Source organism: Euphorbia lathyris, chromosome 2, assembly GCF_963576675.1.
Source record: "Euphorbia lathyris chromosome 2, ddEupLath1.1, whole genome shotgun sequence".
Taxonomy (NCBI): Eukaryota; Viridiplantae; Streptophyta; class Magnoliopsida; order Malpighiales; family Euphorbiaceae; genus Euphorbia; species Euphorbia lathyris.
In genome coordinates, this window is record NC_088911.1 from 86673272 (window position 1) to 86745360 (window position 72089).

Below are 72089 nucleotides of genomic sequence, written 5' to 3' on the forward strand. Positions count from 1 at the left end.
ATATGAGGGTAAAACAAATGAGTTAATTTTAACTGCCCCTCGGATAGATAATGTCTTTATGCTAGACTTAGAGAAAAAGTTTTCAAAAACTGTGTGCTTAGTATCAAAGGAAAAAAATTCCTGGCTATGGCACAAGAGACTTGGTCATGTAAGCATGGACCTCCTGGCCAAACTAGCAAGAAAGCAATTGGTTGAGGGACTGCCTGAACTTAAATTTCAAAAAGATCAGTTATGCCACGCTTGCCAATCTGGAAAACAAACCAAGCAATCTTTTCATAGCAAAAATATTGTCTCAACTAAACGTCCGTTAGAGTTGCTACACTTGGATCTCTTTGGTCCAGTCCAGCCGCTGAGTCTGGATGGAAGAAGATTTTCCTTGGTCATTGTAGATGACTTCTCTCGGTATACGTGGGTTATCTTGCTGACCAGCAAGGATGAGACCTTTGAGACATTTTCAAATTTGGTTAGAAAAATTGAAAATGAAAAAGACCTAAAATTAGCTCATATCCGTAGTGATAACGGTGGAGAATTCAAGAACCAAAAGTTTGTTGAATTCTGTGAAGCCAGCGGCATTGACCACAATTTTTCTGCTCCTAGAACACCTCAGCAAAATGGGGTTGTGGAAAGGAAGAACACAACTCTGGTTGAAATAGCCAGGACAATGCTGGATGAGCATAGGCTTCCAAAGTATTTTTGGGGAGAAGCTGTTAACACAGCATGTTATATTCTTAATAGGGCTCTAGTTAGACCTATACTCAAGAAAACCCCCTAGAACTTTGGAAAGGACGAAAGCCCAATATTGGATACTTTCGTGCCTTTGGCTGTAGATGTTTTATTTTAAATACCAAAGATAGCTTAGCAAAGTTTGATTCAAAAGCTGATGAGGCTATCTTTTTGGGCTACTCAACAAACAGCAAAGCATACAAAGTTTTTAATAAACGAACTCAAGTTTTAGAAGAGTCTATACATGTAGAGTTTGACGAAACTGACCCTGCAGGTAGATACCAGCTGCTGACCGAAGATGATCCACACTCAGTAACCATCGCTGACCCAGAACCAGCTACTGAGTCATTCATGAAAAGGCTGACCAAGAGTAAGAGTGAACCTAAGATTACTTTTACTGACCCATCTACTTCTACAGAGATTGTTGAAACAGAAACAGCACAAGACATAAATCTACCTAAAGAGATAAGGATCCCAAGAGGGCACTCAGAGAGTGCGATCCTTGATTCTGCTGGGAATACCCTGATGACGAGGAATCAACACAGGAAGTACCTCAACAATGTTGCCTTCGTCTCAGTACAAGAACCGAAGAATTTCGCTGAAGCTGAGTACGATGAATTCTGGATGAACGCAATGCAAGAGGAGCTTGATCAATTCAGAAGAAACGATGTATGGGAGCTAGTACCTCATCCAAAGAGTCAAAAGACCATCAGAACAAGATGGGTCTTCAGGAACAAGATGGATGAACAAGGAAACGTAGTCAGGAACAAGGCAAGGCTTGTAGCTCAGGGCTACAGTCAGCAAGAAGGTATTGACTACGGTGAGACCTTTGCCCCAGTGGCAAGGCTAGAGGCAATTAGGATTCTATGTGCATATGCATCTTACATGAATTTTAAGTTATTCCAAATGGATGTCAAAAGTGCATTTCTTAATGGAGTTATAAACGAGGAGGTTTATGTAAATCAACCTCCAGTTTTTGAGGACCCTAAGTTCCCAAACCATGTTTACAAACTCAAAAAGGCTCTGTACGGCCTCAAGCAAGCACCACGTGCTTGGTATGAGAGGCTGACCAGTTTCCTGCTGACTAGAAATTACGTCAGGGGTAAAGCTGATACAACCTTATTCATTAAGAAAAAGGGTAAAGATACCCTGCTGGCCCAAATTTATGTTGATGATATAATATTTGGTGCAACTAACGAATCAATGTGCAAGGAGTTCAGCAAACAAATGCAGACTGAGTTTGAAATGTCCATGATGGGAGAACTCAACTTCTTCCTCGGTCTTCAAATTAAACAAGGAAAGAATGGCATCTTCATCAGTCAAGCCAAATATGCCAAGGAGATATTAAAGAAATATGACTTGGAGAATTGCAAGCCAATATCCACTCCTATGGGCACTGACACTGTCCTCTGTGCTGACGAGAATGGTAAGTCAGTAGACAGCAAATTATATCGAGGTATGATAGGCTCTCTACTTTACTTAACAACCAGTAGACCGGACATTCAGTTTTCAGTATGCTACTGTGCTAGATATCAATCTAACCCTAAGGAATCTCATTACATTGCTGTAAAAAGAATCCTTAGATACTTGCAAAGCTCAGTGAATGCAGGTTTGTGGTATCCAAATACTCATGATTTTACACTCATCGGATACACTGACGCTGACTATGGACGAGATAAGCTGGAACGAAAAAGCACCTCTGGAGGATGCCACTTCTTAGGAAGCTGTCTTGTATCCTGGTTCAGGAAAAAGCAGGCGTCAGTAGCCTTGTCTACCACTGAAGCTGAGTACATTGCTGCTGGTCATTGTGTTGCTCAAGTCCTATGGATTAAGCAACAGCTTGAAGACTATGATGTTCAAACGAAGACAATTGGAGTCAAATGTGACAACAAAAGTGCAATTGATCTTTCCAAGAACCCAATTCAACACAGCAGAATGAAGCATATCAGCATCAGACATCACTTCATTAGAGACCATGTACTCAAGGGTGAGATCAAGCTGACCTTTGTCCCAACGGATGAACAGCTTGCGGATATCTTCACGAAGCCACTGGCCCGTGAGCAGTTCAGTATACTGAGAGAAGCAATTGGTATGTTTAATCCTCTTCAGTAAATTCCTGTGTTAAATAAATATGAATGCTGAGTGAATTACTATGCTGAATGATTGATTGTTTGCTGAGTAAGTCATTGAAACTGACTGAACATCAAATACTGAGTAACTTGCACACTGAGTAAATTAGTTTAAACTTAAACTTTAAAATCATCCGTAAATGCATTACTGACCACTCAGAATATCAAACGCTTGACATTCTAAATACTGAGTGTTAGATCCGTTAGCATAAATGCAAAGCACGCGTATAGCCCTAGGATGACGTATTCGCCGTATGTGTCATAAATGCCAGGATCGTTGTTGGTACACAATCCCAAGGCAGAACTGACACATGGATTCGATTAAGATCCATAACCGTTCATTCCGTCTATAAATTATGGGAATTTCCCCATCTTTTATTCTTTACGCTTAATCAATTCTAAAGGCAAAGAAACTACTTTGAACCTCTTCTCTCTCAAATTCCTCTAAGTTTTCCATATTCGAAGAATGACTAAGTTATCTTTCAACATCTCCGATGCCGGCCACCAAAAGACCAACTCCGATGAACCTACTCAAAATCCCTCTACGCCGAGTAAGGGAAAAACTGGCCAGAACTCTGGTCAAGGAAAAACCATGAAGGTCCGAACCTACTCCAAAGTATTTGAGAACGTACGCGAATGGAAGGTTGAACCCTCCAGATGGGTCTCGGAGCACTTCGTACAGAATGAACAGCCATTTGCCGAATGGATTTCCAAGAATGAATGGACTGGGCTGTTCTCTGTCAGGGATGAAACTTATCCTGACCTAGTGAGGGAGTTTTACCACAACCTCAAGGTTGCCAGTGACTCCACCGACTACCTATGCACTGAAGTAAGAGGCAAAACCATCTTCATCAACCCTCTGTATATAGGAAACCTTCTCCAACTGAAAACTGAGGGAGCAAGGCTGAGAAAATCGGGAGATCAGGACAAGACAAACTATGTACATAGTTTTTGCAAACCTGATGGCTACTCAGGAGAAGTCTCAGCTTCTTCGATGGGTCAGCACCAGAAAATGGCTCACTGCCTGCTGAGTTATTTTATTTACCCGAAGATCAACTGCACTACATTAGCAACAAACTTTGAACAGTGCTTCATATGGCACATGCTGACATACACCCCCATCAACATGCTGGTCTTCTTAGTTGCTGGGTTCCTACGCAGCACGGGTACGCTGAGACTTGGGTCACTCATAACTAGGATCCTCATTGACCACAAGATTGACCTCCAAGGTGAGGAATCTTACCGAGGATCTGAGATAACAGCATCCTCGCTGAGGGCGCTGAAGTTTGGACAGCCTTTGAAGAAAGGTAAAGCTGCTGCCGCTGCTGCTGCTGATGCTGGCCAAGTTGAGGAAACTGCTGAGCCAAAGAAAGGATGAAGAACTAAGGCCCCAGCTTCCCGCAAGAGGAAAACTGCTGAGACTCCTACTCCAAACGTTGAGTCTCCAGCAAAGAAGCAGAAGTCAGCTGGCAAGACAGCTGAGAAAAGAACCAGGCAAGGTGAGCCTGGAACTAAAGAAGCTGCTGAGCAACCTCAGAAGAAGCAGAAGACTTCAACTTTGACTCCTCTGGAAGCCATACCGACCGACTTCATTGTACCGGGTGACTCTCACTTCACCCAGTGTCAAGGTACAGTTGCTGAGTCTGAGGAGCTTGAGGTCCAACTAGATGATCACTTCATCTCTCAAGTTGAGGAAGAACTTGATGGAGATAGTAATGAGGTAGAAGAAGAAGAAGAAGCCAGCGGTCAGGATGACGCTGAGGATTCTGAGGAAACTGCCAGCGAACATGAAGCTGAGGATGCTAACACTGGGTTAGCTGGTGGAGATGTGCATGTCGACACTGAGTTGGCTGCAAGAGTTGAGCAAGTACTTGACCAACACACTGTTGATCAAGTTGAAGAGCAAGCTGACCAGCTTCATACTGAGCAACAGGAATCCTCCCCTACTCACTCAGGAGAACCTGCCCATACTGACACTCCACCTCGTAGAAGGTGAAAGTTGGTCAAGGCCAGTGAAAAGCCAGTCCTTGAACTTCCTGTAAAACTTCCAACTCTTCCTGACATTGTCCTCTCTAAGACAACTAAGGACCCTTCTACTGTCCAACTTAAGTTCTTCAATCGCCAATCCACTTCCACTACATCTGTGCAATTGGAAAAACAAGCCTCTGTTTCTTCTCAACAGGAACATGCCGACCCCAATGCCTTAGCAACATCAACCAGTCAGGTTGAACCGTCTACTGTCCATGCTATGTCCTCAAGCATGGTGCTGACTCCTCATCCTTCTGCCGTCAGCGCAGACAGTGTTCAGGTTATTATTTCCACAACTAAACTCTCTGCTGATCAACCACCAATTCCTCCAACTCAAGTGCAGATTGAGCATACTCTTCCAGTCACTGACCAGGGTACTCCCTTCACTCCACTTCCTTCTGGTCATACTGATGTCCATCTGAATGCCACTGAGTCTGGCAAAAAGATCATCGACTCAGTGCAAGCATTAATCCGGGAACTTCAACATTCCACTCCTCCTGCTGCTGGTTCTACTATTCTCGAGACTACCCAGCTCTCTCAGGTCACTCAGCTTCTCAATGAAGTTAAGGGACTTAAAGATTTGCTGAATGTCGTCTTATCTTTCCAAGCCCAGCAAGCTAAGCAGGATCTATTGCCAAGTTGGCAGAAATACAGCTGACAACAGTTCAACATCTGAACTCTCTCCATCACCAAGTCCAGAAGTTGTCCGCTGTGAACACTGACTACGCCACTTCCTCTGAACTCAAAATGCTCTTTGCTCAGCTTCATACTGAGCAACTGAAGACCAACGAGCAAATGGTGTCATACAGTCAGTGCTCAGTAGAGAAAATCGGTGAGGCTATAAGACTGCTTAATCTAAATAAGCAAGAGATGGATACTGACGCGTTGAAGCAAAATGAATTGCTGTCCCTCGCACAACAATCCTTCAACCACATCCGTCATAACAATATCCAACGTCATCATTATGACTCAGCTCTCTTAAAGACATTCCACCAAATCTTTGATGGCCTCTCTGAAGCTCTTATCTGGCAAGCCAAAGCTCAAGCTTTCAGTGTGCTGCTGATCTTCGAATACCCACAGAAGTATCAGCAGATGGCGTTGCCATCTTTGATGGCGTAAATGAGAGCGCTGAGAAGCTTAAGGAGCTTTCTCAAGAACTGACTAGAGCTGTGTTAACCGATGCATTCAAGCTCCCTGAAGTTGACAAAACGGGGGAGAAAGCGCAAGCAGCTAGAGCTCAGCATGAGCGACGTCAGTATGAGCGAAGTCAGTCTTCACAACACAAGAAAAACAAATAGATAGGCTAGCTCAGTATACAGTTTTAACCTTTTGTTGCCTTATCTTTTTATGTGTTGCTGTGTAATGAATGACTTCCATCAATATATCATATCCTTATCTTCATCATCTTCAAATCCTAAGTTATGATATATATTGCTAAATACTGAGTTATTAAGTATCTTCAATTGAATCAGCCATGTTTAACACTTGTAAAATTATTTGACTAAATCAAATGCTGATAATATGTTTGACATTCACCTATATGCTTATAAAACACTGTCTATTAAGAACTCATTGAACAATAAATTACTTAGCGCACTCTATATGACTAAACCTTCCGCTTTATACTGAGTAAATAGAATATGTTGAAATAGCTGACCTATATTTGAAAACTGATCTTTGACTTACTCATTTAAACCTTTAAATGTTTTAAGTCAGTAGCTCAACCCTTACGGGGGAGTTTGCTTAAATATACTAGGTCAACTATCATGGGGGAGCTCATACTGAGTTCCTTGCTGAATAGTTTTGCCAACATCAAAATGGGGGAGTTTGTTGAAACACCTTTCCATATAATTTTGATTTGACAAAATTGTTTAAGTATAATTAAAATACATATTCTAAACACACCAAGTTTAAATGCTTTAATTTATTCTACTAATGTGTTTGTTCAATGTTGAGTTAAAACTATTATAAGACATAAGGATTAAATGGACGAAGCCCATTACGGAAGCCAAGGCCCAAGTCAAACAACTCAGTACACTCGGCCCGCGTATGTCAAGACGTTGCCGTTTTGAACAAAACGCAACTCAGCAAACAGAAGGATCTAGAAGACCTCCGGGAACAACTTCAAGATGAAGTTGCTGAGTAGTCTTGACAAACGTACAAGACAGCAGCTGGCGAAGGAAAACTTCCAGACAAAGTGTTTCCTCTTTTGGCAAAGTTCAGACGACACAGTATGCTGTGCAGTTGACCTTACCATAAAAAGAGAGACCATCTGCTGAGCTGACCGAGGACAGAAGATACACGATTGTGATTGGCCGAGAGCTCTGAGCAAGTTAGGATGACAATGACATATAGCCGTTTCCCTCCAACGGTTATTTTGAAATTCGAAATGACCGACGCCCAGACGTCTCTATAAATAGTGCCATCATAAGCTTCACAAGACACAGAACTTGATTAAGCAGTTACGCTGACCAAATTTCTACACAAGTTCTGCAAGCCAGAAGCAAAGCAGATCTTACACTACAATTTCTTATATTTGTGTAAAAGTCTAGAGTGATTGTTAAATCGTCTAAAGTGTCTTAGCACATCTTTGTATTAGGACAAAACACTTATCATTTCTAGAGATAGAAAGGAGAGGCTGAGTACTCGGTTTTAAGTACTCAGCGTGAGATTAGGATTGAGTAGAAGTATAGAGGAAGGTACTCTTGTCATACTCAATTGCTGATATTGCAAAGGGTTTGAGGCTCTACCTTTAAAGAGCTCAGTAGAGGATTTGAAATCTCGAAACGTGTTCCGGGGACAGGACGTAGGCTTAGAAGAAGCCGAACCTGGATAAATCTGCTGAGTGAAGTATTTCTTACCTTTAACTCCTTATTTATATTGCTTGCTTTAAATAATCAAAACTGGCCAAGTAAAGAGGTCAAATTGAGTTGTGCGCGTTGAACGTCTGAGCTGAGGAATAGACTCTAAGTGCTATCTCTTGACTCAAGCTAAGAAACTGACCTAGTCACCTGTTGACTAAGCCAGTATCTTGCTGTTTACTCAGCGCCGATGTTCAAACCTTTTTCTTTAGAAAAAGAAGTCTGCCCTAATTGAGAAAAAGTTTAAATAGTTCCTAACCCCCCCTTGGAACTATACTTGCAACCTTACAAGGGACCAACATTCATCTCATTGGTATTAGTAGGTATAACTAATCCTCAGACTCAAACATTCGTTAATTAGTGATTCTGGATTATGGAGTCTGGTACTTTGATTCTGTGTGAGCACGATCCAACAGGTGAGAGCCTGGGGTGTGTGAGAACAGGGTTGGGTATCACACAAAGTAATTGCAGAATAGTTAATGTCAGATTGAGCATTCGTCACTCCCGATAAGTGGGAGATATATCCAAATGGCCGCTTGTGGTGAATTAACTGAAATCCTTGCAAGGTGATAGAGTTAAGAGTAGAAATGAACATTTCACTTAACTTATCTTTCAGAGTGAATTCAACCTGTACAAGTAAAACCAGACTCTTCGTTATATATAACCTTGACACGTTCTGATGTGATATTGGTTATGAAAAAGAGATAATAACCAAATCAACAAGTTTTCCCGATCTATCTTAAGGAATTAATAGAATCAAATAACAAACATAAATTGGTGATAACAAACCAATCCCAAAGAATTAAAGACAATGAAAGGAGATCTGACCTTACACCTTCGAATAATTAAATTGGAACCTGAGTGTTTGGCGATTCACAAGTACCTTACCAAAATACTTGTTCACGATCAAAATAATATTGCAAGAATGATGACCCGGTCTCTCAAGCTCACAATAAAGAATTCAATCCCGGATTGAAAATAATTCCCAAAGGAAAAGAAGAACTTTTGTTCATAAAAATATTGATTTCTGATTGATGAAAATAATGAAGAATACAAGCCTTTATATAGGCTACAAAATAAACCTAAACCTAAACTAAAAAGGAAGTTGAATCCTAGTGCACCAAGGTAAAAGAAATCCTAATTAGACAAGGAAAAACATTAAATTCGTTTTTGTCCTTTAGAGCCCAATTTCAGCCCACTAATTAACATTATTTGGGCCTTTTAATTAGCTAGAAATAAGCCCAATCAAACCTATAAGGTTATAGCATTAATTTTAATGAGTCCCAATGGGTTTTGCACATGCCAAACACATGCAAGTCCAAAGCTTCTCTTAAAATATGATCAACCTTTTTACATATCACTATTATGGGCTTGGGCTTGGATACAACACAAAAACACACCATCTTTAATGACTTCGCTAGAATTCATTCCTTGTTTAAAGAAGCTCAAGATGAGTCCATTAAGCATTTGTTGGTCTTTCTTTGCACGATTCTTCGTCATAGGTCCAATTGACAGCTCCAATGGATCCCTCATGCTTCTACTAGGCTCCTTAACTCCAAGCTCCTTTGTTCCATGCTCTTGTGCTTTTGATATCACATCACGTTCCATGGTTATAAGGAATTGACCGACAGGATATAGTTGATGAAGGATCGTATTATACTGTACCTAATACAGAAAGGTTAACGCCAGTTATCAACCTGACTTCTTAATTGCTCTAGGGGAATATCATAGGTTCTGCTAGTAACAGCTCGCGACGGTATTCCGTTATATATATGTTGGAATTAATCGTGATGACTAATTTCAAAGGATATATACGGCTAGTGGCAATAAAGAACCTAATGGGTCGCATATGGGACTTGGAATCGGAGGACGAAAATGTAATTAGTGAGACACTATATATATGGGCCGAAATTTGTAGATTAATTAGGGATAAATTAATTTGATTAATAATTATAATTTGATTATGGTTGTGAATTAAATTAAAGGATTATCTGATAATATTAATTAGAAGTTTTTATGTGATTGAAACTCTAATTAATTATCCATAACATTAATTAATTATTAATTTGATTAATAATAATTATCTAGATATAATTAGTTATTATTTAGATAATAGTAAAGTGTTTATTTAATTATCTAATTAGGAATCCTATTCCGAATAAGATTCCAATTATTTAATTACCTAACACAACCGAGATTAGGGTTTTGAGAAGTCTATAAATAGATTCCCTAACCCCATAATTCGGCCAACACTAAATAGATGGGCTAGAGGAATCGTTCCGCAACCGTCTCGGCTAATTACAATCTTTCTTACTCTCTCTTTGATCTCGTATCGATTTCTGTTAGAGGCAATCATTGCGATTGCTATTATTAAGGTTTATTACTGATTAGTTATCTTTTTCTGTGTTGTTTTTTCTGTTGTTCGTGATACACGGATTAAGAGTTGTGGGAACTTCGTTTGCAACCGTAGATAGTTCTTCACCGAAGGTATTACTTTCTATCGCTCTTTATATGAAATAACAATTAACAGATCTTGGAAAAGGGAAATAGATAAAATAGATAAAATTTTATTATTCCGCTGCGCCTAGGCTTGTCTATTTTCCTTCACATTGGGGCTGGTTTAAGCCATTTTGAAGATGACAGATTTCATTTCCATTCCGACAAGTTTCGCAACTAATTGGGTTCCATCAAATCTCAAACCCATATACCAAATCACTATTAATCTCGTGAATAAAACATTCTTGCCAACCCTCACTAGTAACAACAACACAACCATAAGCTCTACGATGTAAGAATTCTCCACATCTGCAACACTGGTAAAGTTATCCATAACATAAGAATAGAGGATCAACTATTTTGATTAACAGAAGCATCAGTGACTCTAATTATGAACTTAGGGTAATTGATAGCTTAAACAAGGCATTTTCCAACATATAAAGATAACACTGTTTAGTTGTTTTCACAAGAAAGTTCAAAAGAAGAAGAAGGAAAGCTGCAATTTTCAGATCCCCCATGCAAAATTGTAACACCATTGCATGGGCTACAGAGTTATATTAAGAACACTAGATACCAAACTAGATGCAGTACAGTTGCATATCCATCAACAACATATTTTATCCTCAGTCCTCCCTCAACTACTGCGAAGCCCATGATTTCACCGCCTTACATTTCTTTGTGAAGAGAGAGAAAGAGAAAGAGAAGGATAAAATGCATCTGAGTGCCCTCAGCATGGAAGGAAGGAATTCTAAATTCCAGATCTTCTTTTTAGAGAGAGAGAGATTAGAAAGGGAGGATAAGAGAGAGAAAGGGAAAGATATATAAAACAGATGCACAAGGGTATTTTAGTAATTGTATTAGGGATAGGGGTATTTTAGCAATTGCATAAGAAGTAGGTCCCACTTTTGAATGAGTATAATAGAAAAATGTCGAGGTGGCACATTAACTGGTCATTTTTACCTGTTGTACACCATAGTGTGCGATCACCTATAAGGTCGCATAAATTAGTGTGACAAAATGAAGATTGTACACTAAAGTGTTAAATGGGGCAAACGTTATACACCACATATGAAATTTGCCCTGCCTTTGACAACTAGTCTAGCTTTAAATCTATCTACCTTACCATTTTTCTTGTATTTGACTCGAAATACCCACCTAGTAAGTAAAGGTTTGACATTAGGAGTCAAAGGCATTATGTCCCAAGTTTGATTGGTTTCTAGGTCTAGATTCATTACTGCAATCCATCTGTCATCTTTAATAGCCTCATAATAATGAGCAATTTCTTTAGTTTTGGAAAGATTGGCAAGACAAATAAACCACTAGGTGTAGCTAAAATAGAAGTAGGAAAAGAAGACAAGTGACACAATCTTTCATCCAGGATGGTTGAGAAACAGAATGAGTAGATTTTCTCAAAATAGGAGTTGGTATAACTGTATCTTGGCAAGAAGAAGAAGTTAATTGAGAGAATAATGAGATGATATAAATTATAGGAGAAGGATCCATTATAGGGAGATAAGGAAATAAATCTTCTTGAAAAGAAACATCAATACTTACTATAATTTTGTTGGTATTCAAATCTAAGATTTTATACCCCTTTTGACCTACAGAAAAGCCTAATAAAATGCAATAGTGAACTCTTGTAGCAAACTTGTCCTTGACTGAATGGCCATCAGTGTAATAACACTGACAAACAAATACTCTGAATCTATCATAAGAAGGTGACCGGTTGTATAATAATTGACACGGTGTTTGCCAATTTAAAACCTTAGTAGGCAAGGCATTAATAATGGCAACAACTATAAGACTAGCTTCTTCATAGAAAGTTGTAAGTAAAGAAGCCTACATTAAGACTCCTCTTGCAACTTGTAATAGGTGCATGTGCTTTATCTGAACTACACTATTTTGTTGAGGTGTGGAAGCACGTGCCTTTTGATGCACAATTCTTAAACCCCTGAAACAGCTTTTGACAATTTCCATTAACAAATTCACCTCCATTGTTTGTTCTAATGACCTTCACTCATTTTTTTATGTTGTGTTTCAGTCATAGCAAATAAAACTTGAAGAATAGAACAAATATGTGATTTATGTTTGAGCATAACTACCCAAGTGACTCTAGTGAAATCATCGACTAAAGTCATAAAGTATATTGCACGTGAAAGAGAATGATGTTTACAAAGGCCCTCATAAATCAACACACAACAAATCAAAAGGTGCTTTAGTAGATATTACACTTTTGTGAAACACAAACCTGCTTTTCTTGGCACAATGACAAATATCACAATAAAAAATACTACAAGAAGCATGAATACTGTCAATATGGCTAATAACATCCATAGAGGCATGGCCTAGTCTACTATTCCACAAATCTTTAGACAAAACAACTGGTTTAGTCTCTGTTACAAAATTGGTTTCTAAAGCCTCCAGGTTGAGAACTAGTTTATGTCCCTGAAGAACCTGCCACATTTATTAATATGTAAAACTGTTTTTTGAGAATACAAACTAGCTATTACATTGTCGTTTATACTAAAAGATCACATACTTAAAGCACACTATGTTAGCTAACAATTTTGTTAGGTTGAACGATTCTTTGTTCCGCAGAATGATGACAGATGTTGATGAGCTATTGAGGATGAATGGTGATTATTGTTGGAAGAATACTACAAGGATTGCCACATCACTAATGAGCAATGCCCATCCTTCCACACTATATAGATAAATTTTATACTTCTAGAAATTAATCGTTGTGAAATAATGATTAATAAGTGTTAGGCTAGGCCACTTGGCCCGAATTGAATTTGTTGGACTACACCACTTGGTCCAAATTGAATTTATGAAAAAGCCATAAAGCTTTGTTATAGAAGTGTAAAAGCATCCCATATAGGGCTTTCAATTAGTTGGGGATTCCCATCCCTGTTGGAGACCTGGCCCGTTGAGGATGGTGAATCCCCGTTTGTGATCCCCATGGAGCGGGGCTGGTTTTTGTTTTGTCCCCGATAGTCGGGGACGATGCGGGTATGGTTATAAGTGTTCCATCCTTGCCCCCGTCCCCATCCCCGTCCCTGAATGTCCCCAACTAAATACCTGAATATAAAAAAAAATAAACTAAAAAAATATATATGTGATCTAGATAAACTAAAAAAAGATTAAAACAGAACATATTCTAAAAATAAATTAAGACAGATTAAGTAAGAGCTCTAACTAGGTTGGTTTAAAATTAAAACGGAACCTATATAATTAGGAGTAGAAATTATAAAATAAAAAAATTGAAAGCTAATAAGTAATGCATGCACCGAGGATAGGGATTCCCCGCGAGGATGGAAATCTTAGAAATCAAAACCTTGGAAACCTTAAAAAAAGTAAAGAAATTAAAAAGTTAAACGGGGATGAGATTTCTCGCGGGACGGGGATGGTAGTCAAAATTTTCCCCATATGTTATTCGGGATGGGGAATCCCCGATAGATCAGTGGTCGGGGATGGTTAATGCAATTTCCGCCCAGATCCACCCGGTTTACAGCCCTAATCCCATATTGTTTGGAGATCATTTTGAATTGATATTTATAAAAAAGGGCCTCATCACATGCGCGCGCTGCCGACTGACTGACCCGGGTTGGGTTGGGTTGGTGTATACTCTATATTTTTTTAATTTTTTAATTTAATTAATTTAATTTCGGAATTAATATTTATTTAATTAATTTTCGGAATTCTTTAATTAAATATTTTTTTTATCTTCCTCAAACAAAACTTTTGATTTAGTCCATCTGAATTAGTCTTTTTTGTTCCCCACTTTCCTCATTTCTCTCCCACCTTCTTCTCCACCAAACCAGAACACAACTGCTCCATTTTTTTCTATAAATAGTTGTGTGATTTTCGTTTTTAAATATACTAGAAATCATTTTTGCTTCTGAAAAACAAAACTGAGCAATAATTTGAGTGTAGTCAGACCGTGTTCGTACTGTGTAATACGAACTCGTATTTCTCATTGAGTGAACTATTTTATTTTGGAGGCAACTGGAATTCACACTGTTTGCACTTACTGAAGGCAGTTCCGTGAACGTCTTAAAAAAACGACCTCATCCAGAACTCATCTCATTACCGTGTTCGATGAAATTGTGTTTTTCCAATTCCCACTTTAACAATAAGTTATACAAAATTGAAATTAAGATGAAAAAAAATTTGAATCCTTATTAACTTAAGAATTATTGGGTATATTAGGAGAAAGAACATGTAAGTAGATCTGGTAAAAGTAGATAGGACCCGATTACACGATACGAAATTGATACGTAATTTTAGTTTTTAGGTTTAGCTTAATAGGTAATGTGTCATTTTTGGATTGACTCAAAACTGACATGCAATTTTTTGGATTGGGTTAAGGTTGATATGATAACCCAAAAACGATACGAATATTTAAAACTATTGTTATTTTCTCTCATATTTTTATATGTGACTTTATTAATAAAGATAATGAAATTATAATTATCACTTACAAATATGATTCCAAACTCCTAAATTGTTATAAACAAATTACATGATCATCTAACATGATATTAACTAACTTTTCGATGGTTAGTGTTATAACATACTAATGTAAAAATGACAAAATGTTTAAAAATAGTACTATCATATTTCTTATATTTTTAAAATTTATCATTAATATATATGCATAACATGTAACCTGAAAACACGATATGAAATCGAAACTAATCCGAACAGATTAACATAATTATGACATGAAAGTTTTTGAGTTGGATTTGAATTTACTCTTTTTAAATGAACCTGAAAATAATACGATACGAATATGAAATTTCTAGGTCTACATATATGCATAGGGAAAAAGGGGTAATTATGTTAAAAATTAAACAAATGAAAATAATATTTTACGAGAAGCTCCAATGGTTCATAAAAAACTCTTCGTTGTTTGCTTCAAAACAGTTAATATCACTAAACACTTTGGCCCAGTTTAGTAAAGAGTTTCTTGAGATAAAATTAGATGTTCGAGTCATTTTAGAGATTTTAACTAGTTGAACGTCTAATAATAATGTTTGGTTTATTGAATCCAAAAAACTAATTTTAAAAAATCTAATTTTACGAAAATTTTCAATTAATTTATTGAACGATATTTTACATTTAATTACTAACTTTAACTCTAAATAAAATGAATAACTATCAACAACAACCAGTTAAGACTAATCACTATTTGACAAACATAACCTTTATTTGGAATAGTTTGGAAGAAAACGACAGAAAGTTAAACCAATTTTCTAAGAATGAATTTTCCAGATTCATAATTTAATATATTTTTATTTTATTTGGATGTATAAGGCAAAAAAGACAAAAATGTATAAAAATGTGGCTATTGTTGTAAAATTCAAAAACAGGATAAGCGTCTCTTAGCAATCCCAAAACTCTCCGTTCCTTTCCTCTCAACAATTAATTCAACAACTTTACAGAAGCAGAAGCAGCTCAAACAGTTTAGTAATGGGAAGAATTTTTGTGGTAGAGTTGGAAGGCAGATCTTACAGATGCAAGTTTTGCACTACCCATTTAGCCCTTCCTATTGATCTTGTCTCCAGGGTATATTTCTATCATTCCCCCCAATTTTTCATTCCTTTAATCAATTCATACTATTCCAGTTCAAATTATGCAGAAAATTGTGTATTTCTTCGCTGATGTTCTTCCTTGTTTGTACTTGTACAGTCTTTTCATTGCCGCAGGGGAAAGGCTTACCTCTTCAATACTGTGTACGTTTTTTTTGATAGTTTTCCTTATTTATTGGCTTGGCACTTAGGCTTAATTCTAAATAGTTTCAAGCTTTTGGCACTTGTAGTTATGTTAACCGTTTTTGTTATCGAAATTTGACTAGCTTGTGGTTCATGAATTGCTTTTTATTTCTGTTCAACTCCTTCCATGGCTAAGTTTGAATATATAATTATGGGCTAATGAAAATTGGAATTTCGCATCAGTTTTCAGGTTTCTTATCGTTGTGTAAATGAATGTTCTTGTTCACTAGAAAATTCTATCATATTGTTTGAATAATACTTTCTTATTCATCTTTAATGCTGTTTTCCTTCCTAATTGCATAAGATTTTAATGCCCTTATGTGTGGATTATTTCCTGTTTGAAGTTTTTTTATTGCAGCCTATCATGATATTACCAAACCATCATTTCCTTTTCGGAATTAAGCTCATTTAATGACCCGTCTCTGTTACTCATTAGCATAACTATGTGACATGTCGAATTGATGGCTTTAACAGTTCTAATTAATTGTTTAGCGTTTACTGGAATTTCTACCTTCATTTGTGATGATTTATCTCTAACTCCCATCTTACTCATGCTGCTTCAATTCATAAATCTGAAGTTGCAGTAGTCAAGCATTAGATTATTTTTTTGGTGGATAACTGTAATAAACCAGGAAAAGAACTTGAATGGTTCTCACTGGAAACCAGAGATTTTCAGCTAAAACTTTCTCATTCACACTCTGTAATTTTCCAGCTTATCTTAGCAATTTGATTACATGCTTGTGGCATCAATTTGTAAGTTCACACCGTTCATCTTCTCAAGAAATTATGGATAAGTAGGAATTTCGCTCGGATTGTGACTAGGAGCTGTAGTACAAGTTATTTGTGTGATTCTTGATCAACTTGTATTAAGATAATAATTCTTCTTCTCTTGCAAACAAACCAACCCAAGACAGATACATATGAAGTGCACATGCATATATCTCAATATGTAGGCCGGCAAATGAATGGAATCGCATTTAAGACAAGGATTTTGAGCAATTCCCTCTAGCGAATATCGGCTGGTGTACCCTTACAACTGTAGTGCAGTACGTACATGATAAGGTGACAAAGGTTCATAATGTGGAGTTTGTAATTTCAGGGTGAACGTTTCAATTGGAGCAATGGAGGAGAGAATGATGCTTTCGGGATTACATACTGTAGCTGATATATTTTGCTGCTGTTGTGGACAAATTGTAGGCTGGAAATATGTACTTTACTCTCACTCTCCTTGTCTCATGTTTTGATGCTATGAAAATGATCATAGACTTTAGTTGGATCATTGTTGGAATATAATTTGTTTAGCCGGTTAAGATACTTGGCTCCAGAGTATTTATTTATTTATTTATTCTATGCTGGTTTCGCAATGTAATGTAATTAATGCTAGTTCTTTCTTTCTGTATTCTTACTCAGGAGGCAGCACAAGAAAAAGGGCAAAAGTATAAAGAAGGGAAGTTTGTTCTTGAAAGGTATGTATGCCTCTTATTCTGAAGCTATGAGTCTATCCTTTTTTCTTTTTAGAAAGGTTTCTTCTTGTTGACATGAATATGATATGGCACAGAGGGAGGATTGTTGATGAGATGGACTTGTCACCCGGAGTCTTTACTGACAACCGGACAGGTATGAGCGATGGCGAAGATGCGTAGGATCAACTAATTTCATATTATAGATAATGCTTGTGCAAAAATAATGTACAACTTCATTTCTACATATGTATATGTGCAAACTGAATTTGTTCGAGGGGAATTATAGGTAGCTACGAAAAGAAGAACCAAACGACATTAAATGTTATTCTAACTCGTTCTTTTTTGGAATTTAAATTTATAGTTTAGGATAAACAAAAAGTAGGAAAAAGGACCAATGGAAGTAAGGTTTACATGCAAGACTTGTAACTATAAGTAAAAGAAACAGCTGAGTTAAATAATCTGTTGAACCGTTGCTTTGTCATGCAACATGAAATTTTGAATAAAATCTTACCATTTCATAGATCAGTAATTGCAGTGCAATCTCCACTGATGCAAACAAAATAATAAACTTGCAATGTTAAAACTGTAATTCTCTTTAAACAAATTTTATTAGCTCAAATCAGCAAGAAGAGCATCGCTAAGAAATGGAGGTGGACAAGTCTACAGAGCTAAACAGTGAGCCTTAGAGTTCGTTGAACGCTTAACAAAAGAGATAGAACAATTATCTAAAACTCTAAGTAACGAAACACAGTCAAATACTATATCAGAAAGATAAGATAAATGGTACAAATACTGCTGAAAGGCTTGCACTACCGAAAGACAATCAGAAATGATAGTTACATTGTTATAATTAGATGCTTTAATCCAAGAAAGACCTTCCACAATGTTATAGTTAGAAGCTTTAATCCAATAAAGGGCTTCGTGAACAATGATAGTTTCTGTCACTATTGGATCCAAAAACAACAATTACTAAGTGGGGCATGGAAGCAAAAAGGTAGGTTTCTCGATGATCCTAAAAGAAAAAAACAACCGAATAATAACCCTCTTCATAAAAGAACATGTGACATCCACATTGCAAGTAAATGAACCTTCCAAAGAGCCCTGCCATGCTGACGGGTCGAACACTGCAACTGGAATAGGAAAATTCTTTAAAGACTATCGATTGCCAATCTAGTTGGAGTTGCACAGAAGTTAAAAATATTAAAAAAAAAACTTTGTTGCCCATATTTATTGATTCAACTTTTTATTTATTTGATAATAATCTTCATAAACCAACGTTTTTATAGCAGAAAGAATGTGACTTAATGTGTATTGATCATATAATATGACATGTATTATGAACAAGAAATAATCTCTAGAAACACATGTAATATGAAACAGAAGGAGTATACCGATAGATGTAATTAAATTATAAAACTAATCTAATTATCTATTCTTTTTAAAAATAATAATACATATGCACATATACTTTTCCACTAGTTTAAATAAAATAGGGTAAATTATAAAACTAGGTTAAATGGGAGGTTCATTTATATATGTAACCCATTTACTCAACCTACTATATATCTAGACTGATTTTGTGTGACTTTCCCATAATACCTCTAACCTTCTCACTTCCCCCTTACGCGAACGTTCTCTCCCCTCTTCTCATTGGTTGCGCGAAACGGTTGGCAGCTCCTCCATTAATGATTCCAAGACTTTTAATCTTCCTATCTTCGTTTAAATTGCACGAAATCTGCACAATTTCTCCAAATCACAATGTATTTCTCTTCTTCCTCTCTCCATCTCTTGATTCTGCAACTTCCTAATCCTAGAAAACGAAGTCATGGTTCTTCATCTTCCATTTCCTGTTCGTTTCTTGGTTTCTTTCTTCTTGTGACAATCGAAGAAATGGTGATCCTACGTTATTTTGATCGTTTTTCCCAGTTTATCATATTGTTTTCGTCGAAAAATGTAAGTATATACTGTTTTTTCTGCGTTTTTCCCATAAATAAATTCACTTAGCATATGCGGTTTTCGCAAAGTCTGTGCGGAGAAATTTATCGATTTCACTTTGCGAAACGATGATTACGCGAAGTTTGCGAGGTAATTCAATAAATTTCTCTCGCAGACTCCGCGAAATCATCGTTTCGCGAAGTCAGAGTGTAGTAAAATCACCATCTTCCTTGCACATTTATGTTCGCATACTTAGCGAATCCTCGTTTCGCGAAGCCAAATCTTCATTTTTCTGACTAACACGATTAAATTTTTCTGAAGGTGGTTGAATACATAATATTCATTCCTGGAAGCCGGCATGCTGGGGTGCCATGAGAGACATCCATTCCAAAAGGCCTGGACTTCCAACCATCGGTTGTGAATAGGAGCTTACACCGTGGGACACGTCCATCCCTCAGTGATGAATAATAGCCTATGTATCGTGAGACATCCATCCATCGGTGGTGAATAAGAGCCTATGTATAATGAAGTGATTTGTTAGGAGTTTATTGTGGCAATCTTGTTCTGTACCGTGAGACACATCCATCCATCCATCGGTATTGAATAGGAGCCTATGTATTATGAAGTGATTTGTTAGGAGTTTATTGTGGCAATCTTGTTGTAAATTTTGATAATGTTATGATTTTAATGTTAGAATCCGTTGTTGTTTGACATTTTTTGTTATATACCACTTCGCGAATTAGCTTCAAAACGCATCTAGGCTTCGCATATGCTAATTAAATTCATCAAGTAAACCAAACATTAGCTTCGCATATTCTGGAATCTGCGAAGTCAGATGGGAGGGAGACAGATGCGCGTAAATATTGAGGGTATTATGAGAAAGTCACACAAAATCAGTCTAGATATGTAGTAGGTTGAGTAAATGGGTTAAATATGTAAATGAGCCTCCCATTTGACCTAGTTTTGTAATTTACCCAATAAAATATTATCAAAGTTAAATTATGAAGTGCAACAGAAATTACCATGGGCCTCGGATTGGTTTGGATGCAGGGAAGGCAGGACGACAAGTCGTTTGTAGAAAAAGCCGATTGAAGAGATGACCTAACCATTTTTCCTTGTTTAAGATAGTATTTCTTTTTCTCGTTCATTTCATATTTCCATCTCAATCTCATCACCGTTTTATGAATTTTAGTTTCTGTTTTATTTGTTTTTCGATTTTTATCATTTTCGCTTTTCTGGTTTGATTTTGCTTCTTGCAGGGATTTAGACATTCATACAAAGAAATCGATAGGAATACGAAAACCCCTATGGCAAAATCTTCTTCTTCTACTAGAAAGAAACGCCCCAAATATTCCTCCCTGGTCTCTCCTCTCTCTCTCTCTCTCTCTCGTGTTCTTTCAGTTACATATTTCTGCCATTTACTTTTCTCTGAAAGTAATTTCATTTTTCTATTTCAGTTCTATAAATTATTTTCCTCACATTTGTATGTTTTTTAAGGATTAGATTTTCTGATTTATTAGTCTATTTTTCCTTGCAAGTCGAGCTCTTAAAGATTGAATCTGTTTGTTGATTGGATAATTTTTCTGTTGTGGTCTTATATTAGGAAAAGACAAGGTTCTTTTTGTAGGTATATGTATATATCTGCATTTTCTAAGCACATAAACACATATGGTATATTAATCTAAGTTTCTGCAATTGTTTACAATTAGAATCTACATTCTAACACAAAAGTGTAGTTGACACATTAAAACTTATTTGTTTCAACTGTCTCTCTTTTATGTGTGTTTGTATTGGATCTAGATGACAGAAAGAGAGTAAACTGTCACTTATTAGGTACATGAAAATACCAATTTACTGATCTCTGTAGAATTTATTGTGTTTGTCTTTGTGTATCACAATGACATTTATATAATGTATAATAAGCCATGCATTGATCATTTAGGATCGTGCAAGGAAGAGAAGTAAGACGAAAAGAGCTAAAGCAAAAAAGCTTAGGCGTTATGATGATTCAGATTCTTATTCTACCGATGATTCAAGAAGTTCAGCATCTATTTCTTTGAGCTCTGAGGATAGTTATAGAGGTAGAAAGTCTAGGTCTTGCATTCGTAAGGATGCAAAGGGGACTAAAAGGAGGGCACGCTCGCACTCGTCCAGCAGTGAAGAGTCCCTTCTCTTGAGAAAGAGAAAAGGGTCAAGGAAAAAAGTTGATTCTGAGGTGAGGAAGAAAACTCTCAAGCATAAGAAGAAGAAGAAGACAAAGACGAAGAAGAAGTCTCGGAGAGATTCCAGTATCAGTTCTAGGAGTTGTTCAACTGGTCAGAGTTCAAGTGATAGCAGTGATGAGAGTGAATATGGGCGCCGTAGGGGCAGGTCTAAAAAGAGGGAGAACACCTTAAAAAGTTCTAAGAATGTTAAAAGCAGAAGTAAAAAGAGGAGATATAGGTCAAGGAGTGGCTCCTCTTGTAGTAGAGATAGTGGTAGTGATTACTGGAGAGAGGAGAAAGTGACGGATGGGAACATTCCAAAGCGGCTAAAATCAGTTATTACCTTTACAAAGGATGACAATGAGGAAAGAGAATTAGACGAGCATAAGGAGGAGATTATATATGAAGATGATGGTTATCCATCTAGCAGAAGCAATGATAGTTACGACGGTGTGAATAAGAGGATTTCAGACAATCAGTCTCCTGTTGCATCTGAAACGAAAAGGTCCACGGAGAATGAGAAAACAGAAGATCCTTTTGACATCAAAACCACAGAACTCTCCAGTAGATATTTGGGTGGAGATGATCAGGCTGTGGAGGGTAAACCTGCTTCTGATGGGTTTGGGACAAATGATTCCTTAGGGGAGAAGACTGATGAAATTGCCAAGACTAGTGGTAAAGTAAATGATGATTTGGAGACAATTTTAAGACAAAAGGCTTTGGAAAATCTTAAAAGGTTCCGAGGAGTAAATGCAAGGAATAATGCTACTAAAAAAGATGAGGATTGTGGTGCTTTGAAATCGCCATGCCCCAGAAAGGCTGACTTAAGCCAAAATGATCCCAAGGATGAAGGAGTTGAGGGAGATTCTGTGCATTATGTGCAAGAAGAGAAGATTGTTGATGGTAAGCATGGAGGTAACGGATCTACTTCTGTTGAGAACAATGTTTGTCTAACCAACAATATTGATGTTGCCAAAACGGACAAGGTGCATACGACTTTAAGACGTGGATTTAACAAGCAAAGGCTGGTAACATCAGCACTGAACCAAGCACTATCAAATCGTACCACCAGTACAGTGGAAGCACCAAAGGTAAATTTGGTGAATGAGAATGGTTCGGATAAGGTCGGTGTGACTTGTGTTGGTGGCAAGACTAACAGTGACAAAGTTAACAATGCTGCTGCCAAGTCATCCACAGGAGTAGATGCTGGATTGAATAGATTGCAAGGTGAAGATGAGGAGAGGCCGCGTGTGGAACAGAGGAGTACCGCTCGTGATGATGCCTGTGGATCTAATTCTGCAGCACAAGCAAGTGAAGGACAAGCAGATAGTAAGGAGGGTTCACAACTGGAACGGAAGACAATGTCTGTGATGCGGGGTGGGGAAATGGTACAGGCAAGTATTCTAATTTAAAGTAGTTGTGAACATTCGGTGTAACTTTATTTGGTTTTTAAAATTGAAGCAATTTCTCTCTCTCATCTAGGTGAGCTACAAGGTATACATCCCCAAAAAAGCTCCAGCTTTGGCTAGGAGGCAACTCAAGAGGTGATATTGTTTTTGGTGGAATTCCCTTTTTTTTTTTTAGAATGTTTGTCATTATCTCTGCAAAAGAACGACTCAAGGTAAGTATCTTATTTCTGATGCAGGAATGTTGTGTTTTTGTTTAATGTGAGGTTTTGGTAACACTTTTCTTGTGGGATGTAATAAATAATTTAACATTTATAACAAAATCATTTGAATAGTTACTAATTTATGTGCTTCTCATGGAGTAAGAAGATTTTTAATTACAATTGTTAATTTTGAGGGGAAGAAGAGTAAAAGAGATGGTGTCATCTATATACTATCTTAATTGATTGATGAATTCTAGTAACAAGAAATCAAGATTAGTAGATGTGATTGAAAATTTGGAAATGCCATAATTGGGAGGCAAATATATCAATTGATCTACAATATCTGAGCAAACTTGGGCAATCCAAAAGAAAGGAAATGTTAATGTCTAAATTCATTCTCAAGAACTACACTTTGACATTGGCACTTTGTCAGATATATATGTCTGAAAACACTGCAAGATCTGCTTCATGATGCAACCAACACATTCCAAGGTGATTGTGCAAAAATATCATATTGGCTTCCCAATCACATTAATGAAAAGAAGCTTGGATGGCGATTGTCAATAAATTCTTCTGCTGATACTTTCAACGATGCTTGACAATCTTCTTCTTCACATTCGATGAAGATCAAGATTTAGTTTTCTTTCTTCCACTTACACAGGACCAACCATCCATCTCTGACACTGATATGTCTTCCAAGAGCACAGAATATCGGCCTATGATATATGGAAGCTGCACGAACACGAAAGACAGCGTTTAAAAGCTATAGACAAAAAGATCATGATTTTTGATAGGTACCTAATGTAATTGGCTATGTCAACTACAGCCATCATAAATCAATTACCTGCTCAGATAGAATACCAGACAAGCAAACAAGTGCCCTGGGTCTTGCATAAGAAACAATGTGATCTGCCAATTCAAGTAAAGGATTTAGAAGTATATTAGCAACTACCACGTCGTATTTCGCTCTTTCGGAGACAGCATTAGAACTTGGGTCTTTGACAACTTCATCTATCTTTTCATTTCCCATACAAGATGAGGGATTGCTGGGAACCAGGAGCAGTTCCATTCTCTCAGGTCCTATGTTGTTTAGAGCAGCATTATGACGTGCTGATGCAATAGCTTGTGGATCTACATCAACTCCAACCGACAATGAAGCACCAAACTGCATTCTCGTACAAAATGATATATCTTAGGAATCACTTGGCAACATAAGATTTTTCTTACTGCTCACAAGAAAAGCACATGTCCAAGCATAAAAATTAAAATGAAAGCAATATGCAAAATTAAGGAACTTGGTGAGAAAATGACAATCTGCAGAAACCAGCCTCCGAAGAAAAGATTCTGGTAAAAAGAATGTGTAACTCGTACATCAAATCAAATGATGAAGTCGTCATTATATATATAAAAAGAAAATTGATGAAGTGATTAACAATAGTTATAGATGTTAATAGCAAACAAACAATAGTTAAATTATTCATGATACAATCAAGTGATGCATGTTTGTTTGTCTTAAAGCCTCTAGGTAAACCATCTGAAACATCAAATGGTCATTTGGCTCTCACTACTTTGTTCACAAGAATATAGGGCTGTAAATGAACAGAGCCGCTCATGAGCGGCTCGGTGATCGGCTCGATAAAAGCTCGGCTCGACTCGGCTCGATTTGTAAACGAGTCGCTAGTGAACACGATTTACTGGCTCGGTTCGTAAACGAGCCAAGCTTGAGCAGGCCAAAGCTCGGCTCCAAAGCTCGCGAGCAGGCTCGATTAGAACATTTATGAACAAATTTTAGTTTTATAGAAAACTATATAGTTTTGTGTTAGTTCACAAATATCTAAACTTAATATTATTTCATTTGCTATTAGATGAGTTCGTTCACAAACATAATAAATGAGTAATAGACGAACTATTTGTAAGCATCTTGTTTATTTATTCACGAAGTTTGCTTGTGAGCTTGTTTATATACACAATTAAAGAGTTATTTGTGAGCAAACTTCACAAATATAATTAACAATGTACTCACAAACAATTCATGGTTAGATAATTTTCTTAATGAACCAAGTCCAAAAGAGGATTTTGGGCTCGAAACAAGCTCGAAGCTCGGCTCAAGCTCGTTGAGCAAGCTAAAGCTCGGCTCGGTCTCGGCTCGTTAATTTTATAGCAAGCTCGGCTCGGGCTCGAGCTCGTTAATTTTATAGCGAACCGAGCTTGAACAGGCCAAAGCTCGGCTCGGCTCGTTTACAGCCCTACAAGAATATAAGCAAGTATTATACATAAATAGAGCATCATAGAAAATACTGAGCAAATAATTTACTCAGCCAGGCCTTATTGCTATTGAATCTTGAACTCAACGCATTTTGCAAATTTAATAGGAACTACTTTTTATCAACCATTCAATAGGTCATAGGAACATTGGTGTTTGTATCTATTCCATTTGCTTATGTAATTTCTTGTCAAATTTTCCTTTGATTGTCGAGTTAGAAGGTTTGAGGGCGAGCCTTGGCGCAACGGTAAACGTTGTTGTCATGTGACCGAGAGGTCACGGGTTCGAGTCTTAGGAGTGGCCTCTTGCCAAAAAAAAAAAAATTGGCAGGGGAAGGCTTGCTCCCAGTACATCCTTGTGGTGGGACCCCTCCCGGACCCTCGCTTAGCGGGGACGCGTAGTGCACCGGGCCGCCCTTTTTTTTGTCGAGTTAGAAGGTTTCTCAAAGAAAAACAATAGAATCCAAGATTTAAATGGTGCATTTTAAAACTGGTCGAATATAGGCCGAAAGATCTAGAATTAGATGCAGGCAGAGGAACTGCACATGCAGAATGAGAGAACGGTTTTGAGAATTTGAAATACCCAAACACACTGCTTGGATCTCACGTTTCATTTCACATTGCTTAGAGAAAAGCCTTTGGTGATTGCTTTTGGCTTCATGTACCACTTAGTTGGTTTTGCAAGAGGAGATAGACTACATGCTATGGACCTACCAATTTAGATTAAATTTTAAATGCAAAAATTCATTACCTTAACTGCTGCAATTCCAAGAATTCCGGAACCTGTGCCGTAGTCCAAGAAAAGTTCTCCTCCTTTTATCATACCTCGTAGCAGCAGTAGACATAGCTTTGTAGTAGGATGCTCCCCAGTTCCAAATGCTAATCCAGGATTCAGAATTATATTTGTTGCTCCAGCATCCTATAAGGGATAAGCATGATATGATAAATAACTACCAGTATAACTAACTAACTATTACTCACATCTTAACAGGCATGTATTGTTAAGCTCACGCTGTTCTTAGCATTCCTGTCACTACTGTAGTAAGCATAGTGTGGAAGCGAGTATTTGTGAGGCAGCCGGAACTTTAATATGTGCTCGTATGTAAATTCAATTTTGTGACAAATCCAACAGTCTAAAGAATTTGTAGTAGGTAAAATACAACTTAATGCTCACCACTAGATGAAAAGTAAATGAAGGTGAACGCCTGAACGGCAGGCACAAGGCTTACTAAGTTTTGTTGAAGGAAAAAGGAAATCTATGCCTACATATGGTGAGCAGTTCTCCAATAACATGAAAAATATAATCGCAGATAATCATACAGGGGGAGATCTCCACTCAGGCACAATCCAAAGTCCTTCAGTAACTTCAACAGGATGAAATGATTCCTGAAACAGATGCAGAATGACTGTAACCAATATCCATTGAAACGCAACCGAATAAAGAGAGCTTATTATTAGCCAAACGTATGACTAATGAGATTAACAATTTTATCTTCCAAATAAAAGTAAATGCATTCATAAACAAATTCTGATTAAGTGTTTACTAATTCATAATTTCTATGGGACTTTTCTTTGTCCCCGTATAGCCCATAAAGTTATGATACAATCTAAAAGAGAGGTCAGTATCTTGTATAGATGTATTTCCTGGGGCTTTCTGGTAAAAAATGCTACGTGCAAGTGGCCTTTCATAGGAATAAAACTCTCTTATATTAGATCTTCAGGAAACCTTTTACCTGCATCACCAAAATGAGAGTAGTTCTAATACATGAGAGTCAACTCCGCAATGATGTGGTCAAATTCATTTTGACATGTCCTCTGTTGACCAAAACCGTAAGAAAAGGAACTATGGTAAGATCCAATTACCTGTTAAATTTTCTTTTCTCCATAATTGCAAGTTATGAAGAAACAGGGAATGGTCAATTAAGTCGTAGATTACAATCTAAATAAAGCCGATATGAGGATACAGGACAGACTTCTTTCTTTCTTTTATCAATAAAAGTTTCATGAGATAATATCCGTTGGTTCACCTGGTAACCATTTTTGCAATGAGATGTCAACACACTGTTCATACAGACACGACACAAGCAAATTACTAGTCTTCTTAGTGCTGATATTTATTGTAAGCTAAGAAAGGACATCACAGGATTTAGATTCTGTAAAGATATAGGATTACATAATTAATTTCATTTAGTATTTTCGCAAGGGAAGGCTTGCCCCCAATACACCCTTGTGGTGGGACCCCTCCCCGGACCCTCGCTCAGCGGGGACGCGTAATGCGACCGGGCCGCCCTTTTTTTTTTTTTTTTAGTATTTTCGCACCTCTCTCACACTCTCAGTTCTAATACTCTTTTTTTTTTTTAAGGAAAGGCCAAGTTCTGAATATTTGTTTCAGGTATACTTCTTGTCACAACTAAATTTGGACAGCTAACTCACTAGACTGAGCCTAGACAAAATAAATCAAGAACATTCCTATATAAGTGATGAAGAATCCAAAAAACATATAAAATTCACATTGACCATTAACTCCTAAATAATCAATAAGACGCAGAATAGTTGATAAATTAGTGCATAAGATGAAATTTGCAACGTCATAAGAGAGAACAAAAAAGAAAGTAAAACCTGAGTCTTTCGAACCCAGTCATATTGCTCGCCAATTTTAACCTCATAAGCTGGTATCTTCTTCAAGCCTATAGAGTCAGCAGCTTGTGCAAGGCACATGTCCACATTTTGGCATTCAGGAAATATGGAATCAATGCAGATCTAACAAAAACATGATTTGCAAGATGGATTAAGAGAACAGTTTATCTAATATTGGATTCTATCTCAAGGCTTTGAATAGAGAATCAAGTAGATGATATTAAAAAATTACCACACTTATCAGTTATCACAGATCTTAATGTGAAATCTCCCTTGTTAAGATGATTTTTCCACATTACCCTGCCTCACAAAACTTTACAGCTTTTGAAAATGCATTTCAGTATGCAGAGAGAGTGTGATAAACTGTTCCAAAATTGCCAAAACTAAGACTATAATTTTTAATCATTGTTGATTTCATGCGATTTGAAAAAGACTGGTATTCATATCCAGCGAAGTCCTACAAATTCACAAAAATCTCTGATAAAAACTCATGTAATCGTCTGTATCGTGGCTCTATGTATTTAGCATACATGAACAGTAATCAACATAGTAATCCATAATTAACAATTCACAATAACATACAAGAAAAGTAACCTAATGTACATAATTCACAATAACATACCAAAAAAAAAAAAAAGATTCTCCTGTGCACCGAGGAATTCTATAATCTGATTACATGCAGATTCTGGACGGCATACCTTCATCATTGGCCAAAGAATTTCATTACTTAATGACCACCAAATTTGTGTAAAAATTTAAACCTACAAGTTCTTATACTTTTGTAATTTGTACTACTATTGTTGCTGTAACTCTGTTCCTTGGTGAATTTATAGCATAGTACAAACTAAATTATTCCGAAGAAACTTGAACCAAGTCATTTATGGTCCACCTCTTCTTCTTGGCGCTCCTTCCTAAATTCAATCATTAAGGTCCATAGATATGGCCAAATCATCTAAATATCTCTAGACTTTTCCACAAAATTTTGATTTCTATAGTTCATTAGTATTCATTTTTCAACCAATAAATTCAAATACAGGAGATATAAAGAAAAATAAATAAATGCGCACTCAAAGACTACAGAAATATGAGAAATCCATTGCATTTCATTCTACATAAATCAATATCAGAATACAAAGGGCACCTCACTAGAGCTGTCAGAGTCATCCTGTTGATCTACACTGATAGAGCTTGCACCAAAGCATAAAAGAGCTTCTGAAAGCGTATCCTGATAACACAAAAAGCAGTGTGCATGTCAAATTACATGAGAGCTTCAAGAATAACTCCACTTCCAAAAAAAAAAAAAAACTGACTTAACAAGAAAAAAAGACTTCGTTCCTTCATTGTATAGGTTTTGGGATTTTTCTTTTTATATACTTTTAGCTTGTTCAGAGACTTCAGAATCTTTGATATTTGGTAGAAGAGCTGGAACGTAACACCTTATTTACATCCAAAATTCAAGATAGAATTCTGCAGAAACTTCTACTGAAAATAGCTTCATTTCAGGCAAGAATCGTATCAAGAGATGCTCATTAGCAACTCAATCAATCCAAAAACAATAATTACACAAAACAAAATGTTACAGTGAATAGAAAAGTTGGAGGAAGAAAAAGGGAACAATCGATAAACATTAAAAAAAAAAAGGGTGCTCACAGAGACATCTTTGGGACAGCGAATGCGAACAGAAAGGTAAGCAGGTGAATCAGGAGGAGCAGCAAGTGAAGTGCAATAAGGAACGCAAAAATAAGAAGTTTGAACCGGGGAAAAGAGAGAAAAAATGGTTTTCTTCCCATATTGACATTTGGATTTAAAGCATGAAATTGGAGAAAGTGGTGATGAGGGATGAACTGGGCCTCGATACAGATTGTAGGCTAGGTGTTTGAAGAAATAACTCTTTGACATTTCTAGCTGAGACTTGATAGATAGCTATTTAGCAGAGAAGACGTTGTTCACGCTGCTACAATTGCTAACGGTTAACCATTAGAATTTGATGGGGGTGTTCAAAATGGAGATAATTACAATCTTACCTCTTCAAAATGGAGATAAACATGTTTTAGCTCCTTGGTTTGAGACTACAACACTTACGTGCTTTCATATGCTGATATGCCTTTGTTATTTGATGGGTATAGAAATATGTACTTGAGGCTAAGTTTGCAGGGTAATTTTACTATATAATAACAAATAGGCAAAAAGCATCCTGAGACCCCTGATCTTTCATTGTTTGGTGCATTAAGCCCTCGATCTTTTATTTAGACACATTAAGCCCCTGATCTCTTATCATTTGGTGCATTAAGCCCTCGATCTTTCATTTAGACACATTGAGCCCTTGATCTTTCATACATGGGTGTATTAGGCCCTTCCATAAATCAATTAATATATAGGTTTATTAAGGACATGTTTGGTTAGGTTTATATAACTGCAGCGTTTCGCATTTTCTATGGACACTGCAACATTTTGGAGCTTTTCACGAAAAGCTTTTTTCATGAACAGTTGTTTGTAGTTACTTGTTATTGATAAAATTACCCTTCTTATTTCCACAAAATGTGCTTCAATTTTAACATTATTTTTATTTTTAGAACATAATTATCGAAAAACAAGGTTTTGTTGTGTTCAATAAATTTTTTATTTTTTATTTAAATTATTTTTATTAATTTGTATAATATATTTTTTATTTTAGAATTTGTTATTTTTAGAACATCATTTGTTGTCACACCAAACATGCCCTTAATAAACCTATATATTAATTGATTTATAGAATGACATAATACACCCATATATGAAAGATCAAGGGCTCAATGTGTCTAAATGAAAGATCGATGGCTTAATGCACCAAATGGTGAAAGATCAGGGGTTCAATGTGTCTAAATAAAAGATCGAGGGCTTAATGCACCAAACAATGAAAGATCAGGGGCCTCATGATGCTTTTTGCCTAACAAATAATATATTAAAATTAGAGTAACTTATTATCGAGAGATAAAAGTTTATACCTCCTTTTATCACATAAATTATTCAGTATGCCCGACACGACCCACAACTAATTAACTGATTAGCAGTTACAATCTTGTTAGTCAGTTAAGCTTCTTCTATAAATAGCTTTTACTGTAATCTCATCATCATTATGTTACGTATTGTAATTTTGTAATCTTCAATTCCTTTGATCAATAATACTTTTCTTCCAATTCATTTTACTTTGATCTTCTCTAGATGGTATCAGAGCTTCTGCAAGAGATCAATGGTTAATTGGAAACGAAATCAAAAGAGAAACAACAAATTTCAGATCCTTGAATCCGAAAGTGAAGAAGAGGAACAAATTCACATCAATTCAAGTACAGATCGTAATCAAGAAAAGACAGAAGAGATGACTAATACATATGGTTCTCAGTTTGAGCTTCACAATTCAGATCACCCTGGAGTATCCCTTGTAAGTGCACCACTAACTATAATCAATTATCTTTCTTGGTTAAGGGCAATCAAAATAGGTTTAGCAGCAAAAGATAAGTTGGATTTTGTTTTGAATGATGATCTTAAACCTGCACTTAATTCTCCATTGTTCAAGAAATGGCAAAGATGCGATAAAATGGTTATATCTTGGGTCTTAGCTTCAATTTCTAAGGATTTAGCAGAATCTTTCTTTTATGCAAAAACTGCAAGAGAGCTTTGGCTAGAATTAGAACAGAGATATGGAGAGTCAAATGGGCCATTGATTTATCAAGTAAAGAAAGATCTGGCAACATTGATTCAGGGAGATTTACCAATTTGTGTGTATTACACGAGGATGAAGAAGTTGTGGGAAGATCTTGCAGTTTTGAACCATGTGCCTATCTGTAATTGTGATGTTACAGTCAAGAAAATGACTGACTTAATAGAAGAAGATCACTTAATGCAGTTTCTCATGGGTCTTAATGACACTTATGAGTAAACAAGGAATCAGATTTTAATGACAGATCTCGTTCCATCTGTTAATAAGGCATATTCAATGGTGCAGAAAATGGAAAAACAGAAGCAAAATGTGACTAATGGTAGTGGAATGCAATCTGATAGATTGGAAATTGCAAATGCTGCAAATGTTGTTATTCCCAAAAGAGAGAAGACTGAGGGGGAACAGGCCAAAGAATACATGTTTTGCTCCCATTGCAAAAAACCCGGCCATTTGAAGGATACATGTTTTAAACTTAAAGGCTATCCAGACTGGTACAAGCCCAAGAAAAGAGGAGTTAAAAAGACTTCAAATCAATATGCTCACAATGTACAAGAAGAGAGCAGTATCAATGGGGATATAGATGCAGATCAAGAACAAACTCAGTTTTTCTCCAACTTTCTGCAGAAAGAATTTCAGAAGTTCATGTCCAAGAAAGCCACAAATTTAGCCTGCTTCACTGGTTTTGGAGGTAATGTTACTGATTATACCAATCTGAAATGTATGGATGCAGATGACTGGATAATTGACTCTGGTGCAAGCTCGCATATGTGTGCAAAACTTGAAAATTTCATTACCACTTCTCACTTACCAAATGCACAAAAGGTAGTTCTACCAGACGGAACTACAAAGATGATAACACAAAAGGGTATTGTCAAGTTCAGTGATAAATTTCAATTGAGAAATGTCTTATGTGTGCCGAGTTTTCAGTTCAATCTTTTGTCAGTAGGGCAATTGTTGAAAAAAGAAGATATTGGGATCAGTTTTTACTCAACTCACTGTATTTTATAGGACCTGAAGACTAAAGAGTTGTTGGCAGTGGGACACATGGATGGGGGACTTTATAGACTATCAAAATGTTCTTTTCGTCCACAGTTGCTACAAGGTGATGTTGCTACTTTTAATAGTACAGTTTCTACTGAAATAGTCAATAATGAAAGTGTGTATTGGCACTGTAGACTAGGCCATGTGTCTTGGAAAAAGTTGAAGCATGTTCCCAGTATCAGTTGTAAGGAAACATTGATTCCATGTGAAATCTGTCCAATTGCTAAACAACATAGGCTTACTTTTCAAAATAGTGTGTCAATGTCCAATTCAATTTTAGAACTCTTGCATACAGACATTTGGGGTTCTTATCACTTGAATTCCACCAACAATGCTAGATTTATTCTTACTATAGTGGATGATCACTCAAGAGCTTTATGGACCATATTACTTATTTCAAAAACAGAAGAGTGGGCATCTATGAACAAATTTATATTGCTGGTGCAAAATCAATTCAGTACCAAAGTTAAGAAGATCAGAAGTGACAATGGTACTGAATTCATTAGTCATGCTTTTCAGAATATGTTATCTACCTTTGGTATTTTACATCAAAAAGCTTGTGCATATACACCCCAGAAGAATGGAGTTATTGAGAGAAAGCACAAGCATCTTTTAAAGGTGGCAAGAGCACTACTTTTCTAGTCAGGAATTCCTAATACATTTTGGGAAGAAGCTATCAAAACTGCCACCCATATAATCAACTTACTACCAGTAGAAGGCCTTGATTGGAAAACACCATTTGAGAGGCTCTATAAAAGATCTCCAGACTACACAAATCTCAAGATCTTCGGTTGCTTATGCTTTGTTTCAAATTTGCAACCACATAAAGATAAATTTGAAGCGAGAGCCTTCAAAGCAGTCTTCATGGGCTATGCTTCAGGACAGAAGGGCTATATTGTTTATAGGCCTGACACTAATCAATTTCTCATTTCCAGAGATGTTAAATTCCAAGAAAATACTTTCCCTTTTAAACACTCTTCATCTCAAACTCCACTATCAGACTCTCTTACCATTTTTCCCAACCAGCATATATCTGAACCTTTTAATTCACCAATCACAATCACTTCTCCTCTTACTTCAGATCCCTTACAAAACCCAAATGACTTACTAGTCTCACCATTTGATGATTTACATACTTCAGTTTTACCCTCCAGTCATACAAGAGCAGAGAGACAGATTAAAACTCCTAGCTAGATGACAGATTTTGTTGGAGCTGTTCATTTTGTAAAATCAAACAGCCAAGACCAACCTTGCTTTTTACCTCCATTCTCTACGACACATCAAGCCTTTATGACAAATCTTTTTAATGAACAAGAACCTAAGTTTTACAAAGCTGCAGTTACTGGTGCGAGATGGAGAGAAGCAATGGCACAAGAGTTAAAAGCTCTAGAAGAAAATGGGACTTGGATCTTAACCTCTTTACCACAATGAAAGAAAGGCATAACTTCCAAGTGGGTCTTTAGAATTAAAATAAAACCAGATGGCACTATTGACCGTTTTAAAGCTAGATTAGTGGCTAAGGGGTACAATCAAATTTTTGGCTTAGACTATAATGAGTCTTATTCACCAATAGTAAAGTTAGTAACTATGAGAACCTTCCTAGCTATTGCAGCAGCTAAGGAATGGCATGTACACCAGATAGATATCAATAATGCATATCTACATGGCTACATCGAAGAGGATCTTTATATGCTTCCACCTGAAGGGTACACAAAGGCTAAAGAAGGGCAGGTATGCAAGCTCGTGAAAAGTTTATATGGCTTGAAACAAGCCGGTAGACAATGGAATAAAGAAATGTCTACCAAGCTTCTTCAATTTGGGTTTGTAAGATCAGCTCATGATCATTGTTTGTACACAAAGTCAAAGGCTATATTTTTCACTGCATTAGTCTTATATGTGGATGATATATTAATCACAGGAACATCAGAAGCACAGATAATTGCCTTAAATAATTTCTTACATGATCAGTTTACAATCAAAGATTTGGGGTATGTTAAATATTTTCTGGGAGTATAAGTGTCACGATCTTCCGAAGGAATGGTTCTCTCCTAACTCAAATATGTCAATGATATGCTGGCAGATGCACAAATGACAAATGCCACTCCAGCAAATTCTCCTTTACCTTCTAGTTTCAAACCCACAATGATAATAACAGTTCTAGATGCTCCAGATACTTTCAGAAGGCTCATTGGCAGATTATTGTATTTGGGATTTACTCATCCTAATATTTGTTTTCCAACACAGCAACTCAGCCAACATATGACAGAGCCACAACAACATCACTTGGATGTTGCATTACACATCCTTAAGTATCTCAGAGGGACTTTAACAAGAGGGATTTTTTATCCAGTCCAGCCAAGACTCACTTTGTCTGCATACTATGATGCTGATTGGGGAGTTTGTAAACAAACAAGGCGCTCAGTTACAGGATTTTGTGTTTTCTTGGGCAAATCCATGATTTCATAGAAAAGCAAGAAGCAATCAACTGTTAGCCGATCTTCAGCAGAGGCAGAATATAGGAGTTTAGCAATGACAGCTTATGAACTTCGATGGATCTCGTTTCTGCACAAAACTTTTCAAGTACATGTTCCAAACCCAATTCAATTACACTGTGATAACACCTCATCAATTGCAATTGCAGCTAACCCTGTCGATCATGAGAAGACTAAGCACTTTGATATAGACATTCATTTCATCAGGGACTATGTCGAAGAAGGATTCATAGCCACACCACATGTTCCTTCAGAGAAGCAGTTGGCAGATCTTTTCACTAAAGTGCTGAGTGGTTGTTGAAACACCTTTCCACATGATTTTGATTTGACAAAATTATTCCCATGATTAAAACAATTAAATTTAAGTGCTTTGATTTAATTGTACTAATGTGTTTGTTCAATGTTGAGTAAGTTAACTAACGAGAACAGGAACTGAAAGTCTATAAAAGAAAGACAGAACAAAGTCAGCATAAGCATATCACACAACAGAAGTTGAGTGGAATGCAACTCAGCTTTGCGAAAGATATGTCTTCTTCAGAAAAGCTTGAAGGCGAAGCCACTGAGTCAAGCTGAGTAATAATCAAGTCAGCATCAATAATCCGTCAACTTGGAAGACAAGGCATGGCAAACTTATGAAACAAATCAGAAGCCTTGAAAATCCATCTTAAGGACCTTTTCGAGACGCATGGACCATATGACTTTTGGCTAGAAGACAAACCTTGCACAAAAAGACAAACCTGGCGCAAGAAGACGAATCTGGCAAACCTGCCTCCTGGTGAAAACAGAAGACAGGATTGGCCTGCAGCTCTATAGCTGACCACGTGATGATGAAGAAGACCGTTCTTCCCACAACGGCTATATCGGAATTCAAATCATTGGCACCCCAAAGATTGCTATAAATAGGCCAAATCATCACTTGGATCAGAGATAAGAGACATACATACAGACAAGCAAAATCTTCACTAAGTGATAATCCAAAATAGAAGCTGTCTGAAAAGAAAAAGCAAGCTCTTACACCAAACTCCAATCATTGTGTAAAAGTCTAGATTGATTCAGTCATCTAAAGTGTTCTTTGTTGTATTAAGAACAATTTCTTATCATTTGTAAAAGGTTAGAAGAGTGAAGCTGAGTACTCGGTTATAGTACTTAGCGGTAGAGAGAAGCTGAGTACTCGGTTATAGTATTCAGTGGTAGATAGGATTGAGTAGACGAATAGAGGACGATACTCTTGCATACTCAGTTGCTATTGTAAACGGTTTGTGCTTTACCTTTGAAGAGCTCAGTAAAGGATTGAAAAAGCTCGGAAGGATTCCGGGGATTGGACGTAGGCGGAGAGGCCGAACCAGGATAAGTATGTTGAGTAAACTCTAACCTTTTCTCTTGATATATATTTGTATGTGTTGCTTGCTTAAAATCACTCGGTAAATAATTTGTACAAGCTGAAGCTGAGTAATCTGAGTGCTGAGTTGGAAACTAACTTAAGTGTTACTTCCCAACTCACGAATGAAACAGCTCTAGTCCGTATCTGATTAAAAGCTGTCTCACACATCACTCAGCCTTGCTGACCTGAAACTAAGTTAAATAATCAAACATTCAATTAAGTCAGCATTTGAAAGCGAAAAAGTTATATTAGTTCCTACCCCCCCCCCCTTGGAACTAATCCTATCACGTTACACAGGAGCAACAAGTGGTATCAGAGCTCTGTAGCTCACTATTCAAGATAAAACTATCTTGAGCTGATCCCTGTAATGGCTGAGAACATCACTCATTTCCTTCCAGGAATTCAAACAACCCAGATACTCCCTGAGGGATTATCCATTAGTCGGCCTCCTTTGTTCTTTGGATCTAATTATACATTTTGGAAGAATATGATGAAAATCTTCATTCAGGCAACAAATATGAGTGCATGGCTAGCTAGTCCAAGGCCCCTTTGTTCCTTATGAAACCATTGACGGTGTAAAAACTGTCAAAAGCGAGGCTAAGTGGTCAGAAGATGACCTTAAAAAATTGCAAAATAATGCTTCGGCTATAAACATGCTTCACTGTGCGTTAGATGCTGCAGAGTACAATAAGATTTCAGGTTGTGAGTCAGCACAAGAAATATGGAAGAAGCTGGAGGTGACCTATGAAGGAACCAGTAAGGTCAAAGAGTCCAAAGTGAATCAACATATGCGGCTGTACGAGCTGTTTAAGATGAATGACAATGAAGACATCTCTGAGATGAATGCAAGATTCACTAACATTATCAATGAGCTTAAGAGACTTGGCAAGAACTTCACTGAAGAAGAGCAAGTGAAGAAGATTCTAAGAAGTCTCCCTAAGAGCTGGCAAGCAAAGAAGACAGTTGTTGAAGAAGCTCAGGACCTGACCACGTACAAGTATGATGAGCTCATCGGATCTCTGCTGACCCATGAGATCTCCATGAAGAATTTTGAGAGTTGCTACACTTGGATCTCTTCGGACCAGTTCAGCCGCTGAGCTTGGGTGGTAGGAGATTTTCCTTGGTCATTGTAGATGACTTTTCTCGGTACACTTGGGTCATCCTGCTGAGTAGCAAGGATGAAGCTTTTGAGATGTTTTCAACTTTGGTTAGAAAACTTGAAAACGATAAAGACCTAAAATTGGCTCACATCCGAAGTGATAATGGTAGTGAATTCAATAACCAACAATTTGATGAATTCTGTGAAGTGAGCGGCATTTACCACAATTTTTCTGCTCCTAGAACTCCTCAACAAAATGGGGTAGTTGAAAGGAAGAACAGAACCTTAATTGAACTAGCTAGGACAATGTTGAGTGAGAATAGGCTTCCAAAGTATTTCTGGGGGAAGCTGTCAACATAGCTTGCTATATACTCAATAGGGCTCTAGTCAGACCTATACTTAAGAAAACCCCCTACGAACTTTGGAAAGGACAAAAACCCAATATTGGATATTTTCGTGCCTTTGGTTGCAAATGTTTTATTCTAAATACTAAAGACAACCTTGCTAAGTTTGATTCAAAAGCTGATGAAGCTATCTTCTTAGGGTACTCAACAAACAGCAAAGCATATAAGGTGTTTAATAAACGAACTCATGTCTTAGAAGAGTCTGTACATGTTGAGTTCGATGAAACTGACCCTACAGGGAAGATAAGTCAGCCTGCCGAAGATGACACATGCTCAGCTTCCGCTGACAAAAATGGAGCCACTGAGTCATTACCTCAAGGGCTGACCAAAGGTAAGAACGAACCTGAAATTATCTATGCTGACCAATATAATCCTGTAGAAAATGTTGAAACACCTATCCCTGAAGGCACTACACTACCAAAGGAGATCAAGGTTCCAAGAGGACACTATAAAAGTAGCATTCTTGATACCGCTGAGAACACCCTGATGACCAGAAATCAACTCAGGAGATATCTCAGCAATGTAGCCTTCGTGTCAATTCTTGAACCAAGAAACTTCTCAGAAGCTGAGAACGATGAATTCTGGATAAATGCGATGGAAGAGGAGCTCGATCAATTCAAGAGAAATGAAGTATGGGATTTAGTGCCTAAACCAAAGAATCAAAAGACCATAGGAACAAAATAGGTATTTCGTAATAAGCTAGATGAACAAGGAAACGTAGTCAGGAACAAAGCAAGACTTGTAGCTCAAGGTTACAGTCAGCAGGAAGGTATTGACTATGGTGAGACCTTTGCACCCGTAGCTAGATTAGAAGCTATAAGAATACTGTGTGCGTATGCTAGCTTTATGAATTTTAAATTGTTCCAAATGGATGTTAAAAGTGCATTTCTTAATGGAGTTATAAATGAAGAGGTTTATGTTAGTCAGCCTCCCGGGTTTGAGGATCCAAAATTCCCAAACCATGTTTATAAACTAAAAAAGGCTCTGTACGGCCTGAAGCAAGCACCACGTGCTTCGTACGAAAGGCTGGCCAGCTTTCTGCTGACCAGAAACAATGTCAGAGGAAAAGCTGACACAACCTTATTCATTAAGAAAAAGGGTAAAGATACCCTGCTGGCACAGATATATGTTGACGATATTATTTTTGGTGCTACTAATGAGTCAATGTGCAAGGAATTTAGCAAGCAGATGCAAACTGAGTTTGAGATGTCAATGATGGGAGAACTCAACTTCTTCCTTGGACTTCAAATCAAACAAGGCAAGAATGGCATCTTCATTAGTCAGACTAAGTATGCCAAGGAGATATTGAAGAAATTTGATATGGAAAATTGTAAGCCAATATCTACCCCAATGCGTACCGACATTGTGCTTTGTGCTGATGAAAAAGGTAAGTCAGTAGATAGGAAATTATATCGAGGTATGATAGGCTCTCTACTCTATCTAATGGCAAGTAGGCCAGATATACAGTACTCAGTATGTTACTGCGCAAGATATCAAGTTGACCCTAAGGAATCTCACTACATATCTGTAAAAAGAATGCTTAGATATTTGCAAAGCTTAGTGAATGCAGGTTTATGGTATCCCAACACGAACGATTTCACACTTGTTGGATACACTGACGCTAACTATGGATGAGACAAGCTTGAGCGGAAAAGCACTTCAGGAGGATGTCATTTCCTTGGAAGCTGTCTAGTGTCTTGGTTTAGTAAGAAGCAGTTGTCAGTTGCCCTGTCAACAACTGAAGCTGAGTACATTGCTGCTGGAAGCTGTGTTTCACAAGTCCTATGGATCAAGCAACAGCTGGATAATTATGGAGTCCAAACGAGAACAATTGAAGTCAAATGTGACAACAAAAGTGCCATTGACTTATCTAAAAATCCAATCCAACAAAACAGGATGAAGTATGTCAGCATCAGGCATCACTTCATCAGAGATCATGTACTCAAAGGTGAGATCAAGTTGGCCTATGTTCCAATAGATGAACAGCTTGCAGATATCTTCATGAAGCCATTGGCTCGTGAGCAGTTCAGCATACTAAGGGAAGCTATCAGTATTGTTAAGCCCAAAATATACCTAAAATATCATTAGTAATTGCATCAATATTGCTACGAATTTATGCTATTTATACCTCTTTAGAATACTTTTACGTTTGAATATGTTTCTTTCTTGCAAGGTACCTAAATATTTGGTAAAATCCAAATAGGAACGAAAAGAGCTTAAAAACAGAATAAAAACCTTACAAAAGGAGTCAAAAACGACAAAGATCAATTACACCTAAACGATGACAAAGACGAGGTCAGAAACAGAAGAAAATGTCAATTCTCGGTTGAGGAAACAGAATTCTCGGTAGAGAATTTTATGAAAGCCGCGATCGAGAATCCACAATTCTCGGTCGCGACACGCGTTTTTCAGCAGCTCCTTCCCTTCATCCGAAGACCAAATAAATGCTCCCCCATTCTCGGCCGAGAATTGTCATTCTCGGTAAGTGCAGAAATTCTGCCAAGTACAATGAACACATGTTAAATTCCAAGAAACGCGTTCGTTCGGGTGGATAAAGACGTCCTTTCACAACGGATACGATCCTTCACAACGGACACGACACTTCAAACACGACTCTTCAACATCTATAAATAAAGAGTTGATGGAGAGTTGGAAATATATAGAAGAAAGAGATTAGTATAGAACTTATGCAGAAATTCCGAGTCAAGTGATTCAGAATTTAGATTTCATTTCTGTAAAAAGCAATATGATGTACACACATTGTTTATTCAATAATAACAAACACAGTAGCGTTTAGACATTGTTCATATTTAGTTTACATTTTGGTAGTAGATAGACCAGTCTCTATTCCGAAGATTCAATGAGAAGATTGAGTAGAGAATCCGCCCCTGAGCCTGACAAACTCTAACGAAACCCAAGGAAAGGATTGACAACCCGTTCACTTGCACATCGTCGAATGTTTTCATGCTCCTTGTTCTCTGTAAACTTGTATCAATTTATATTTCATCTAATAAAGTCTGTTCTATTCGATAGATTTTTATGCAGCACTTTAGTAAAGGATCTGAAGTGGATTGCTGGTGTTTTCATTAAAACGTAGTTTAATTCAAAATCTTTACAAGGAAACTTTGTTGAACACTTAGACAAATTATTATCTCGGTAGAGTTTTAATTTGGTTAAGGCAGCGATCTAACCCGACCGTAGGAGGATTGACTACAGTTCAAAGCCTAAAAATTAGAGGTTCCGTCATTTATTTCATCGTTATAATTTATACAAAGTTTAAAGTTGTTTTCTTTGCTTAATGCAAACGAATACATTTGTTTACTTTTCTAAAAGGTACTAAACGTTCCTGTCTTGCAAATTCATTCCTAAATCAGAAGTATTTTCTAAACATCTTTATACTCTAATCTAATTCTCATTCTAGCAATTTCAAAACCAAATCCGATTTAACGATTTTCCTTATTATAAATTTTAAAAGTATAATTAACCAATTCAAAATAAGTTTTTGTTAAAAAACGTTCCATGTGTGATCGATATCTTTTATTACTACAAGTGTATACCGTGCACTTGCGAAAATCGCTCAACAGGTATGTCTAATCCTCTTCTATAAAATTCTGAGTATGTTGAGTGATTATATCATGTCGGGTGATTATTACATGTTGAGTAACTATCATATGCTGAGTAGATATGAATGCTATGAAATCACTATTTGCTGAGTCGCTATATATATATTGAGTGCTTACTAAATGCTGAGTTACTACACATGATATGAAACTCGTCTGCGCTGAACTATACACTCAGAATCTCAAACGGTTAAACTCTTAGATGCTGAGTAAAACGTCTTGCGAAATTAATGCCTGCACGCGTATTTAAGTAGCCACCTAGGATGACGTAAGCGTAATGATTAGAAAACCATGCGCCGAATGTGTCATTAATGTCAGAATTAATTACCGTTGATTGATTCAAAAATGAACCGCCATTCTGACCTATCAGATCAACACGAACCGGCTATAAATAGTGGATGATTTCCCACTAATCCCTCTTTACGCTTGATAATTTCGCACTCGATCTCTCTCTCTTCTCCCAATTCCCAAATCTTCTAAGTTTCTCAAAAATCCTCAAGAACACCATGTCGAACAATTCCTAGAATATCTCCAATGAGCAGGAATAGCATGAGACTTCCTCAGAGTCTCAGGAACATATCCATGGTCAGCGTGACCAACCAATGACCGAGGTCAGCATCCTCGGTGAAAACCCCCGCACTGACCAAACAACTCCTTCGAAGAAGAAGAAGAAAAACAAGCAACCTAGAGAAAGGAAGTTCTTTCAGGTCTTGAGCAGTATCAAAAACCTAAACGTCTATCATTCTCAATGGTTTTCCAGGAGCTTCATCGAAGAAGAAAAACCCTTCTGCGACTGGATTTCTAAGAATGGGTGGACCACCCTCTTCTCTCTCCCAAGAACAACTTACCCACAACTGGTAAAGGAATTCTATGCAAACCTAAAAGTCCCTAACGACGACAATGACTATCTGGTCACTAAGGTTAAAAATAAGGAGATCACTATCACCCCCTCTTACCTTGTTATTCTGCTAAAGCTTAAAGCAGAAGGTGCAGAACTACGATGCACGAATGATTATAAGCGGTTTGAGTACGTTGCTAAGTTCTGTAAACCCAAAAACCACAAAGGTGAGATCTCCAGTACCAGCATGGGTCAGCCTAAAAAACAAGCACACTACATCCTGACCAACTACCTCTTTCCCTAGGTCAACTCCTCTTCCTCAGCCTCAAACTTCGAGTAGTGCTTCATCTGGCACATGCTAAACTACAAACCGCTCAATATGCCCGTCTTCCTTATTGGGGCTTTCCAATGTAGTACCGGGATCCTTCGGATGGGCTCTCTCATCACTAGAATTCTTCAGGATCACCAGGTCAGCTTAAAGGGGGAAATTGATGTAGAGGGCACTGAGATTACCTCAACAATTTTGTTCGGCTTAGCTCACAGCCTTCCTATCAAACCTAAGAAAGGTAAGGAAACCATGGTTGAAGAAGCACCTGCTGAGGGAGCTATGGTTGAAGAAACACAAGCTGAGTTACCTCAGAAAGGAAAGGGAGTTGTGGTTGAAGCAGCACCTGCTGAGCGAACCAGAAAGGAAAGAAAGAGGAAAGCTGACCCATCCTCAACCCCACTAGCCAAAGAAATTAACAAGGCTGTAAAGAAGATCAGAGTGGTGGTTGGTGAGAAGAAAGCTGCTCATGCTGAGCCAAAGTCAGCTGAGAAAAGGAAGAAGAGAGCTGACCCTGAGGAAGAAAGTGAGGAGACTCCTGAGCAACCCCTAAAGAGGAAGAAGACCTCTGGGATGACACCCTTGGAAGTTGCCCCCTTGACTTTGTCATCACCGAGGATTCTCACTTCTTGCGAGCTCAGGAGATCGACCTAGAAAAGACACCTTGTGATTAAGAGGAAGAACAAGGTTGCACTAATGAACAGCCTGAAGCTGATTAGAGGGAGACTGCTGAGAAAAATGACACAGCTGCTGCTGAGCAAGCTGATAAGCAAGGAGCTGAGTCACCAGTGAAGGACAAGGTTGTGGAAAACCTTTATGCTGACCTTGGACTCGACTCTTCTTTTGATTCACCAGAGTCTATTGTTGCTGACCCTTCTCCTCAAACCAAAACGCAAAAGGGCAGTGCAGAAAAACGGTTCAAATGAAAGGCTCAGAAGCCCAATGTCATAGACCTGTTGGATGAATCTCCATTGAGAGACCCCATCACTGACTTAACTGCACTCCAATTCCAATTCTTCACCGACATCACTAAACCCACTCCTGATTAAGTGAAGGAAAAGCAAGCCTCTATTTCTCAAGCCGAGGAACAAACCGACCTAAAAGTCACTATGGATCAAGCTTCTGCCGACACATCTGCTCCTCCTTCCACTGAGCAAGTGCTCAAAGTTCCTGCTGCTCAACAAAATGAGTTAGCTGTTGAGCGATTTCCGTAAGTGCACGGTATACGCTTGTAGTAATAAAAGATATCGAACCCATAGGGAACGCTTTTTAACTAAAACTTATTTTAATTCAGTTTTATTCTCGACTTTAGGTTTTACTTTAAGAAAATCATTTAATTAATTGTATTGGTTCGGATTAATTAGGATTAGATGAGAATATTATATTGAACTTAGAGAACAATTTTGTCTTGAGATTTGATTACAAGATAGACGCTTTCGTATTTGGAACGAATCAAAGGTATAAAACTTATTCGCATTAAGCAAAGAAAGCAAATATAACTTTGGTAAGATTATGAACATGGAATAATACAAGAATTTATGCAAGTAAATGGCTTTGAACCGTAGAAATCTCTCTGGATCGGAGCAGATTTCTACCTTAATTAAATTAGTATTTTATATACGATAAGCCGCGCTCACGATCATATCATCCGTAAAAACTAATTCTTTCAAGTGTTCAACAAAGTTTCTTTGTAAATTTGATTGTATAAAACGTTTTAATAAAAACACCAATTTATCATTTTGAAAATCATTTTGTCAGAACAATATCAAAATAACAACAGGAAGAATATATTGAATAAGATAAATGTATTATTAATGAATTGTGAATCTTCACAAGTTAACAGAGAGGAAGAAACATGGATAGCATTTTGACGAAATCTTTGAGATCCAGGTTGTCAATCTTTCCCTCAAACTCTGTAGGTTTGTCAGACCCTTTTGCGCTTCAGCCGTTAGTTCTTCTCGCCGAATCTTCGGAATAGATACCGCTAGGTCCACTACCAGAATGAGAACTTGTCTTTGAACAATCTTTAAAACTAAACTAATCACTACTGTGTTTATAACTAATCTAAGAACAACTTGTGTACATCAAGTTTGCTTTTACAGAAATGTAAACTAATCTGACTCATTTCTGAGTCAGAGTTTCTTCAACATAATAACAACTCTCATAACCACTTAACCAACTTAATCCACTCTTGAATTCTGAAATGAATCACTTATTTATAGTTGGTGAATGGTTGTAATTGAAGGGTCATGTCCGCTGGTGAAGGGTCGCTTTTATCCAAACGAACAGACGCGGTTTTTGGATTTCTGACATGTGAAAGCTGTGCAAAATTCTTCGCTGTCTCAACTGAGATTCTGAGAATCTCAGTCGCGACAGGGGGCATTGGAGAAGGGTGAAAAACTTCGATCTTCAGTGTTTGAGATTAGCGTGTCACGACTGAGATTCTGAGAATCTCAATCACGACAGGGACGTTCTCCCCCATCTATCGGCTGCTTCTCGTCTCCTTGAATCGGTCTTCTAATTAAAACGTACTTTTTGGCACGTAACTTAGGTTTTCCCCTCGTTTTTGCTCCGTTTTAGCTCCTATTTGGATTTAACCAAATAATTAAGTACCTTGCATCAAAGAAGTATATAAAGACGTAAAAGTATTCTAAATGAATATAATTAGCACGATTTCAATGTAAATTTAATGTATTTATATATGATATTTTGGGTATATTTTGGGCTTAACATTAGCAAAGGAAACTCTTCCTGCTAAAGACAGTTCTGAGCTGCCTCAATCTCAAGTTCCAACTCAACTTCAGACTAACCCTGAGCAGGTAACTAATACTGCTGAGCAAACACTCCCATCTTCTACTGAGCAGTTGGTAAGCCAGTCAGCTCCTGCTGCTGGCCTCAATAACAAAAGTGCAGCTACTGACCAAGCTGGCACTTCTACTTCTAGGCAGCACCAAAGTACTCCACCACCTGTTGCTAACCAGAAAACGGCCCCTGAGACTATGCAAAACCAGTCTGAAGATGATTCCTACAATTTTCTTAATGCATTTGAGTCAAGCCGGTGAATCATCAACTCAGCTCATATGCTTCTCCAAGCAATAGATCAGTCTCACGCTGATGCTGCTGGGTCCACTCCTGTTGAGCCAACTCAAATGTCCTCCGTCACGCAACTCTTGACCGAACTCAAAGGTCTTAAGGAGCTAATGAATGTTATGATTTCTTTGGTCTCTCAGCAGCCCAAGCAAGAATTCATGGTCAAGCTGGCCGAACTTCAGCTAATGATGGTCAATCACATGGACTCAATCGAAGGGAAACTCAATGCCCTATCTACTGTGAACTCATCATCGGCCACCTATGCTGAAGTCACTCAGCACTTCACTCAGCTAAACGTCGAGCTAACCGGAGCTCGTGAACTTATCTCCTCCACTTCTCAATGCTCCATTGAACAGATTGGTGAAGCCATTCGCCTACTCAACCTGAGCAAAGAAGAAATGGACACTGACCAGGTAAAGACCAATGACATACCTCACTGCACTCGATCAACACTTGCGCATGTTCGACACATCAATGCTCAGCGTCATTCGTATGATTCTTCGATGCTCCGGATGTACTATTAATCCTATGCACAAATGACGGACTCCATTACTTGGATTGGGAAGTCACTTGAGTTTTTACTCAGTATGCTCAGCGCACACATTAAAATCCCCTCTTCAAGTATGGCCGATGGCATGCAGGTCTTTAAGGGTCTTAAAGAAAGTACGAGTCATATGCAACAGTATTCCGCCATACTGACTCATGCTATTCAAAAGGGCAATTCTATGCTCCTCCCCTTCCGCTTGGTGATGCTGGCAAAACGGGGGAGAAGGATAAACAGCCAACTAACGGAACTCAACGTCAAACTCAGCAGGAGCCTCCTGGCTCAACTTCTGTTGTCCCGGGCAACCAATCTCAGCAACAAAGAACAACCAAGCCGAGCCAAACCAAACCCAAGTTCAAGCCAACATCAAGAAATAGAACTAGCAATAGTCTTAGCTTGTAACTTGTGTTTCTTATGGCATGATTCTTGTTAAACTGAGTATATCTATATACAAGCATTTATTCTACAAACTGTCATTATATATGTAATGCTTATATGCTGTGTTTACGTGCTGATCTGTCTCACATAACTACCCATTGAACAACAATCAATTAAAACTTGTGAACATAAAAATTAAACAAGTGAAAGATACTTAGCGTACCTCAACTCTGACACCAAAACTTATCTAAGTATCAAAACTGAGTAATATCAAAATGTTCCAAGTATTGACCTACTTTTGAAAAGCTGACCTTAGCCTCATTTCGATTAAATCTGAGAAAGTTTAGAATTGAACCAAGTCGGTAGATCCAACCCTTACGGGGGAGTAATTTTAGAAAAATAGATAAGGTCAACTATCATGGGGAAGCTCAACACTGAGTTCCTTAATTGAATATTTTTGCCAACATCAAAATGGGAGAGTTTATTGAAACACCTTTCCACATGATTTTGATTTGACAAAATTATTCCCATGATCAAAACAATTAAATTTAAGTGCTTTGATTTAATTGTACTAATGTGTTTGTTCAATGTTGAGTAAGTTAACTAACGAGAACAGGAACTGAAAGTTTATAAAAGAAAGACAGAACAAAGTCAGCATAAGCATATCACACAACAGAAGCTGAGTGGAATGCAACTCAGTTTTGTGAAAGATATGTCTTCTTCAGAAAAGCTTGAAGGCGAAGCCGCTGAGTCAAGCTGAGTAATAATCAAGTCAGCATCAATAATCCGTCAACTTGGAAGACAAGGTCTGTCAAACTTCTGAAACAAATCAGAAGCCTCAAAAATCCATCTTAAGGACCTTTTCGAGACGCATGGACCATCTGACTTTTGGCTAGAAGACAAACCTCACGCAAAAAGACAAACCTGGCGCAAGAAGATGAATCTAGCAAACCTGCCTCCTGGTGAAAACAGAAGATAGGATTGGCCTGCAGCTCTGGAAGCTGACCACGTGATGACGAAGAAGACCGTTCTTCCCACAACGGCAATGTCGGAATTCAAATCATTGGCACCCCAAAGATTGCTATAAATAGGCCAAATCATCACTTGGATTAGAGATAAGAGACATACATACAGACAAGCAAAATCTTCACTAAGTGATAATCCAAAATAGAAGCTGTCTGAAAAGAAAAAGCAAGCTCTTACACCAAACTCCAATCATTGCGTAAAAGTCTAAATTGATTCAGCCATCTAAAGTGTTCTTTGTTGTATTAAGAACAATTTCTTATCATTTGTAAAAGGTTAGAAGAGTGAAGCTGAGTACTCGGTTATAGTACTCAGCGGTAGAGAGAAGCTGAGTAATCGGTTATAGTATTCAGTGGTAAATAGGAATGAGTAGACGAATAGAGGACGGTACTCTTGCATACTCAGTTGCTATTGTAAACGGTTTGTGCTCTACCTTTAAAGAGCTCAGTAAAGGATTGAAAAAGCTCGGAAGGATTCCGGGGACTGGACGTAGGCGGAGAGGCCGAACCAGGATAAGTCTGCTGAGTAAGCTCTAACCCTTTCTCTTGATATATATTTATATGTGTTGCTTGCTTAAAATCACTCAGTAAATAATCTGTACAAGCTGAAGCTGAGTAATCTGAGTGCTGAGTTGGAAACTAACTTAAGTGTTACTTCCCAACTCACGACTGAAACAGCTCTAGTCAGTATCTGATTAAAAGCTGTCTCACACATCACTCAGCCTTGTGTTGAAGAAATTTCCGCAAGTATAGGGTTTCCTTGTAGTAATAAAAGATGTCGATCCCTCGAGGAACAAAATTATTACTCACTATCATTTAATCCGTTTCTTTTGTTTATAGAAATAAAATATAAGAATGTTGTTAATTATCCAACTAAAACTAATCTAATTACTTGAATCTAAAGATCAAACTTAAATATGCATTTGAATAACAAGTCAGAGACAGATGATAAAAACTTAATGATTTGCTTAATTATACTTATTCAATCTAACGATTACAAGTTAGGTTGTAAATAATTCTAATCTACTCTCTCGACATAAATTAGAGTACTTAGTAATATAAAATGATGATATTAATTCTCAGTTCTCACTTGTTGAATCAACTAAACAATCATAAACATTACTAATTCAAAAATCAACATACGACAACTATCTTTTTTTATCCTGATCTCTCTAGTGATAAAAGATAATCAATTCTTTCATAAATTTCGTTAAGGAATTGTCTCTCGATCATATTCCTAACTATAAAGAATAATTAAGATGTTAACTGAGACATGTATTATGATAAGAATATTGTAAGTTAGATTAAACTAAGTCAATTGAACAAACTAAAGTAGATAGTAATTATCATCCTTAAATGTAAAAACATATAGAATGTAATTGTAAATACAAGAAGTAAAGAAGAAGGAGAATAGTGAAGGATGATCTCTCTATCCTTTTTACATTACTGTCTTCTTTCTTCTTGATCTTTAACTTCTCTTCAAAATGCTTTAAACATGCAATTGATCTTCAAGTCTCTTTTTTCTGATCTCTTGTGTTCTTCTTCAAGTAATTTTGTCATCCTAAAAACATCCAGCAATTATGTTCTTTTAAATGTAGAGACACCCCTTGAAACACCACTCTAGATAGACATGTCTTTTGGGTGGAAGAATGTGACTTTTGACAAAGAGACATAACTTTACAGCAATTCTGGAAAATTCCGCGGGCGTGTTATTTTCCGCGAGCGCGTTCTGGAAATTCCTGCAATCCAAGCCTCTTTAATCCAATGAGCGTGCTTTTTTCCGCGGGCGCGTTTCAGCTGATTTTCATCTCAAAATGTGAATGTTCATGCATCTATTTGACAATTTTCCTACACAAAACATAACACTAAAACAAGGATAAAACACTAACAAATCACATAATAAACACTCAAATTATCAAAATGAAATACTAAACTTTGAACAAATTATGAACATATAAAGTTCATATCAAATTTCCCCATACTTAACCCTTGCTTGTCCCCAAGCAAGACTTAAGGAAATAGGACACAACTAAACACAAACATAACATAACACTGGAGTATCTTTCTTTTATTGAAATTGTAAAAATAGATAGGCTTCAATCAAACAAAATTTTCAAAAAGATTAGACCAGTAATATCTCAAGCAACTCAAATGGATAATAGCAAATTCAAAATTATGGTAAAGCTAATCAAGAAGTAATTTCAAAATAAAACATAGGATTATATAAGTTTCCAAATGGTTATTTTCAAAACACATCAATCCTTGAAAAACTTAGCAATGTCAAATAGAACATCTCTCTCAAAGTAAATTTTTGCTCTCAACTATCAAGTGTTTAGGGGTATTGGTGTTTGCACTCTATTCCTTCAATATATTGACATACTACCATAAGCTTGTAAGCAATAAAAATCTTCACTACTAACATAGATTTATGCAATTAATCAAAGGGACTTTATTAGGGTTGTAATGGGGCTTATGTTAGGGTAGGAATTTTTAGGTAGAAGTGACTTGAGTTGTGGAAAGAAAATCAACAAAAAGATAACAGAGACAAACTTAAGCTGTGCATGTCATTGGAAGAATTCTTTACATTCCTAAGTTCCTCTTTTTTTTTCTTTTCTTTTTTTTTTTTCTCAAGAGAAAACATTGTTCTCTTTTCTTTCCTTTTTCTCTTTTGCTCCTGTTTTTTTTTTTTTTTTAAGAGAAAACTTTGTTCTCTTTGATATGCATTTATTTTTGCATTTTGAAGGAACTAGGAACCATTTTGAATCAATAAACAAGACATGTATATAATGTAGGCTCTAAAATTGGATTAATGAAAATGTCTCAAAATATTTTGAATTTTCTTCCACAAATAGGAACCAAAGAAAAAGTTAAGCGTGCAAAAGGAATATTCGGGTTGTAATGTGTTTAATTCAAAGAAAGGGCTTCTGCTCAAACTTGGCTACCTAAAGTATTCAGGTGGCTAATGAAAGGCTAAACTTGATGGGTGATTCTAATGCCCTTATCATATTAAAAACATAGTCTAATGTTAAATGTAATCTTGAAACTTAAAACCCACAAGTTCTAGAATATAGTCAATATATAAGGACACTCATGAAAGAAATTATGTGTAAAAACACATTAATTTAGGCTAAAAAATTCTCACAAAAGGTAATGTTACTCATGACAAAACTTTGTTTGTTCAATATCAAGCATGTATTATGAAAAATAAACTTAGAAAAGTATATAATTAATCAAAAGTGCTTTACTTATCAATGCTCCTAAATTAGTTTACACTAATTCTCAAAGTTCAACATCCATTTAAAGCTACCTAATCAATTATGTCCCCAAAATCACTATTTTCAAAGATAAATTTCCACCTGTAAAGTGTAGACAATATCAAATCAAGAAAAGAAACTCCAATGCATACATGAATCACAAAACGACACAAATCTCCTCCCCATACTTGAAAAATACAATGTCCTCATTATAAGGAAAAGATGAAGAAGAGGATTAGGAGAAAATAAAACATGCATAAGATGAAAAATGAGACACAAAAAAAACAAAAATAAATAAATAAATAAAAGGTTAAGAAAAACTGCCCCTTTATGCATTTCCATTTGGAGAACCAGGCGGGGAAGGAGTGAATTCCACATTTTGCTTGCGGAAGTAAGACATCATCGTCCGAGCAAAGGATTGGTGTTCCTGACGCATTGCGTCCACTTGGCCCGCTAAAATACTTATTCTTACTTTATGAATTTAATGATCGAAATCTCCCGACTAAGAATTTTATCGTCAAAATAAATTTTACATCGTTGTCCATTGGCTGTAAATATTTCGCCCTTCGAATTTTTTAATTCCAAAGCCCCATGGTCAAAGACTCTTACAACTTCAAACGGACTACTCCACCGAGATTTAAGTTTACCCGGAAATAGTTTTAACCTTGAATTAAATAGAAGAACTTTATCCCCTATATTAAAATGCTTAACATGAATATGTGCATCATGCCACTTCTTAGTTCGTTCTTTATAGAGTTTAGCATTTTCATATGAGAAAAGCCGCAATTCATCTAACTCGTTTAATTGCAATTTTCTTTTAAATCCGGCTTTAGACATATCAAAGTTAAGTGCTTTTATAGCCCAATAGGCCTTGTGCTCCAATTCAACGGGCAAATGGCATGCTTTTCCATAAATTAACCTATAAGGTGACATGCCAATGGGAGTTTTGAATGCTGTACGATATGCCCATAGGGCATCGTCCAATTTTTGTGACCAATCTTTTCGTGAACTGGAAACGGTTTTCTCAAGAATCCATTTTAATTCTCGATTAGATATCTCCACTTGGCCACTAGTTTGTGGATGATATGGTGTAGATACCCTATGGTGAACATCATATTTCCTAAGCAAAGCATCAAAAGTACGATTAATGAAATGCGTACCTCCGTCACTTATGATGACTCTAGGAACTCCAAATCGAGTAAATAATTTCTTTAAGAACTTAGTTACTACCTTAGAATCATTTGTTGGCGAGGCGATTGCCTCTACCCATTTGGACACATAGTCCACAGCCACTAGAATATAATTCTGCCCAAAAGAAGTAGGAAAAGGACCCATAAAGTCTATTCCCCATACATCAAACAACTCTACCTCTAACATGTTGGTTAATGGCATAGAATCCCTCTTACTTATATTGCCGACTCGTTGGCATCGATCACATCTTTGCACAAAATCACGTGCATCTTTGAATAATGTTGGCCAATGAAAACCACATTCAAGGACACGAGATGCTGTTTTTAAACTTCCATGATGGCCTGCATATGGACTAGAATGATAAGTGGTTAAGATATCAATATATTCGTCCTCACTCACACATCTCCTAATGAGTCCATCCCCACAGACTTTAAACAAGTATGGTTCCTCTCAAAAGTAATGTTTGGAATCAGAAAGAAATTTCTTTCTCTGTTGATATGTAAAATCATGGGGAGTGATTCCTGCAGCATGAAAGTTAGCGAAATCAGCATACCAAGGTGCAGTCAAATGCCTAACTAGCCTTAATGCTTCGTCCGGAAAATCATCATTGATTCCGGACGTATCTCCAATAGGTCCATTTTTATCCTCAAGGCGGGATAAATGATCCGCCACTGAATTTTCTGTGCCTTTCTTATCTTTAATTACGATATCAAATTCTTGTAATAACAAAACCCACCGAATGAGGCGTGGTTTTGCATCCTTTTTTGCAAATAAATAACGAAGTGCCGCATGGTCAGTAAATATGATCACTTTAGAACCCAATAAATATGACCTAAAATTATCACACGCATATACTACAGCAAGCATTTCTTTTTCTGTAGTTGTGTAGTTTAATTGAGCACCTGTTAAAGTATGACTTGCATAAGAAATGACATGTAATCTGTTCTCTCTTCTTTGGCCTAAAACACACCCTATGGCTAGATCACTAGCATCACACATTATCTCAAAAGGTAAATTCCAATCCGGAGTTGTGATTATAGGTGCACTTACTAAGGCATTTTTTAAAGTCTCAAAAGCCTTCAAACAATCATCTCCAAAATCAAATTTAGCATCTTTCACCAAGAGATTTGTTAATGGTTTTGCTATTAAAGAGAAGTTTTTAATGAATCTCCGATAAAATCCGGCATGTCCTAGGAATGATCTGATACCTTTTACTGAATTAGGTGGGGGTAATCGTTCTATCATCTCTGTTTTAGCCCTATCAACTTCTATGCATTTGGTTGATATTTTATGTCCCAACACAATCCCGTCTTCAACCATAAAATGGCATTTTTCCCAATTAAGGACCAAATTGGATTCTTCACACCTAGCCAATACTTTATCTAAATTAGACAAACACGAGTCAAATGAATCACCATAGACAGAAAAATCATCCATAAACACCTCCATAATATGCTCTATCATATCCCCAAATATTGAAGTCATGCACCTTTGAAAAGTTGCTGGTGCATTACATAATCCAAACGGCATTCTCCTATAGGCAAAGGTACCGTAGGGACATGTAAATGTTGTTTTTTCTTGGTCAGTTGGATATATAAAGATTTGGAAGTATCCAGAAAATCCATCTAAGAAACAATAAAATGCATGACCAGCAATTCGTTCTAGCATTTGGTCAATAAATGGTAAGGGAAAATGGTCTTTCCTAGTTGCTGAGTTTAATTTTCTATAATCTATACAAACCCTCCATCCAGTCGTGGTTCGTGTAGATATCAACTCTCCTTTATCATTTTTTACAACTGTGATCCCACCTTTTTTTGGTACACACTGCACTGGACTAACCCATTCACTATCTGATATGGGATATATTATGCCAGCATCAAGTAGTTTAATTATTTCTTTCTTAACTACTTCCTTCATGTTTGGATTTAGTCTTCTTTGCCTATCCGCTTTAGGTTGGTGTTTTTCTTCCATATGAATCCTATGCATTACTACATTAGGACTTATTCCTCTTAAATCTGAAATCTGCCAACCTATACTCTTTATTCGTTTTTTTAACAACTTTTAAAAGTTTCAATTCTTGATCTTTATTAAGTTTGTTAGAAATGATGATAGGAAGAGTATCGTTAGGACCAAGAAATGCATACCTCAGATGGGATGGTAATGGTTTTAATTCAACAACAGGTGGACTTACAATGGATGGTGGAATTGGGGCTTCATGCCAGTGTAGAACTTCTGGTTTTAGACTAACTTCACCATCTTCTTCAATGTCTTCATTTTCATTAGGAACATTTTCTTGTGTGCTGATTTCAAATACCTCTTTCACACAGTTGTCAACCACATCTACTTTCATACACACATTTTCATCCATGGGATATTTTAGAGCTTTGTTTATATGAAATTCCACAGTATCCTCACCAATCCTCAAGATCAATTTCCCTTCAGAGACATCAATTAATGCTCTTCCAGTGTTCATAAATGGTCTACCCAAAATTAGTGGACAATTAGCATCAAAAGAAAAATCCAGAATCACAAAATCTGCAGGAAAAATAAACTTGTCCACTTTCACAAGTACATCTTCAACTATGCCATAAAGTTTCTTAATTGACTGGTCCGCTAGTTGAAGAACCATAGAAGTTGGTTTAACATCTTCCAAACCAAGTTTCTTAAAAATGGAAAGGGGCATCAAGTTGATACTTGCCCCTAGATCACATAAGCATCTAGGGAATTCCATATTCCCTAATTTGCACGGGATAGTGAAACTCCCAGGATCTTTAAGTTTTGTTGGCATAGCACTTGTGATAATGGAACTACAATCTTCCGTTAGGGAGATAGTAGATACATCTTCCCAATTACGCTTCTTTGAAATCAAGTCTTTTAAAAACTTGGTGTAATTTGGAATTTGTGTGATAGCCTCAATAAAAGATAAATTAATATTCAAATTTTTCAATTTATCAAGAAAAGTTAGAAATTGCTTATCCATATTCTTCTTGTTGAGCCTTTGAGGAAAAGGTGGATGAGGTTGATGAATTGATGGTGGTGATGACATAATATTTTCAGCACCTTTTTCAGTAGTCACTTTGGGAATTTCAGAATTCCTTGTATCTTCACTAGAACTTGGTGACTGAATTTCTGTTTTCTCATTTGAATCATCCGGCAAGATATCATTTGAATTATTGTGAAATGTATATTGATTACCGGATCTTAATGTAACAGCTTTCAAGTCCCTTGGATTTCCTTCAGTGTTGCTTGGGAGATTTCCTTGGTTTCGAGATGGAATTGCATTGGCTAGTTGCCCAAGTTGGACCTCCAGATTATGAATAGATGATGAATGGTTCTTTGCAATTTGATCAAACTTGGATTCAAGGCTTTTAGTGATCTCATCTTGGGAATTTATTTTTTTATTAATTCCCTCCAAGAATTTATCCATCTTCATTTCAAGTATTCCGAACCGATCTTGTGGTTGTTGGATATTTTGCCCACGATTTGCATTATTTGACCATGAGGAATTTTGATTAGGCCTCCAACCAGAACTGTAATTATTAGGATATGGATTTCCCCGTGCTTGTCCTTGTACATAATTAACTTGCTCCTCTGTACTTGGTTGTCCCAAGGGACATTCAAGTTCATAATGTCCACTTTGTCCACACATTGTACAAGTTGGTTGATTACCCATACTCATTTTCTCAATCTTATTAGTTAATGCTGAAATTTGTGCCTGCAAAATAGTCATTGGGTCAGTAGTAATAATTCCTTTCATAGGCTGAGAAGATGATTCCTTTGCTCTCTCACTTGGCCACATGCAATTGTTAGTAGCCATTTCTTCCAATAAATCATAGGCATCAGTAGTAGTTTTCCTCATAAGTGATCCTCCGGATGCTGAATCAATAGTGGTTCTGGTGGCTGGATTAACTCCATTGTAGAAAGTCTGCATAAGTAACTCTCTTGGAAAGCTATGATGGGGGCAACTCCGCTGCAAATCCTTAAAACGTTCCCATGCTTCATATAATGATTCAGAATCAAATTGTGTAAATGTAGTAATTTCCTTTATCAACTTGGCTGTTTTTGCCAAAGGAAAATACTTGGATAAAAATGATTGTGCCAATTGATCCCAAGTTGTAATGGATCCTGGTGGTAATGAATTTAACCAAGCTTTGGCTTTATCCTTTAAAGTAAATGGAAAAAGCCGAAGCTTAATTGCTTCGGCAGGAACATTATTAATTTTAAATGTATCACATATCTCCAAAAAAATTGCTAAATGAGAGTTTGGATTTTCATTTGGCAAACCATAAAATTGGATACAATTTTGCATCATTTGAAGCAAAGCTGGTTTTATTTCAAATTGATTTGCATTAACCGTCGGACGAACCACTCCTTGTTGCGCCCCATTCACTGCTGGAATGGCATAATCCATAAGTCTTTGCTCGGGTAGATTTGCCATCTTGTCTTTCAATTTTTTTGTTTTTCGTTTCTGTTTATAAAATTTTTCAATCTCTGGGATAAATGTTTCAAGCTTTTCCTTGGAACTTCTTGTCCTAGGCATGTACTTGAATTAAAAAAAATCTGCAAAATTGAAAAGAAAAAAAAATCAGTAAATAAAAAAAATGACTGTAATCCAAAAGTTAGACTAAGTAAAATAATGGCAATAAACAGAATTGCTCCCCGGCAACGGCGCCAAAAACTTGTTGAAGAAATTTCCGCAAGTATACGGTTTCCTTGTAGTAATAAAAGATGTCGATCCCTCGAGGAACAAAATTATTACTCACTATCATTTAATTCGTTTCTTTTGTTTACAGAAATAAAATATAAGAATGTTGTTAATTATCCAACTAAAACTAATCTAATTACTTGAATCTAAAGATCAAACTTAAATATGCATTTGAATAACAAGTCAGAGACAGATGATAAAAACTTAATGATTTGCTTAATTATACTTATTCAATCTAACGATTACAAGTTAGGTTGTAAATAATTCTAATCTACTCTCTCGACATAAATTAGAGTACTTAGTAATATAAAATGATGATATTAATTCTCAGTTCTCACTTGTTGAATCAACTAAACAATCATAAACATTACTAATTCAAAAATCAACATACGACAACTATCTTTTTTTATCCTGATCTCTCTAGTGATAAAAGATAATCAATTCTTTCATAAATTTCGTTAAGGAATTGTCTCTCGATCATATTCCTAACTATAAAGAATAATTAAGATGTTAACTGAGACATGTATTATGATAAGAATATTGTAAGTTAGATTAAACTAAGTCAATTGAACAAACTAAAGTAGATAGTAATTATCATCCTTAAATGTAAAAACATATAGAATGTAATTGTAAATACAAGAAGTAAAGAAGAAGGAGAATAGTGAAGGATGATCTCTCTATCCTTTTTACATTACTGTCTTCTTTCTTCTTGATCTTTAACTTCTCTTCAAAATGCTTTAAACATGCAATTGATCTTCAAGTCTCTTTTTTCTGATCTCTTGTGTTCTTCTTCAAGTAATTTTGTCATCCTAAAAACATCCAGCAATTATGTTCTTTTAAATGTAGAGACACCCCTTGAAACACCACTCTAGATAGACATGTCTTTTGGGTGGAAGAATGTGACTTTTGACAAAGAGACATAACTTTACAGCAATTCTGGAAAATTCCGCGGGCGTGTTATTTTCCGCGAGCGCGTTCTGGAAATTCCTGCAATCCAAGCCTCTTTAATCCAATGAGCGTGTTTTTTTCCGCGGGCGCGTTTCAGCTGATTTTCATCTCAAAATGTGAATGTTCATGCATCTATTTGATAATTTTCCTACACAAAACATAACACTAAAACAAGGATAAAACACTAACAAATCACATAATAAACACTCAAATTATCAAAATGAAATACTAAACTTTGAACAAATTATGAACATATAAAGTTCATATCACATTGCTGACCTGAAACTAAGTTAAATAATCAAATATTCAATTAAGTCAGCATTTGAAAGCGAAAAATTTATATTAGTTCCTAACCCCCCATTGGAACTAATCTTATCACGTTACACGGGACCAACAGTACACAGATTGATCGTTTCTTAGCCAAACTTGGTGTAGTTCATATGAATACGACAAGTTTGAAGAGGGAATGTTAGAGTTAACAGATATAAATCTGTTAAAACTGACCCACAACTAATTAACTGATTAGCAGTTACAATCTTGTTAGTCAGTTAAGCTTCTTCTATAAATAGCTTTTATTGTAATCTCATCATCATTATGTTACGTATTGTAATTTTGTATTCTTCAATTCCTTTGATCAATAATACTTCTCTTCCAATTCATTTTACTTTGATCTTCTCTAGAACACCATCTCAAAGTCTGATGTGGTATACCATGACCAATAAAATTGAAACACATGGAACTTCAATAATTAAAAGACATTAATTTATTTTTTCTGATCTATTCCTTCTCTTTGTCGTCCCTTTCCTCTTAAAACCAACACCTTCAACCTTTTTCCTCTCTTTTATTTTTTTACCTGAATTCCATCACCCACTTATCTCAAAATCATAGAGATGATTGTAAAAGAATATGTTTATATTCAATTTAAAACTCAGCGGTGGTGTATTATGAATTTCAATTAAATTTGGGTTTTGAATTAAAACTTTAAAAAAAATTAAAATTCAGATCTAAAAACTTTAAATCATTTATGGGTTTTCTAAAAAACATCTTTTTTTTTCTTTGACTTAAAACTTAAAATAAAAATTCAGATCCAAAAAACTTGAATTGATTTTTTGGTAGAGTTCTTGTCGTCGCCATCAATTTTTACTCGGTTTTCACTTGTCCTAAGCTATGGAAGAAGGAAAAAAAACAGATAGAGAAGAACGAAAGGAGGTGGTGGCAAAGGAAAATAGATAGAGAACTGGTGGCTGCCGGAGAAGAAGATTAGAGCAATATTGGCGACGCCGTCTAGAGTTGTAACTTTGCTAGAGTTAATCTTCAGAAGAGAGATAGAGTTATTTGGTGGATAAATTATATTTATTAGAGTTATTTCAGCAGGTGTCATGTTTTCATTGGTCATGGCACGCCACATCAAACTTTGAGGTGGTGTGACAGGCATATAGTATAATTAATTTCTCCTTTTATCTGTATACTCTATCTATAAACAAATATGGGATAAAATAACATTACATTTTGTATCCGTATCTCATATCATTTATCCCTCTAATAACAAACACTCTCTCAATTATTATTAGGAAGGAATAAAGGCTATTTCGGCATGTATATCCAGAATCTTGTCATTTGACCTCTTTGGTATCATTTAAATTTTGAATTGTTTTTATAAGTGACATTTAACCCATTTTAGATGTAAAATTAAATGTTTTGTTAACTTTTACCACATGACACAATTTTTAATACGTAACATATGCACATGTCAATTGTTTTAAAAAAAATCAATATCTATTACTATTACTAAAAGGACAAATAAAAGGTTATTGTCCATATAGAAAATTATATGGGCGAGTTCATAGAGACAGATTCAAAAAACTTTAAGGATGCTTAGTATTGGCTAGGAGATAAAAAAAAAGGTGTTACACTATCAAGGATGGATATAAGCTTCTCTCTAATCAAGTTCAACAACAAGGTAAGGCTAATTCTGATTTGTGGAAAAAAAAATTGGAAGATTGCAGACTCCCCTCGAGTTAAGGATCTCATTTGGCAATCAATTTCTTTATGTCTTCCTATAAAGAACTGCTTTAAAATCATGCCATGTTCCTATCTCTGAGGTTTGTCCTTTATGCGGTGTTTATGATGAAACTGGTTATCACATTCTTATAGTTTGCTCGATTGCTAAAAAAAGTGTGGAGCTTTTTGCCTATAGGTGATATCAATCCTCTTTTATCTAATCTGGTGGATTTCTAGTCTTATATTTTAGAATATAAAAATGTCTCTGAATAAAGGTTGTTCTCTATTGGGGGTTTTGACAAAATATAAATCAAGTGGTCTGGCGCAATCATCCTTCATTGGCGGGTGCGATTTTTAGTTTGGCGACTGCTCTTCTTTTTCATTGGTCTTCTACCATTCGTCGATGTCTAGGGTCCTCTCCAGCTTCTCCAATTAACTGGTTTCCACCTCCTTCTTGCTCATTTAAGTGTAATATTGACACTATTATTTTTTCACTTTCCCAATGAGTTAGTTATGATTTTGTGTTAAGAAACTATGTTGGTTTTATTTACGTCGAAATGGTAGTCTGCCTTTTATGTCAGATGTGTTTATCGTTGTGAGAATATGGGTTCAAGAAGCTTTGAACTGGTTAAAGGATATTGACTTTCAAAATATCATTGTGGAATCAGATTCTCAACTTTTAGTCAATACTATCAACGATCAAAAGATTGTGAATTCATTATTAGGTCTTATTGTTTCTGATTGTAAATCCCTTATAAGGGAAATTCATAATTGTTGTGTTCGGTTTGTCAATAGGTCTGCAAATCTAATAGCTCATACTTTAATTAGGGCATGTCAGATTACGAAGAATGTGGTCCTTTACCCCTTCCTTTCTTGTAACAATTTTAAGAAGTAACCAACAGTGGTGGATCCAGGAATCGACGTCCGGGGGGCTAATTTTAGTCCGATTTTTAATTTTTCGAAGTCCAGCCTGTTAGGGCTGGACAAATTTTTTTAACCTTCTTCTAGTACACTTAAACTTTATGGTTTTTATATGTTAGCTAAAAATTGTAACATTTTCACAATTTTTTTTTTATTTTTAGCTATAATTTGAACAATGCTTATGTTGGAACAATGCTTTCCTAGTTGTAAATCAGTGGTTCCTATTATCAACTTCCATTCTCATTTTTCTCTGTCTCCCTCTAGTTACTTCTATTGCTCACATGTAGAATATCCACCATCATCATTCTGGAAACTATAAGAAAAAAGATATTTGAATCTTAAAGGTTTCGACAGAAAATCACAATCAAACAACAAACAACCCACACACAAATAGCACAATTCCAAAATCAAGGTTTCATCAATTCATGTCAATTAGATTGTCCAATTATCATGAATATAGACTTACAATAAATGCTAGAAGAGATTAAAAATCGCTTAAAAGCCATGGTAATGAAACCTAAAGCACGAAACTTATCCCTTAATATAGTTTACCCAAGGTACAGGAGCATCGGTTTCCTTCCGAAGATACTATTGAAACCACAAAATTCATTGTCGAAATCAATTAAATCCACCAAAATGATCTTGATTAACCATTAATAACACAAAATAAAAGAAAATGAATATAAAATCCAAAACATCCAAAGTAAATCTTAAGTTGCAGCAGTTATAATTAGCAAGAACTCAAAACTAGAGCAGAATCAAAATAATCCTCATATACTAATCAAGCCTTTACAAAAACATGGAAATCACAACTCCAACAACGGATTTGGAACAATGATAGATGAGAAACTCACTTACTAGCCATATGAATCCCAATAGATGAGAAAAACTGGACAAATTACATGAAATCACAATGTTAAGGGAGTGAAGAGAGGAACGAAAAATCAAGGAGTAGACAAAGCAAGAAGGAACTAACAATGTTGGAAAAAAAATATAGATATAATGAGAGATGGTAGCAAAACGATTGAATAAGTTGGATGTTCCATTTGAGAATTTGAGAGGGAGGCACTGGTAGATAAGAAGCAGTTGAGGAAGATGAAGATGCGTAGAGCAGGAGTGAGTTTTTTTGAAAAAATAGTTCACTTGAGAGAGTTGGGTGGAGTTAAAGAGTAAGGAGGAGCAGGGGCGGAGACAGGGAGGGGGCCCGGCCCCTCTGGCCGCCAGAACCACCATGATCACGACTAGTTTCGGCCCCCTAATATTAATCCATATAGACTCTATGTTGTAATATTTCATTGTTTAAAAGTAGATGATACGATTAAAAACACTTACTTCATTTTAAAAAGTTCTAAGTTCAATTCCTTCCAACCTCAATTTATTTTAGAAAATGTTTATTTATTTAAATTTTATTTTTCAATACTTATAAAAGTATGTTACCATTATTAATTTATTTATTTTCATAACACTTTTGAACTCATTTTTATTATGTTTTTTCCATTAAAAAAATTAATTTCTTATTTTTGAGCCTCAAATTAAATTTTGAAATTTTAAAACTAAAAATAAAAAAATGTTATAATTTTTTTTAGAAACTAGTATTAAACTAATAAAAAAAATTAAATATATCCAATTACGTGTTAGGTTTGTACCTATTATTAGGTACTCCCTAAATCCAAATTTCTAATGTTTTTAGGCCTGTTAGGCCATTCTAAATCCAAATTTCTAATTTTTTTTTTGGCTTGTTAAGTCTCAATAAATCCAAATTTCTATTTTTTTTTTGTCCTCTTATGTCTCCTAAATCCAAATTATTAATTTTTTTTTTGTCTGGTAGGTCACTCTAAATCCAAATTTCTAATTTTTTTTGGCCTCTTATGTCTCCTTAAATCCAAATTATTAATTTTTTTGGTCTGGTAGGCCATCTGAAATCAAATTTTTTAAATTTTTTTACATGTTCAACCCTCCCTAAATCTTTTTTTTACATGTTAGGACTATTAAACGAAATCTAGCTTAATTTTGAGAAATTATACATTAATACTTAAAATTGGTTCTTGACCATTCAAATTATAACACGCATATATACAAAAATAAAAATAAGCAAGTTTGATTTAGTAAAAAAAAATCCGAAAGCACGTGTAAAATCGGCCCCCCAACCGAGTAATTCGATATTCGCCACTGAAGACGAGCAACCGAATAAACATCTTGATGACTTAGTTAAATAAATTGAAATAGTGAATTGAGAAATTAACCATTTGTAATAAACAGATTCATTCATGTGTTATTGGATATTCATCATATTTATCTAGAGAGGAAAGTAGGAGAGGGAGTTTGTGGCTACATTTACTCTAGGTTAATGGATATTGGATATTGGATATTCATCATCACATTTGTTTTTATTATGTTGAAAGCTAGTAGGTAGATTAATGTAGTTTAAAGATGATTACTCTAGCAGGATGTTTGTTAGGAGAGATATAGAAGGTGGAATAGGGATAAAAATACGAGATAAATTATTCCGTGTTTGTTTGAGAGATAGAAAATTGAGATAGATGAGGGATAAGCCTCTTATCCCTCAAATCCTATACCCAAGAAGGAGGTTGTATAAGGAGGTGGGATAAGCTCCTGCGATTTTAATAGGATAGAAAAGTCCGTCTTATCCCTCAAATTAATGTTATGTAGTTTAAATAAGGTTAAAATAGTAAAATGTATTATTTTATCCCTATCTATATCTCACATAGCAAATATTGAATAATAATTCTCGATTATCATATTTTTATCCTTATCTCAACCATTTATTCTTATCCCTATCCCAACATTTATCCTTATCCCTATTCCAATAGAATACCAAACGCCCCGTAGGTTTTTACGTGTTATTGGATATTCATTATCATATTTATTTATTAGTATATTATTGGAAATTTTTGTTCGTGGTCTAATATTTTTAATTTATAGTTTTTATTAATATTAAACAAAATGGAATAAAATAAATAAATAAAGAACATTATTTTTAATGGAAAAACCTCGAGCTTCAACTTTATCATTACTGTTTTATATCTAAATATATAGATTATATAAAAAAAAATGGATAAGATGATGAAGGGGGGAAGCGTGTCTATTATTAAATGAAACTAATAAATGAAAATTAAATAGACCAAAGTTTCATTTGAGTTTTTTTAAAGAAAAGACCGTGCATTAAATAGAATCAAAGTACAAGGCTTGAATAATGAAATCCGGAGGACTAGTATGTCACTCCATCAGTCCTAACATAGGATAAGATGCCTTTGCAAGTTCATGGGCAACACTATTTGTAGAACGACTAGCAAAAATGATACTAACATCAACGAATGAATCAACCTATTACAATTATCAATAACAAGGTTATAATAAGACTTGAAGGCATGTTGATTAAGATCTAAAACCACCACCTCCGCATCGGTTTCAACAAGATAGTCGTCCATACCTTTTCTGTTTAGCCAACTTAGAGCTTTCGGAATCCCCATAGCTTTCCCTATATGAGATAAGAAATCACCCCGGACAAGTTTGGAAGAAGCTCCACAAAACTTGTCATTGCAGTCCCGTAGCACCGCCCCTAAACCCAGCAGACCTGGCCCCGAGAAATAGAGGCATCCATATTCAGTTTAAAACGAGCTGGAGGAGGCCGTAACTAGCGAATCGCACCCCGAGCAGACCCTGCCCCATCTGGAACAACCTGGGCACAAACATTCATCCCCTTTGATTGAGCATCCTGCCACCCATTCAACCCAATGCATGCTATACGAAAATAAACATCTGTAGAATTCCTTGAATTATTCCAAAGAGAATTGTTTCTCTTCGGCCACATATTCCACACAACCATAGCCCACAAACAGCAATTCTCAGCATTAAAATTCGCAAGAATGAATTCCAACCAATCTTTAAAGCAAAGAAAATCGCCACCCAACACTCTACCTAAACCAGACACGTTCCAAACAGACTAAGTGTGAATGAAATCTCTAAACACATGTAAAATTGACTCAAAATCTAAATTACAGATAGCACAAAGAGGATTGACAGTCACACGTTTCTCTGTAAGCACAACAGTTGTAGGCAAAACATTTCTACAAGCACACCAAAGCATATTACGCACCTTAGGGGGAACTTTCAAGCTCCACATCTTTTTTCATATACTATTACCAACCAGCTGGGTCCCATTACATAGCCATTTATAACCACTATTCATATAAAAAGAACCGTCCTTCTCTAAACACCAAAACCAAATGTCTTGAACGCAATTACTAGAAAGCGGCAAACTAAGAATAAGGTTTTGAACTTCCTCGTTAAAGACATCTTTTATGACTTCTTCATCCCATCTTCTATAGTTAATTTCAAAAAGAGATCAAACTTTTGCATCTGCAATTTCTTGGGGAAGAATCATAGATGGTTTCCCTTCAATTTCACCAATCAACCAAGGATCATGAGCGATCCTAATATCTTCACCACTTCCAACCCTTCTCCTACAACCTTGAATAGAAAATCTTTTGCTTGAAAGATACTACTCCAAACAAAACTTGGGTTATTACCTTTAACTGCTTCCAAAAAACTAAATTTTTTAAAGTATTTAGCCTTAAAAATGCACGAAACCAAAGAATTGGGTTGAGTCACAAACCTACATCCCTGCTTACCCAACATAGCTAGATTGAATTCATGCAACCTTTTAAAGCCCAAGCCACCCATCTCTTTAACATCACAAAGCTTATCCCAATTGAACCATCTTATGCATTTTGCTTTATTACACCACCAAAAGCCATTTAACATATGCTTAATTTCAAGACAAAGACACTTAGGAAGCAAGAAAACATTCATAGCGAAATTAGGAATAGCTTGCATCAGGTTGTAAATTCTATTGGTCCCGCGTGATTAGTTCCAAAGGGGGGGTTAGGAACTAATATAACTTTTTCGCTAATTAATCTTGCTGACTTAGTTATTTTAGTAATTTGAGACAGCTCAGCTTTGGTCAGCTTGGGTGAGCTTAGCGTAAGACAGCTTTAGTCATATGCTGACTAAGACTGTTTTACTTGAGAGATGTGAATTGACTCTCTTGTAATCAGTTTCCAACTCAGCACTTCGATTTACTCCGTGTTTGTTTCTAACAGTTTATATGCTGAGCAAATGCAACAAACAACACAGGCAGAGATATATATATATATATATATTTGAGAGAGTTAGAAATTACTCAGTATCACTTATCCTGGTTCGGCCTCTCTGCCTACGTCCAATCCCCAGAATCCTCTGGGCTTTTAGAATCCAATACTGAGCTCTTTAAAGGTAGAGCACAAACCGATTACAGGCAGTTGAATATGCAAGAGTACCGTCCTCTATTCTTCTACTCAACTCCTACTAAGCACCACAGCCCGGTACTTAGATTTCTCTACCACTGAATGTTTACAACCAAACACTCAGCACAACACTCTCAATATTTCAATTGGTACAATTTGTTCTCTTTCAGAGGGAGAACACTTTAGATGATTACAGAGAATCAAACTAGCATTTACACAGGAATAGAAAATGAGTGTAAGATCTTTTTCTTGTTTTGAAGTGCTTTGAACTTGTATTTTTCTCTCTTGTATTTTTCTTTTTGTACATCGGCAATGATCCAAGAGGCTTGATTGTCTTTATATAGATGAAGACCTGTAGGAGGATCATAAAAAATGATTTAGCCGTTGATTCCAAAACGGCTCTTTTAGGGGACAGATTCTGGTCAGCTTCAGATATTACAGGCCAATCCTATCCTCTGAATTATTCAGACGTCAGGCTTGTCTTGTTCCTGCAAACTTCGTCTTTTTGCGTCAGTTGTCTTTTAGCAATAATCCATTGACCCATACATCTCGAAATGTGTCTATTACGTATTTTCGAGGATTCAATTATTGGTGCAGACGGTTAGCAAAACTTGTCTTCTAGTGAACGGATCTCTCATGATGTCCTGAGGATTTACTCATCCTCTTCTTTATACGTTGTCTTTGTTTGTTGTTAACTCTTATGCTGAGTTCCCTTTTTGGTCAGTTTTGTTTTGCACGACAACTAGTGAGAGAGCTTTTGATGCTGAGTTCCATTTCACTTAGCTTCATTGAACTTCAGGCTTCTATTCTTTGGTACTGAGTTCAATTCTGCACGCCTTGTCTTTTGATCTCATGCTGACTTTGTCCTGTCTTTCTTTTTATATCTTTTTGTTTTTAAGTTTATACTCAACATTGAACAAACAGATTAGTACAATTAAAATCAAAGCACTTAAATTTAATTGTTCTTTAATCATGGATGATTTTGTCAAATCAAAATCTTGTGGAACGATGTTTCAACAAACTCCCCCATTTTGATGTTGGCAAAATACATAATTATGGAACTCAATTTTGAAATTCCCCATGATTGAATTGTTTTTCATATTTCTGAAATTACTCCCCCGTAAGGGTTGCATCTAATGTCCTAACTTAATTTTAAATCTTTCAAGATTTACACGAATGAACTTAAGACATTGCTTTTACTTACTTAGTTTAATTGTAGACTGTCCAAGATCTACTCTAGATCAGTTTTTCAGAAATGATTAAATACTTAGTTTGATGCACAGATTGGTTTGGAGTTTTATCGTACACTGAGTATGTTTTACCTTTGCTTGTTTGTTCAAATTTTGATTTGTCAGTTTTTAGCACATGGTATTTAGAGAGTTTGGATAGAATGGTACTTACCATAGTAACATCAAAACAAAACAGTAACAAAAAGAACAACACAAAACATTAGGCACAACCTACATGCTTAGTCCTGAAAATGATTAAACTACTTTTTCTTCCTGGAGTTAGGCTCTCCATCTTACAACTTGCCTTTTCCCTTGTCTTTACTCCCAGATGTGCCACCTGCGTGCTGAGTTCCATGTCTTTTCTCCCCCATTTTTCCAAGATCGAGAGGAGGAGGAGTGAAAGTATCATTCCTAGCCGCAGTGGACAAGGCTTTGGAATATCGTATCAACCGCTTAGTACTTTCTCTCAGGCCATCTATGACTGGAACACCATCATCCTCAATGGTTCTAGGAACATGTAGGGAGCTGCTCAGGATGCTAATGAGATATTCATGTGATTTGCTGAGCCATGAGATGGATTCAGTGAGCTGGGCATAGGATTGGTGATACATCTTGAGTACGACTGAGTCAAAGAATGTTCGTTGAGCATGTGTGTCTTGCACAAAGTGCAGAAATGCATCAGTACTGACGGGGTCAATATCCATCTGGTCTTTATTGACATTGAGGAGGCATACAGCTTCACTCAGTTGATCAATAGTGCACTGAGAAGTGGAGGAAATTAGTTCACGAGTGCAGTTCAGATCAGAACTCAGCTTTGAAAAGTGTTGACTCAGCTCAGCAGAGGTAGCATACGCAGGATGACCCGTAGGTCCACTGGTAGCCAGGTTTGTGGTTATCTAAGCAAAATAATCTTTGAGCTCAGAAGAAGTAGCATATCCTGGATTTTCATCAGGGTGTTTCTGGACTTTGCCTTCAAGTGCATTCATGTGGTTGACCATCATGAGCAGTAGTTCAATGATCTTTGCAATTTGGTCTTGCTTAGGTTGCTTTGTCTGAAGTGTGCTCATAACACTGATAATATCTTTGAGGCTCCGAATCTCATGCAGAAGTGGAGTGAGGGATGTGATCTGGGAGGACTCAAGATTTGCAGTTTCAGCGGCATCCATAGACATAGGATTTAAATCCTGAAGGAGAGACTGGGCAGAGGCAATAATGTTGCGTCCAGACTCAATAGCACTCAAATAGGCCATTGTGCCAGCAAGATTTGTCATAGGAGCAGGAATTGAAGTGGAGCTTGATGGTGGTGGAGTTGGTTGCTTATCAGATGGATGAATAAGTGGACCTTGAGGAAGCTCAGTACAAGGAGCTGAGTGCTCAACAGCTTGAGTATTTGGAGTTGATGGCAAGGGACTTACAGAGTTATTTACGTGCTTATCATGATGGAAGAGTTGAGCAGGTTGTTCCATGGATTGTCCCTCAGCTTGACTATCTTGGACATCGAGCTCTTGCTCGGCAGGATTTGGATTGTCTAGAGTCTTGGCTTGTTCCTCAATGCGAGTAACAGAGGCTTGATTTTCTGTAGGTTCTATTGAAGGAGACTCACTATTCTTGGAAAAATACGTGAACTGGATATCAGACGGATCGGTGATTGGGTCTCGAGGCGGAGAATCTCCTAGTAAATCAATGACAGGTGCTCTGTAGGCTTTCTTCTTTAGCCTTTTGAAAGACTTAGCTCGAGGCGGTGAAGGATCAGCTTGAATATCTTCACTAGAGTCAGAGGAGGAGTTGTCTCTGATTTCAGTATGGATCTCATCTTCTTCTATGTTGTTTTCAGTAAGCTCAGGATTCACTATTTGAAGGGCCAGATTTGGATTCTCCTCCTGCACAGCATTATCCTCAGTCTGAGTTTGCTCAGTATGATCTTCTTCCTCTTCTTGCTCAGCATGCTCTCCTTCCTCAATATCAGGTTGAGCATCATCATCATTCATCTGTTCTGCCTCTTCCTCATTCACTGGGGTTTGCTCAAGATCAATCCCGCGACTTTGGACAAAGTGTGACTTTGGGGGAATAACCCAGTCGAGGGGGTTGGCTTCAACGATTTGTAATACAGAGCTTCTTCTTTTCCTCTGCAGGGGCTGTTCTGTAGTCTCTTCACTTTCTTCTTCGGGCTCATCTTGCCCTTTTCGTTTCCTTACTAACCGAGGTGTTTGGTCAGCATCAACTTTCTTCCCTTTAGAGATAGCTCGTGTCTTCCTTGGAACAGCAGCAATATCTTTTGAGCATGTGTCGAGTGCCTTTCTCTTTTTCTTTGCTTTTACTGACTCAGCAGTTTTGTCAACAACTTGCTTTCCTTTCCTTGGTTCCTCTTCTTGTTCAACATCATGTTCTTCTTCGACTTCCTCAATATCTTCGGATCCCTTCAACGGCTGATCGAATTTTAACCCCAACAGCAGAGTCGCTGTAATTTCACTTCCCAAACTTTGAGTCTCATTGATGGTTTCTATTCTGTGGTCTTCAAGGATTTTGGTGATTAGGGAGCCCAATCTGAGTTTCTTGCCTCCTCGTTGAAATGCTCCGACTAGAAATACTGGCATGTTGAGTGGTTTGTAAGTTAGCATGTGCCATATAAAGCACTGCTCAAAATTGGAGGCAGACGATAATGAGCTGAGTTTGGGGAAGATGAAGTTGGTCAATAGGTAATGAGCCATCTTCTGATTTTGCCCCATGCAGGTGCTGGGTATCTCTCCTTTGTGATTTTCTGGTTTACAGAATCCTTTGACATGGTCAAGCGCTTCCTTGGTTGTTCTAAACTCTTTTCCTTCTTCTAGCATGTTGAGTAAGGTTGCTAGGTAAGATAGGGTGATTGTAATCTTGTGGCCCTTGATAGAGGTCTCCAAGTAGTCAGCATCCTCCTTGTCAACACGAAGATTGGAATAAAATTCCCTAACTAACCTAGGATAGGTTTTTCCAGGGAGAGAGAAGAGACCTACCCATTTGTTTTTCTCAAACCATTCACATAAGGGTTTTTCAGCTGTGACGAAGTTGGAGGAGAACCACTTGCATTTCAGAACTTCCAGATTGTTGACTTTCTTATGGACCTTGACCATGTTTCTTTCCTTGGGCTTCTTTGAGGAGCTTGCCGGGTTAGCTTGATGGTTTTTGTCTGGAATTTGGTTAGGCTGAGGAGATTTAGGATTTTCATCGGTGTGATGTTTGCCGGAATCACCACCAGAGACATTCTGATGGTTCGACATCCTTTTTCTCAGAGATTTTTGAGGGTTTTTGAAATTGAGAGAGAGAGAGAGATTGGGATACCAAAGGATTCAGGCGTAAAGATGATTAAGTGAGAAATCTTTCACTTTCTTATAGAGATTTTGAATCGATCCTATTCGTTGGGCTAGCCATTTTTCCCTTGGGATATTCAATCGACAGACATTCTGTCACTTATGACATGTTCGGCGCATGGGCTTTGCCTTTATTGCTTGCGTTATCCCAGAAGCCCTTTTTATTACACGTGTTTGCATTAAATGGTGCAGGTGGATTTCACTAAGTTTTACTAGAATCTGGAACGTTTGTGATTCTAAGTACCTAGTGAATAAATTTCTTGTCTCTTAGTAACTTAGCGTAGAATAGACACTCAGCATGTATATCTATTGAGCATAGAGTGGTCTTCTAAATTTTAAGCCAAGTAAGTAGCAGTTACTAATTTTGAATTCACTCAGCATGGCATTCACTCAACATTCCATTTTACACACAGAATTATTGGAGAGGATTAGACATACCGATAGCTTCCCTTAGTATGTTGAATTGTTCACGAGCCAATGGCTTGGTGAAGATATCTGCAAGCTGTTCGTCTGTTGGCACGTAGGTCAGCTTGATCTCACCCTTTAGTATGTGATCTCTAATGAAGTGGTGCCTTATGCTGACATGCTTCATCCTGCTGTGTTGGATTGGATTTTTGGATAGATCAATGGCACTTTTGTTATCACATTTGATCTCTATTGTTTCTGTTTTTACTCCATAATCCTCAAGCTGTTGCTTTATCCATAGGACCTGAGCAACACAGCTTCCAGCAGCTACGTACTCAGCTTCAGTTGTAGACAGGGCTACGGATGATTGCTTCTTGCTGAACCAAGATATTAGACAGCTTCTAAGGAAATGACATCCTCCTAAAGTACTTTTACGTTCTAGCTTATCCCGTCCATAGTCAGCATCAGTATATCCAATGAGCGTGAAGTCATTTGAGGTTGGATACCATAAACCTGCATCAACTGAGCTTTGCAAGTATCTAAAAATTCTTTTTACAGCAATTAAGTAAGATTCCCTGGGGTCAGCTTGATATCTTACACAATAACATACTGAGTACTGTATATCAGGTCTACTAGCTGTGAGATAAAGTAAGGAGCATATCATACCTCGATAAAGTTTACTATCTATTGACTTACTCTTCTCATCTTTGCATAGGACAGTATCAGTACC

The 72089-nt window shown here is 36.7% G+C and overlaps 3 protein-coding genes and 1 non-coding gene across 5 annotated transcripts; 3 read left to right on the top strand and 1 right to left on the bottom strand.

Moving 5' to 3' along the window:
* The first annotated feature begins 15586 nt into the window (after positions 1 to 15586).
* Positions 15587 to 17825, top strand: LOC136218833 (protein yippee-like At5g53940). The gene is made up of 5 exons (XM_066005957.1): positions 15587 to 15808; positions 15932 to 15975; positions 17114 to 17222; positions 17425 to 17480; positions 17573 to 17825. The coding sequence occupies exons 1-5, from the start codon at positions 15713 to 15715 to the stop codon at positions 17655 to 17657; spliced, it is 390 nt and encodes a 129-aa protein (XP_065862029.1). The 5' UTR covers positions 15587 to 15712; the 3' UTR covers positions 17658 to 17825.
* Positions 17826 to 20551: 2726 nt separating this feature from the next.
* LOC136218834 (uncharacterized) lies at positions 20552 to 23356 on the top strand. Its single transcript, XM_066005958.1, has 3 exons — positions 20552 to 20773; positions 21355 to 23010; positions 23099 to 23356. Exons 1-3 carry the CDS (start codon positions 20720 to 20722, stop codon positions 23162 to 23164), a joined length of 1776 nt encoding a protein of 591 aa, XP_065862030.1. The 5' UTR covers positions 20552 to 20719; the 3' UTR covers positions 23165 to 23356.
* Positions 23357 to 23489: 133 nt separating this feature from the next.
* Positions 23490 to 30118, bottom strand: LOC136218835 (uncharacterized). Of its 2 annotated transcripts, XM_066005959.1 has the most exons (7): positions 29775 to 30117; positions 29266 to 29349; positions 28107 to 28247; positions 26808 to 26873; positions 26239 to 26406; positions 24070 to 24390; positions 23490 to 23957 (listed from the first exon to the last, which is right to left on the bottom strand). In XM_066005959.1, exons 1-7 carry the CDS (start codon positions 30021 to 30023, stop codon positions 23853 to 23855), a joined length of 1134 nt encoding a protein of 377 aa, XP_065862031.1. In that variant the 5' UTR covers positions 30024 to 30117; the 3' UTR covers positions 23490 to 23852. The 2 variants fall into 2 exon arrangements, with proteins under 2 accessions (XP_065862031.1, XP_065862032.1); XM_066005960.1 differs by lacking the exon at positions 26808 to 26873 and having other exon boundaries at positions 29775 to 30118.
* Positions 30119 to 56447: 26329 nt separating this feature from the next.
* On the top strand, positions 56448 to 56554 carry LOC136221245 (small nucleolar RNA R71). The gene has a single exon (XR_010685022.1). It is a non-coding gene; the product is annotated as a small nucleolar RNA R71 (small nucleolar RNA).
* The last annotated feature ends 15535 nt before the right edge of the window (positions 56555 to 72089 follow it).

Bases quoted from the DNA above. Each gene is read 5' to 3' on its own strand.
- LOC136218835 (XM_066005959.1), bottom strand. From the start codon at position 30,023: ATGTCAAAGAGTTATTTCTTCAAACACCTAGCCTACAATCTGTATCGA. The intron at 29,350-29,774 runs GTGAGCACCCTT...TTGTGTTATCAG, and splicing joins GCTGTCCCAAAGATGTCTCT to GATACGCTTTCAGAAGCTCT. The intron at 28,248-29,265 runs GTGCCCTTTGTA...TGTTTTTGTTAG, and splicing joins ACTCTGACAGCTCTAGTGAG to ATCTGCATTGATTCCATATT.
- LOC136218833 (XM_066005957.1), top strand. From the start codon at position 15,713: ATGGGAAGAATTTTTGTGGTAGAGTTGGAAGGCAGATCTTACAGATGC. The intron at 15,809-15,931 runs GTATATTTCTAT...GTACTTGTACAG, and splicing joins CTATTGATCTTGTCTCCAGG to TCTTTTCATTGCCGCAGGGG. The intron at 15,976-17,113 runs GTACGTTTTTTT...TTGTAATTTCAG, and splicing joins GCTTACCTCTTCAATACTGT to GGTGAACGTTTCAATTGGAG.
- LOC136218834 (XM_066005958.1), top strand. From the start codon at position 20,720: ATGGCAAAATCTTCTTCTTCTACTAGAAAGAAACGCCCCAAATATTCC. The intron at 20,774-21,354 runs GTCTCTCCTCTC...TTGATCATTTAG, and splicing joins GCCCCAAATATTCCTCCCTG to GATCGTGCAAGGAAGAGAAG. The intron at 23,011-23,098 runs GCAAGTATTCTA...TCTCTCATCTAG, and splicing joins GGGGTGGGGAAATGGTACAG to GTGAGCTACAAGGTATACAT.